We start from the raw sequence: 72089 nt of genomic DNA, 5'->3' as shown, positions 1-72089 counted from the left end.
CAAACCTTGTGCCATCCAAAGCTTGATTAACTCTTCCTTTCTGAACCGGTAACCTTTGGGAAACAAGGAACAATAAGCAAAACAACGCTTCAGATTGGATGGAAGGACGTGGTAACTCAATCTCAGTACCGGATTAATGTTGTTTTCATCCGATAAAATCCACATATCAGTCTTCAGTATCTTATTCCAAAAAAGTTGAGAGAAATTTCCTCCCAAGAGATTTCCCAATACTTTTATAGCCAAAGGCAACCCTCCACACTTCTCTACAATTTTCCTGCCAATTGATTCAAGATTTCGATATCCACTTACATCCTTGTCCCCAAAAGCAAGTCTCACAAATGAACTCCATCAATCATTTTCCTTCAATTCCTTTAAAGGAAGTAGTTGGAATTCATGACTGATGCTACCTGCTTATCACGTGCAGTGACAAGAATTCAACGCACAGTGCCCAACTATAGAATTCATTCATTCATAAATTAACTTTCATTCATTCATTCATTCAAAAACCCTAACTTTTCATGAATTAAGAATTCATTCATAATTATATATGGAAAAACATAAATTCTTAAACACTTGCTCTGATACCACATGTAAGCAATTAATCAATAATTCATGCTCAATTACAATCATATCAAGAACATGAAAAAGAATCTTTAGAATTTATGAGTTTCACATAAACATACCTTTGTCCATAATTGCGGAAGATCTTTAACGGTAGAATGCTTTCTCATAGTCTTGACCCTTCCATTTCTTGTATCTTCTTCTGATAGGAATGAGATACAGCGCTCGTGGGCAGACAATGATGGTAGTCAGTTTTCTAGACCCCTATTTATTAGAAAACTACCCACTACTCTTATGATAACTGCACCTATCAACAGTTATACTTTTAAACAACTTCCTTAGCAGTCAATTACCATCATGCCCTTTTATTAATTAAATCAAATAACACTTAATATTATACATGAGACAAATAAGGTTTTACAAGCTTATCCAAGAAATAACAATCTCTGAATGATAACACCCGCAAATATTTTAGTGTTGAAAACATAATATTGTTGAATATCTTGAAGCCTGGGTCACCTTTCCTTATGTTTATTTCTAACATCAGACTGCGTAACCCCTTACACTTGTAAATTTGCTCTAATATTTTATCAACATCTCTTACTTCATCACAGCACCACCAAATGTGACGTGTCTTTTCAGGGATATCTGGTACCCTATCACCCTCTATTCGTAAAAAAAATTCTCCTGACACCGATTTTGCTAAATCATTGACAAGATCATGCATGATGAAGAGAGTACCTCCTAATTGTTGGAAAAATGAAATTGACTCTAGACGATTGAAGAATTCATTAACCAACTCTTCTTCGCTTTCATCTGTTCGGTTGCATTTCAGCAAACCTTGTGCCATCCAAAGCTTGATTAACTCTTCCTTTCTGAACCGGTAACCCTTGGGAAACAAGGAACAATAAGCAAAACAACGCTTCAGATTGGATGGAAGGACATGGTAACTCAATCTCAGTACCAGATTAATGTTGTTTTCATCCGATAAAATCCACATATCAGTCTTCAGTATCTTATTCCAAAAAATTTGAGAGAGATTTCCCAATAATTTTATAGCCAAAGGCAACCCTCCACTAACCCCCAAGGGTAGCTTAGTTGGCAGCTGAGCTCCTAAGGGATTGCTTGGTGCAGGGATCAAACCATGCCTCAAGCAGTTTCTTGGAAAATCTTTGGGGGCCAGAGGATGAGCCAAAAATCTTCGGTTGGGGGATTATTCTCGTCCTTTCTCCAGTTGCGAAGCTTAGTGCACCCACTGTTACAATGAGGGGCTAGCCCAAACGGGCCGTACCCCGAGGGCATGGTGCCCGGAGAAGGTTGAATGGGGATACCTCCTGGCAATGTACCAAAAAAAAAAAAAAAAGGCAACCCTCCACAGTTCTCTACAATTTTCCTTCCAATTGATTCAAGATTTCGATATTCACTTACATCCTTGTCCCCAAAATCAAGTCTCACAAATGAACTCCAGCAATCATTTCCTTCAATTCCTTTAAAGGAAGTAGTTGGGAATTCATGATTGATGCTACCTGCTTATCACGTGCAGTGACAAGAATTCAATGCACAACGCCCAACTTTAGAATTCATTCATTCATAAATTAACTTTCATTCATTCATTCATAAATTAACTTTCATTCATTTATTCAAAAACCCTAACTTTTCATGAATTAAGAATTCATTCATAATTATATATGGAAAAACATAAATTCTTAAACACTTGCTCTGATACCACATGTAAGCAATTAATCAATAATTCATGCTCAATAACAATCATATCAAGAACATGAAAAAGATCTTTAGAATTTATGAGTTTCACATACACATACCTTTGTCCATAATTGCGGAAGATCTTTAACGGTAGAATGTTTTCTCAGAGTCTTGACCCTTTCATTTCTTGTATCTTCTTCTGATAGGGATGAGATACAACGCTCGTGGGAAGACAATGATGGTGGTCAGTTTTCTAGACCCCTATTTATTAGAAAACTACTCACTACTCTTAAGATAACTGCACCTATCAACAGTTATTCTTTTAAACAACTTCCTTAGCAGTCAATTACCATTATGCCTTTTTATTAACTAAATCAAATAACACTTAATATTATACATGAGACAAATAAGGTTTTACAAGCTTCTCCAAGAAATAACAATCTCTGAATGATAACACCCGCAAATATTTTAGTGTTGAAAACATAACATTGTTGAATATCTTGAAGCCTGGGTCACCTTTCCTTTTGTTTATTTCTACCATGACTGCGTAACCTCTTACACTTGTAAATTTGCTCTAATATTTTATCAACATCTTTTACTTCATCACAGCACCACCAAATGTGACGTGTCTTTTCAGGGATATCTGGCACCCTATCACCCTCTATTCGTAAACAAAATTCTCCTGACACCGATTTTGCTAAACCATTGACAAGATCATGCATGATGAAGAGACTACCTACTAATTGTTGGAAAAATGAAATTGACTCTAGACTATTAAAGAATTCATTATCCAACTCTTTTTCGCTTTCATCTGTTTGGTTGCATTTCAGCAAACCTTGTGCCATCCAAAGCTTGATTAACTCTTCCTTTCTGAACCGGTAACCTTTGGGAAACAAGGAACAATAAGCAAAACAACGCTTCAGATTGGATGGAAGGACGTGGTAACTCAATCTCAGTACCAAATTAATGTTGTTTTCATCCGATAAAATCCACATATCAGTCTTCAGTATCTTGTTCCAAAAAAGTTGAGAGAGATTTCCTCCCAAGAGATTTCCCAATACTTTTATAGCCAAAGGAAACCCTCCACACTTCTCTATAATTTTCCTGCCAATTGATTCAAGAATTCGATATTCACTTAGATCCTTGTCCCCAAAAGCAAGTCTCACAAATGAACTCCAGCAATCATTTTCCTTCAATTCCTTTAAAGGAAGTAGTTGGGAATTCATGACTGATGCTACCTGCTTATCACGTGCAGTGACAAGAATTCAACGCACAGTGCCCAACTTTAGAATTCATTCATTCATAAATTAACTTTCATTCATTCATTCAAAAACCCTAACTTTTCATGAATTAAGAATTCAATCATAATTATATATGGAAAAACATAAATTCTTAAACAATTGGTCTGATACCACATGTAAGCAATTAATCAATAATTCATGCTCAATAACAATCGTATCGAGAACATGAAAAAGAATCTTTAGAATTTATGAGTTTCACATAAACATACCTTTATCAAGAACGGTAGAATGCTTTCTCAGAGTCTTGACCCTTTCATTTCTTGTATCTTCTTCTGATAGGGATCTCGCATCACTGGATGACCCCCATTGATAAATACCATAAATCAAATACCAGATTGAAAAATTAAAGAAGTAAAAATTCCAAATGAATCGAAGAGCCATCATTTTTCTTACACCTTCAGAATTTGGCTAATAAGGGATTTATCTCATTGAAATATATCAATTTGGTATTGGTGGAGAGATATTACCGTTTGACTGTTTGAGGTCTTAAATGTCAAGGGGGCCATTGACTCTAAATCTCTCCCTCAGCCCCTTTCGGCATTCATTTAAATTTATAATTTTTTTTTTGAACCCAATGTCGCCCACATTCTCCTGCGGCGTTGATATAAAAAAAATATATATATTTTTTGAACCTCCTGCAGCACTCATTTAAAAATATATATTTTTTTGGAACCCAGTGTCGCCCCCACCCACAAACGCCCCTCATTTAATAATTTTTATTTTTTTTTACATTCAAGTGCCACCCCCCAACCCCCCGTGAACTCAGACGGTGTGCGTAGCAAGCCCTTTGAGCCCCATCTTCTTTTCCCCTCATCCTTCTCTTTCACCCAAATTTTGTTTTCCACCGGCTGTAATTCCCCCCTCTCCTCTCTTTCACTGGAGTCTCTTATCCCAAGGTTCTTTACATGATATTAAAGATTGAGTGACTACAAGGTCACAAGTTCGATGCAGAGAGAGTTAGCAACAACAATATTGAGAAGGCAAGTATTTTTTTTTTTTTTTTTTTATCTTTTGTCATGTATTTGCTGTTTATAAACTACACTTGCTATGGAACCAGCTTATGTTTTGTTTGCCTTTTTAAGGTGTAGTACACACCTTTACCAGTAATCTTTCTACACTTTTGAACCTTAACTTTAACCAAATTGGGACAACCCGAAGCAAGAGCTCCAATCCCAGCATTAGATATAGGGTATCCTTTAATGCATAGCTTTCTTGAGTGCGACACACTTGGCAGCAATGCACTCAATCTCCGCATCACCAACGGTGCCAATCCCACACAGACAGAGCCAACCTTTCCAAATTTATGCAATTGGATGCAATTGCCACCAAGCTCAAATATGTGGGATAAATACCAATCAAAACAAGTTCTTGTAAACTCAAAACAGTGTTTGGCAATAGCAATCAACCCATCATCACCAATCCTATTAGTCCTCCATCCAATCAATGTGAAGCTTTCTCAACAGCTTGCATCTCTCAGCAACTACAGAAATCCCCAAGTTGGAGCACTCAGCGGTTTTCACAATGTGCAAAGTTTCCAAGCCCAAGCAATTAGATATCCCATTAAGACCCACATCAGTAACTTGAATCTTCTCAAGGTGAACTTCAATTAACTTGAGATGGTAGTGATTTAAAAAGTATTATACATCTGATTTTTTTTTAAAAGAATTATTAAATAATCATGTATGTAGTGCTGCCTCTTTGCTATAATTCAGGTTTCTCTTATTGTAGGAAGTGGTGTTCCTGTAATCCAAAATAAATAGAAATGAATGTCAATATGCATTTCTTATATAGCTCAGAGTTTCAACTTGTGAGATCACACATTCTGTCATTTAATCATTTTAGATAGGGATTATATTTTCTTATGCAATAGAAGATAAGATATCTCACGTTACACTCACAAATTTATGTGGGTCCCACTGTACAAGGAAAGAGAAAAAAAAAAGATTAAAGTGGACCCCACACCTTTTTGAGTGTGTAGGAGAGACTTGTTGTCTCCTATCACATGAGGCTAATATTTCCCAGATAGATATGGTCAAAACTGGAATGCAGAATAGGAACAAGGTGAAGTCTAATAGAAATTGGCTTGTTATAAATTTGTTATATGGCATCTTTTAGGACTCCAATGTTAGCTTGTGCATAACTACTACTTAAATGGCCACTGAGTACTGAAGACTATTCACTTTCTTCATTACAGAAAAATAGAAAACCATCACTACGTTTTTTATTTTAATGTATCACAGTTTTTCTCACCAACAGATCCAATTCTTCAGTTTCCTGGTAATATTCTAAAATGAGATCATAATCTTCAAGCAATTGATATCACATTAGGGAACACATATAATGTGGAATCAATCAATGCAAATGGAATATGAGCTTTGGAGGAAGATATATTTTATGTGTGTTGGTGTAGACAATTGTTTAAATTAGCATTTCATATAATCTTATAAAAAGAAATGCAAGAAGAAAATGACTTTTGTATGAAGATATTTATGAGTGTTGGTGTGAACAATTGATGAGATTTCCCTTTCATCCTATTTTTCTATTTGTACTTTAACTTATGAGTTTTTCCTTTTACCAGTTTTACTTGTGTTGCACAACAAATACAAATTACGCTATGCCAATATTTTTCCTTTTATAGCTATTCCCTCAATATGCAGCAGCTGCGATACTCGAAGGTCAGTTTTCCTACACGCTCAACTACATTTATATTGATAGCTAAGAAAAAACTTACCCATGGACCTTTGACAGCAATAGGTGTAGCTCTAAATAAATGGTTCATGGGGTTGTATTAATTGATACTCCAATACTCAGTTGTCCATATGCAGAAGGCTCATCTACACACATCTTGGAAACTAAGTTAAGGTGCTGTTGTGTTTAGTCCATGTATTTTATTTCAATCAAACAAACATCCATTCCTTATATTTTGAAATTTTACACAAATTATCTAAACATTGTGCCTTGACTTTTCTTCTACAAACTTCCCTTGGTATACCCAGTTCAGGGAGGTTTCTATTAATTTACAAAAACATACTTCAATTATATACATTTGCCTTTAACTTTTCCGCACATATTGCCTCAGCTATGCCTCTGATAGTATTGGGAGTAGTCCTGCAGCAGCCACCAAAAAGGGAAGCCCCAGCATCACGCCACTTGCCTATATAGGGGATGAATCCTTCTGTTTGAATATGAATACTCTTTGCATTAGTTGGCATGAGTTTTATTCAGTGTTGTTAAAATTCAATCTATCGCCTAAATATTCTGTTCCTGTGTCAAAATTGTGCCCATATTCAAATAATCCAAATAAATATGAATCTGTTTCACAACACTTAAATGTAAAAGAATACGTTCTGTATTGATCTGTGTCAGGAAGTTACAATATATAGAGACCCTAATGGGCTTAAGTGTAAGGCCCAAACCTAATCCAAACTTAATCCTAATATAGTCAGAATACAGTCAGACTATTTACGGATAAGACAGAATCTAATCATATCTAATCAAATCTAATCATATCATATCTAATATTCTAACACTCCCCCTCAAGCTGGTGCGTATATATTATGAGCACCAAGCTTGTTACAAATGTATTCAACCCGAGGACCTCTAAGAGCTTTAGTGAAAACATCTGCTAGTTGATTAGACGAGTTGACAAAAGCTGTCTTGATTTCTCCTGACTGAATCTTTTCCCGAATGAAGTGACAATCAATCTCTATATGTTTGGTCCTCTCATGAAAAACAGGATTAGAGGATATATGTAGCGCAGCTTGATTATCACAGATGAGTGTCATGGGTTGTTTCTGTTCACCAAGATGAAGCTCCTGAATCAACTGCTTTAACCAGATCAACTCACAGGTAGTATTTGTCATTGCACGATACTCAGCTTCTGCACTAGATCGGGAAACAACAGGTTGTTTCTTGCTTTTCCATGAGATTAAGTTTCCTCCGAAGAAGACACAATAACCAGAAGTGGAGCGTCTGTCCGAGGGTGATCCTGCCCAATCGGCATCTGAGTAACCACAAATTTCCGTATTTCCCTGATCCGAATACAACAAACCTTTTCCTGGTGCTCCTTTGATGTATCGGAGGATCCTCACAGCAGCATCCCAATGTCAATCACAAGGGGAATCAAGGAACTGACTGGCCGTACTGACAGCGAAAGAAATATCTGGCCTAGTCACAGTAAGATAATTGAGCTTCCCAATCAGCCTTCGATAACGTCCAGGATCAGATAACGGCTCCCCCTGTCTGGGCAATAACTTAACATTAGGATCCATGGGTGTGTCAACTGGTTTACACCCCAAAATACCAGTCTCCTCTAGGATATCCAAGGCATACTTCCTTTGACAGATAGAAATGCCCTGTCTAGATTGCGCCACCTCAATTCCCAAGAAGTAACGCAGCTTCCCAAGGTCCTTTGTTTGAAATGCACTGAATAAATGTTGTTTTAACTGATGGATTCCGTCTTGATCACTTCCGGTGAGGATGATGTCATCAACATAGACTAACAAATAGATGCACTTGTTAGGAGATGTAATCCTATAGAATAAAGAATGGTCAACTTTACTGCGAATTAGGCCAAACGCCTGTACAGCAGAACTGAAGCGACTGAACCATGCTCGAGGAGACTGCTTGAGACCATATAAGGATTTTCGAAGACGACATACCTTCCCAGACTCCCCCTGAGCAACAAAACCAGGTGGTTGCTCCATGTAAACTTCTTCTTGTAAATCACCATGAAGAAAGGCATTTTTGATGTCAAGTTAAAGGAGTGGCCAGTGACGAACAGCAGCAAGGGCAAGAAATAGGCGGACGGACGCCATCTTAGCGACTGGAGAGAATGTATCGTTATAATCAAGGCCAAAGATTTGAGTAAAACCCTTGGCAACTAGGCGTGCCTTGAGACGATCAACATGGCCATCAGGTCCAACTTTCACAGTAAACACCCAGCGACAACCAACTATAGACTTCTCTGGAGGAGCAGAAACAAGGTCCCAAGTGCCATTGGTATGAAGTGCGGTTATCTCATCAAGCATCGCTTGGCGCCATCCTGGATGGGAAAGTGCTTCACCTGTGGTCTTAGGAATAGAAACAGAAAAAAGACTAGAAACAAAGGTGAAATGAGGAGGAGAAAGGCGATCATAGCTCAAGAAGGTATAAAGAGGATAAGGGTTACGAGTAGTACGTGTACCTTTTCTTTGAGCAATGGGAAGAGCCTCTGGTGAAGGATCCGGAGGGGAAGAATCAACTGCAGAGGGCAATGAGTCAGCAGGGGTCGAGTCGACTGGAGGCACTGTCTTACGACGCTGATAAGTGAGAAGTGGACGGTCCTCAGGTACTGGAGCAATAGGTGATTGCTTATCTGGAGTAGAAGCACCTGCATCTGGCAAAGACAAGTCAAGAAAAGGAACAGGAAGAACATGATCAACCTGTGACAATGGAGATGGGATAGAATTAAAGGGTTGTTGATCAAAAAAGGTGACATCCGCGGAAACTAAGTAACGCTTGAGGTCAGGAGAGTAACAGCGATAACCCTTTTGAAGACGAGAATAACCAAGAAAAATGCATTTAAAGGCTTTGGATGTTAACTTATCCTTACCAGGAGTGAGATCATGAACAAAACAGGTACAACCAAAAACATGTGGGGATAGAGGAAAGAGAGGAACATCTGGAAACAATAAGTTATGAGGAATATCATTATTAAGCACAGATGAAGGCATGCGGTTGATGAGAAAGCAAGAAGCAAGGACTGCATCAGCCCAGAAGTGAAGAGGAACATGCATGTGAATAAGAAGAGTCCTGGCAATCTCAATGAGATGTCTATTCTTACGTTCAACTACTCCATTTTGTTGTGGAGTGTGAGAACAAGTGGTTTGGTGTAAAGTACCCTGTGTGGCTAAGAAATGAGAAAAGTCAACAGAAACATACTCCTTAGCCTTATCACTACGTAAAATACGAATAGAAGCACCAAATTGAGTATGAATTTCAGCAGAAAACTTTTGATAAATAGAAAACAACTCAGAACGGTTTTTCATTAGATAAATCCAAGTACAACGGGAGAAATCATCAATAAAGGTGACAAAATACCGAAAACCTAAAATAGACACACTACAACTAGGACCCCAAACATCTGAATGAATAATTGAAAAAGGAGCATCAGCTCGTTTATTGACTCGATTAGCAAAGGAGGAGCGTATGTGCTTTCCTTGCTGACATGACTGACAATCTAAAGTTTGAAGACCGGATAAAAGAGGAACCATCTTCTGCAATTTCGCAAGACTAGGATGCCCGAGACGACTGTGGATGAGCTGTGGAGATTCTGTGAGAGAACAAGCAACTGAAGGACTCGGCACATCAAGGTAGAACAGACCCCGTGACTCACGGCCCACTCCAATCATCTTCCCCGTACCCGGGTCCTGCACAGAAACAGAATGGTTTGAGAATGTGACAATACAATTAAGAGAATTGATCAATTTACTAACCGATATTAAATTATAAGGGGTGTGAGGAATGTAATAGACAGATGTCAAGGTCAATGAGGAGGTTGGACAGATTTGTCCAATCCCATGAACGGGGGCCTTAGTTCCATCAGCAAGAGTAAAAGAGGGTAAATTATTAGAATATGTAAGGGAAGAAAAGAGTTCCTTATTACCACAGAGGTGATCAGTAGAACCTGAGTCAAATATCCAAGGACCAAGTGATGCAGAATGAGAAACACAAGCAACAGGATTACCAGTTTCTGAAGCAGAGGCCTGAGATTGAGGAGAGGACTTCCTGAGAAGGGCCTGGAATGCTGCATATTCTTCAGAGGAGAGAGAGACTGAATCATTTGAAGCAGTATCCGATTGAGCTACATTAGCAGCAAAAGAAGGTCGCATGTGAGGATACTTTGTGTAGCAGCGTTCCTCATAATGACCAAGTTGCTGACAGTAATGACAACGAGGTCGCTGACCACGTCTGACTGGACCTTCTGGGCCTCCTGGGCCACGACCTCCTGGGCCTCGGCCTCCTGGGCCTCTACCACGACCACGTCCACGTCCACCTCCAATATGCCCGCGAAAATCAGTACGGGAAACTAGAGCAGTAGAATCAACAGCAGAAGACGATGCAGGAGCAGATTTCTTATTCAAATTCAGAAGACGCTGATACGTCATGGATAGATCAGGCTCCCCACTAGTCAAAGATAGTATCACGAACATTATCATATTCTTCGGGAAGGCCAGAAAGTGTGGCAACCATAAAGAGACGTTCCACCTGTTTCCGATATGCAGTAGCATCAGTAGGGTAAGGCAGCATATCCAAATATGCCTGCATCAACGAGCGACTCTTGCCAATATATGTCTCCATCTGAATGTCGGATGATTTGCTCAATTCCATAAACTGAGAGATGATGAAATAGAGCTGCTGAACATCATTAGTGTAGAGGTTTTTTGCTTCCACCCACACTTCATAGCAAGTTTGAAATGAATAAAAGATATCCAAGACAATCGGATCAATGGATTGCCAGAGGATACTCAGAAGCTGGTTGTCAATCTTTTCCCAATCAGACTTGTCCTCCTTAGGGACATCAGTAGACTTAGTTGTGAGATGGTTCCCATATCCTTGTCCAAAGAACCAAACTCGAACAGAGGTGTCACAGTTCTTGTAATTAACAGATCCCTTCAATTTTGAAGAGGTAATGGACCCAATATTGGTAGAGATGATATTGGGAGAATTTTTCACAGGAGGAGATGGAGACTTGACCTCCGAATGAATTGGAGGGTTTGCTGCCATAGTATCAAATCACAAAGATACAAACCGAATAAAGAGAAACGAACCGGATCACCAATCAAGAAGAGGTGCGCACAAAAAGTCAGACCAACAAAGAACCAACCACAGATCCAGAAAGAGGAGGAGAAGACGAGCTTCTCTGTCCAAGACCGGCCGGAAAAAGCCGCCGGAATAGTGCTCACGTGCCGGCAGAAGGTGGCGCGTGAAGCCCACGCGCAGAGAAGACTGGAGGCGCGTGAGAGCGCGTGACAACTCCGATGATGGCCGGACTTCCACAGAGCAGGTCGCCGGGAGGAGAGGGTTCTGTTCGCGTTCGTTCCAGACTGAAAACTCGCCGGAAAAGTACTCCGGCAGCCTGAACAGTGGCTGACGGTGGCTGATGGTGCTCCGGTGACTGTTTGGGGATGTGGACACGTGCAGAAGATGCCTGGAGAGGACTTATAGCCCTTGATGTCTTACCGGAAGAACGCACGGCAAAGAAAAGATGACTCCTAAGCAGTGGGCTTAGGTTTTAAAGCGAAGAACAAGATTTCTAAGCGGAAGCGAGGGTTCCCAGAACGAAATAGCTCTGGTACCAACTTAAATGTAAAAGAATACGTTTTGTATTGATCTGTGTCAGGAAGTTACAATATATAGAGACCCTAATGGGCTTAAGTGTAAGGCTCAAACCTAATCCAAACCTAATCCTAATACAGTCAGAATACAGTCAGACTATGTACGGATAAGACAGAATCTAATCATATCTAATCAAATCTAATCATATCATATCTAATATTCTAACAACAACAAAAATCAGTAGTGTTTAGATATATTAACTTCTGCTGTCCAATAGTTTGGATATTAGTTTTAAAACAAACCTTCATCAATCAAAGGCCGTGTCAATAACGTACTACTTTTATGTTGTATGGATATGTTTATGTGCTTATTTCTCTTATATAGTTATATTTCATACTCTGCTTGAATAACGTGTAGATTTTTTAGTGATCTATGTACTCAACCATCAGATTTCAAATAGATTTTTTCAATTTGTGATATTAAAATTTAGATAATAACCTTTTTTTCTTAATCCTTTGGTTACCGCTTCTTTGATCTTAAATATTCTTCTTCCTTTCTCATGCTGAACCTTTTGTTGGATGACAATGTTTGTCTTTGCAATCTCACTTGCACCTATGGCCAAAAGGCAAGGAGGCAACACTATCTTTCCAACTAGTGATCATTGTTCTTTTATGAGTTTCTAAAATTTAAAATAAGTGTCAAAGTTGTTAAATGCTATCACATAAAAGATATTTACACTTCTAAGCATTTAAGTTATCATTTTAGAAATTTTACACAGCTAGACATCATATTTATCAGCTATCTCATGAGTATATATCCAAAATGTTTTTCTAAGATATCAATGTAATGCTAGAGAGTAAAATTATTATTATTCTAATTATTATCTATGTGAAATGCTCATTTTGTTCGCCATTGGTTTCAAATGGGCTCTTGCTTTTATATGGTTCTTCTTGCTTTGTTTTCTACGTTGCACGGTTATATCTTAGGAGATTTTCATCTCCAAACTGAAAAGTTACAAACTATAAACCCTTGGATTCTCCCATGGTATAGCATTGTTCAGACTGCGAATTGATGACTTTAATTTTAGATAAGAAGACTCTGTTCAATGTACAAAGCGACTTTGTTTGAATTTTGTTCCAAACCTATGTTTGTTTAATCTAAGATATATTTTATATTCATTTACATACGGTGCTAAAAACATTTCTTAGTACTTCTTTATCTAATAGTAATCAGCATATTATGTTTTATCCACATTTGGTTTTCTCAAAAGTTACTTGTTTCATTCTTGCTCCATAAACTAAGGAGTAAGGAAAAATATTTTTGTCTCCTCCTTTGCAAACATATTTCTTATTACCAATCTCCTTTATCTAAGACTAGCTAGCCTTTTATATGAACACAAATAATAGTTTTGGACATTGTTGGATTGTAATTGAATTGGAATATTATACCCATTTTAGCAAGGAAAAATCTCATCTTAAGGAGAGAAGAAACCAAGTATGTCAATGGTGTACGAATCAATGATGACAAGATGGACTCCTTGTATTGTCGATAGCTAAATGCAGCAAGTTGTTCATGACAAAAACTTTAACTTCTATCTTCCTCTGCTCCTCTACATGATTTCTTCAAGACAAATTTCAGATTATCAATTTCATGACACTAAACAAAAATTGTATCTATGAATTCATTCAAATCTGAATTTTCCAGTAGATAGCACTGTCCACAGCACTAGGTGGCAAGTGTTTGCACAGTGTGTGCATGCTAATTTGCTTTCAATTATTATTCCATTTCAGAATATATTTTGAAACTTGCTTTGCAAATTATAGACTGTCAAGTATAAGATTCATAACTTGGGAAGTGCAAAACATAATAAAGGAGGTTCAGATACATTTAAAATGGTGAGAAGGTATCACTTAATAAAATAGAAATTAGATTGGAGTTGGTTGAACTTGAACATAAAAGATCTGCATCCATGTTAAAAGAGAAAAGCAGGAACTCACCACCCATTGGTTTTGCTCTCAGCAATATAAGTCTCTCCACTGTTGGGATATACAAGTACTGGTTTACTTGTTGCCTGCTATTTAAAAAATTATTCAACAAGGATCAGATTGCATGAGTCGGTACAACCACCATTTGAAGAGACCTATGTAGGCCAGAATCGCCCAATGCTCTGTCCATTCACTCAAGCCACACCTTTTCCCATTCCAGTGAAATGAATTGCAACTGGGTTACTGCCGGAGGCAGCAACATAGTTTGTCTAACACAACATGTATTACCATAAGTCCATAGCAATATCATTTGTCCTTTAGTAGCATTCCCTTAATTTTTTTGAAGTATCCCAATGTAAATATACCATATGCAAACACAGCTAAGTGAAACTAAAAAGAATTAGTGAACTATGAAGCACCGATACTCTGAAATTTTTTTTTCCAATGTATCCGATACACGTATCGAAAACGTATTGTATCGTATCGACGAATTAACGGTCGTACCGAGAACGTATCGGGAACGTATCGAAAACGTCGTGTCGGAGCGGTGCTTCATAGTTAGTGAATATGCAAACACATTTGTGATTAATGCTTAGGATTTATTTTAATTAGGGAATAGTTGTTATAATTTTTTAAATTAATTCATTTGTCTTATCCTAACAATGACATGTGTTGTGTAATTAATTATATGTAGATATTTAACATAATGCGTAGTGTTTAATGAGTAGTTTTTAATTAGTGATGGCGTATGACGATTCATCTGAGAGACGTCTTCACCCCGGTCCTCGCAACAATTCGGTATTATTCATGCAATCTAGACACCGATCAGAGGTTGTCTGGATGGAGGAACGGGATTATAAATCTCTGACTGTCAGAAGTGGACGACTGGCGGAGTTGGATGTTATTCCAGAGCCCATTGTACCTTATTTAAGCCGTGCCGGTTTTCTTGGTGCTGCTCGGATGGGCCGTATGGAGGTATTTTATATGCTACATATATTACCTAACAAAAAAAATATCAAACAAAATATTTTATTATTTTTTGATTAATATTTTGTGGTTTGCATATTGATAGTGCATTAGTCACTGCTCTAGTTGAGCGATGGAGACCGGAGACCCATACATTTCATATGCTTCCGGGAGAGGTTACTATGACACTCGAGGATGTTGCAATGATCACAGGTCTTCCTACGGATGGTGAACCTGTTATTGGCATGTCTGAAACACGAGAGTTGAGAGCTTTGGTACCACAACTGCTTGGGAGGACCCCTGGTGCATCTGATTTTAAGGGTGGTACTCTTAAAACTTCATGGTTGGATGCAAATTTTGCAAATGTTGAGGAATGGATGGAGGATGAAGAGAATCTTCTTCGATTCACGCGAGCATACATATTACGCCTTATTGGAGGCTTTTTACTTGCGGATCACAGTGGTGGTAAGGTGCACCTCCGATATCTACCTTTTCTTAGTGACTTGGATGCGTGTGGACGATTTAGCTGGGGATCTGCAGTGTTGGCCTTCCTTTATCGGGAGTTGTGCATAGCCGCCTCACCTGATCGGATTGAAATATCCGGTGCATTGGTAGTGTTGCAGATGTGGGCTTGGGCTAGATTTTTTACCATCGCTCCAGAGACTATTCCACCTCTCCTAGAGTTTGACGATAGCACACCTGTTGGTGTAAGGTATGTTAATATGACATGTCATGTTTGATTCTTATGTTTATTATGTGGTATTTATTGTACATATATTGTATTATGCAGATGGACCGGTCATAAGACAATTTTTCACGATCTATCTTGGTGTCGAGAAAGGTTTGATAGGATGACCGAGCATCAGGTACTTGCAAAGTTCTTACCACTACTTTCTTTTAATGATATATATTGTTTTATATTTTAATTTCTATTGTAATTTTTTCAACTGCTTTTTATGCGCAGATTATATGGACTCCATACACAGAGATTGATTTGCCAAATCATATTCAGGAGATGAGTGATCGCTGGAGAGCAATCACGCCAATGATATGTTTTCAAATTGTGGAGTACCATCAACCTGATCGTGTTATGAGACAATTTGAGATGCGTCAGCATATACCTCAGCAATATTTACAGCCGGAGGAGGTGCACCACCTGACATTGAGGGGAAAGACCGAGGTGCCCTGGCCTCGTCAAATGCAGCAGTTCATACAACGATGGACTCAGAGATGATTCAATTCAGAATGCTCCACCTCATCCACGTGACCGCATATTAGGGCCTAACTCAGATTACATGGTGTGGTATAGAGGAATCACTAGACGATGGATCACCAGGAAGGCATGTCACTCGGGTTTATTGGTGAGTTGAGAGATGTTATTTATTAGATTTATTATTGCCTTATTAGAAACATGCCTTTGATAAATCGTGTTCTTGATCCTTTTGTACATCCAGACGGATTGCCTTCAACGTGTTCATTACATGTTGCAGACACGTCAACCAATCGATCAGATTCAGATAGTTGTTGAGCATATGCTCAACATGCAGGCAGAATAGGATCGGGTATCATATCCTAGAAAACTAAGCATATACTGTCATTACTTTTGTCCAATTCGGTCAAATTTTAAAAAGACTGCTTAATGTTCACATTCTTGCATCGCAGGTTAATAGGTTGCTATGAAGAAAGTTACTACTCACTACCAACTCACATTTAAATGGCAGTTTAGTATAATGGGATTCAGAAATTTCAAGGTAAAAACTGCACAATCTGGTAAATGGAAAAGCTTTTTTTTAATATTCATTCTCATGAAGCCGGCATATATGAGTAGTCCATAACCATAATCACTGTTGCCATTCAATACATAGGTCCAATATAGGTGGGAGCACTACTCTTATTAGTTGACTTAGAATCTATGTTTAGCATACGCCTCTTATGAGGTGCTATATGCTTCGCGTGGAAGGTTGTGTGTCCTAGTAAGTCCTACCAACAAACTAAAAAATAACTGCACCACGTGGAATCAAGCTACAGTGTAATAACTCCAATGTTTTGTTGGTCCTGTTGATTTATGACATAATTATCCTCTTTGCTAAACCTAGAACTGATCGGTGACTGCATGTTTGATCTTAATGTTCATACATACAAGTCCAAAATTACAAAGGAAATTTTGGTTACTACAACATTTTTTTTTCTCAAATAACAAAAAATAAAATACTAAACTGAACTGTATTAAATTTTTAAGTAAATACTTATCATTAAATTTTGGTTGTGGCACTTTTCCTGGCCTATTGCTATTTGAAAGTTGACATTTACATTTTTCTTTTTCATGTGTGTTGCTAGGATCTTTCATTTGATATGCAACTCATGGAAGTTATTTATGGAATTTCCACTAAATGGAGCTTTTTTAAATCAATCATCTTGCAAGAGAAGAAAAGTTTTAGGGGAAGGTCCACAGTTCCTGGCAGATAGAATCCCTTCTTTAGTTGACTACAACGCATGTATCATATTGCATACCAATAATTATAAGGAAGACAGTCAATATGGATTCAAGTACTATTTTATTAAGCGGTTCATTTCAAGCTGCAGAATGTTATATTTTAGGGAAATATAAGAATCATGTTGCAGGAATGACACTGTTCATTCCTGCAACAAGGATCCGGCAACGTATCTTGAGGATACGGCGCCGTATCCTGATTTTGGTTTGACTTTTTTTTTAAGCGTGAGACCCACACTTGATTTGTGTGTGCAGGAAAATGGTCTTGTCATGTGACATGACAAAAAGCGAACCCTATATTTTATGGGTTGGGTATGTTGAAAGTTGATCCTCTTGAGTTTAAGGATCAAGAGAAGCAAGCCTTATCCTTTGTTGCAAACCGGACTTACATCTACTCCGTGATTAGGCTGTTACAAAACCAGGAAGAGAATTCTTTTGCGTGGCACTGATTGCACAATCCTACAAGTACCATAATGATACTAGTCCCGTAATCCAACCATACGGGACTGGTCTCGTACCTACTACGGCCGGCTTTGACTGCATTACTATAACAATACATTTCAAACTTGCTTTTTTTTTTTTTTTTGGTACATTGCCAGGAGGTATCCCCATTCAACCTTCTCCGGGCACCATGCCCTCGGGGTACGGCCCGTTTGGGCTAGCCCCTCATTGTAACAGTGGGTGCACTAAGCTTCGCAACCGGAGAAAGGACGAGACTAATCCCCCAACCGAAGATTTTTTGGCTTATCCTCTGGCCCCCAAAGATTTTCCAAGAAACTGCTTGAGGCAGGATTTGATCCCTGCACCAAGCAATCCCTTGGGAGTTCAGCTGCCAACTGAGCTACCCTTGGGGGTTCATTTCAAACTTGCTTTGACTAGGAAAATCTTTTACCAAACCTTTTTTGTACGGCGCTTTTCCCTATATTCAGACTGAAATACTGAATTATTAGATGTGGCCAAAAGAGAAAATACTGCAGGAACTCATTTGATCAATTTTGATTCACTTTTTCTCAATTGTAAACTAATCTACACAAATCTGCCTCAAATTGACGTGAGGGTGATTCGTGGTCTTTTGTTTCTCTTCACTGATGGAGGTCCATTATTTCTACAATGCTTCATTGTTGTCTTGTTATTCTTTTCAACATTGTCCTTGATGCTGTCCGTTACTCTTGTTTTCAGTTTAGATGCTGCTGCTCCTAGAGAATTAGCAATTCCTCTTGGACTTTTTTCTTCATGCCAAGGATTATTCTGCTCTCAGTTTCAATTTCAAAAGTAAAAATGAATTAGATATACAGTAATATAAGCTTCCTGAAGATAAAGTAATGCAATATATTTTGTCATACAAGCAAAGAAATGTAATTATTCTAATCAAGAGGATTCTCAAGTTTCAATGCCACCAAATCATCAAAATGCCTCAATCAATTTCACGTTTAAATTTTCACATACCTTGAGATCTTTGATGCTTTCATTTCTGTTATAGGAGAATATACTTGATAGAGAGGATGTGTAAATGCATCCTTTTTCCTGTTGAAAACTTTTGGCAGCATCTTCCAGTGCCAACATGTCATTCCTCTTACAAATAGTATATTTTCTCCCACATAAACAAGTCTGTGATGCAATGTCTGAATCGCACAATAAGTAGAGTCAGAAAACGTATGTTAATAAGTCACCGTGATGCTAACAAAATGAAAATTTAATATGGCTCAAATCATCAATAAGTCTGCATCTACATAGTAAAACAACCACTCCCCGTTAAACCCGACTAACGAGTATGGGGTAGAGGCAATCCTTGTACGCAGCCTTACCATTGCATAATTGCAAAGAGACTGTTTCCTGGATTCGAACCCATGACCTTTCAGTCATGAAAGAACAGCTTTACCACTGCTCCGGTTCACCCCTTTCTGCATCTACGTAGTAATGGAAAGGAAATTTACTTATCAATAACTGAGGCAATTGATTTTAAATAACTTCTCAAAAAGAATATAATAATGATGTCTCATACCATGAAAAAGACAAATTGGATGAGAATAGCAGTACTTGCACTGCAAGTAAGCTACATAACAATCCTTATGGCAAAGGCTGCATATCAGAGAACCTAATGTATTTGAAGAGCTTGACAATTTTCTTGGACTATTCAATCGCAATAGTGATGCCTTATAAAATTGCATAAGATGCAAGAAAGACAGCACAATAGCATGATAAGATGCCATGTCTTCAGGTTTGTTCTTGGAACTTCTGACTTTTGAGGACTTGTAAACCAGCATTGCCTCTTTACAAAGTAGTTCCTCATAAGGAATTATAGACAACATTTTAAGATGTGCATAACGCCTGCTAGCTGCAGCTCCAAGTGGAAACCAATCACCAATAGCAAAGTTTACTGCTTCTCCACAGTTAAAACCTAAAATCAACAAAAAGAATCAAATGAATAGTTAATGCTCATTTGTAAATTTGTTATGTCTCCTATAATGGAGGGACAAATTCACAAAGACACATGTACAGAGAAATATAGATTACCATGACTAAATCCAGCATGATATGCTCTAGGAAAGGTGATGACAAACTCTCCTGGCTTCTGCACAGCCTTGTAAACTGCCACATCATGTTGTAACAAGACATTTGGAGGGAACATGGTTGTTTTATGTGCAAGAAATTTGAATGCTCCATCCTCTCCTTGTTTTGTTATGATCTTATTGGAATACACATGATGTAAGACAGTCTTTTCAAATTGAGAGGCTGCATAGCTAGGCACCCCATACCAAGTTTTATTTGCACCTGAGTGGTGATAATTTATGCTGCAAAGAAGACAGTAATATATATTAAAATCAGAGTTGAGTAATATTAAACAATGGCTGAGACAGTGGAGAAATAGATTGTTGTGAGATACACCTGTACAAATAGTGATCTTCTACATGCCATGCAAACATACTGAACAGCATCCCAATGTAAAGCATAGGATCAGTTATTCCCTAAAATTTCACATTGGAATTAGAATAAAAAAAAAGAAGAGGAGGAAATTGTAACTTTCAAATTCAGTTTAGATTTCAAAATTTGCTTTCTTACTGGAATTTCCTTGTCAACTAAACGCAATGGGGACTGCAGCAGCCGTGAGAAATTCTGAAGTCAATGAAGAAATTAAAGATCTTGAGACCAAGTGGTTCATAATCTAAAATTTAATGTAACTTGCAGGGAACAGGATGTTAAAAGAACAGTAAGAACAAATGGAGTGAACGTAAAGTCTGAAAAACAACCTGCAAATTCCATTTGCTTGTTCCAAGCCTGTCATGAGGATCACATGAAAAGGCACTACCCTCAATATTGACTCCATACTCAACTGTTCCCTTAACTCCATGCGCCATCTCATTCCAGAACTCCTTTTCCACATATGAAGAAGGAAGACCTTCAGAACTGCAAAATCTACTGAAAAAGACCTTGTTTGCTAGAGCTTCAAATTCATGATATGTATATTTTCTGGTAGAAACAATAACAACCAACAATTAATTTATTTTACATGATTTAGTTAGTATAAAAGCTTACAAGCATGATATTCTTTTACCTTCCTCTCATAGAAAATGTTATTATATCCTTCTCATTCCATTTAGATAGCCTAAGAGGCTGTACAATTGTTTCAAACTTGAAGTCCCTCTTCTCATTCATTAAGACAGAACCAGCAGGATAAGAGGCAGAAATTGGAGAAACAATTTTGCATATACCTGAAAATATGAGGATGAAACAAGAAGCATACAAGCATAATAGAAATGAAAAGAGACATAAAAATACAGAAAGTATTTGTGCTATTGTACATAAGTTTGTCCTAGCCGTTATAGCTTGTTACATCAATTTCTTATACATGGGAAATTCTTGGTTAAAACATTTTAATTACAAATGAAGCCCCTAATGACACCTCCTCATAAAGACAGTGATGAACTAGGTGTAGGTAGTTAAAAGAAAAACATCCATAATCTATTATCACATACCATATTTAGAAGCCTCAGTAGCAATCTTCTGCAGATAAACTAAAGGATGCTCAAACTCCTGCTCTGATGGGTGGTATACTGGACACTCTGGAATCCTATTGGTCCATTCTAGATCTGCCAAATCATATTTACTCAATTTCTGGGAGATATGAGTAATTGAACTTTTACCAGCCATTGTTCTCGTTCTTCCTCCATATCTGACAACTTTTGGAACACCCATTTTATTTGATCTTCTTTATATAACAAGCATTACTAGCATCTAATACTTCTCCAATGACTTCAATTGTCACCCTTGGAGGTTTTTCCTCCAACCTAAAATATATTTAATAATAATTAGACAGTAATCAATATATAAATTTACCATGGTGTAACAATGAGGCTAACATAACAAAATTGGAGAAATTAAACAGATGATGAGTATGCACACTATGAATTTGAATATTAAAGCATCTTCAATTTGTCAGTGAATTGAAATTAATAATAACCAAAATATCATATTAGTGTTGCAAATAGTGCCAATAGAAATTTTCAATTATCATATTTTACTTCATATGTGACATGTCATTACCCAATTTTATGAAAGGTAAACATGCAGTATCATGCAGAGAGTTCTAGACTTCTGGTGAACAGAACAGAACAGACAGAACAACACAAAGCAATTGCATAAATTGTTAATTCACAGAACCTCCAAAACACTATGTATATGCAGAGCACTTTATTACAAACGGCATATAAAGCATAACAACTAATTCAATAAGTAACAGATGGGTACATTGGCACACTATTTATTATAGTTACCATCTTCCCAATGACCAAAGAAGGCTATTTAGACAATCATATCATAGTGTGTACATTACATAACCAATTAAGATGGCTACTCTTTCAAAACATATAAATGTAAACTTAGTGATCACGAAATAAAGATAACACTTTCACCTGGCAATCATGCATGACATGCAAGAGGGTTTTTTTTCTTTTCTTTTCTTTCTTTACTTTTTCATTTCTGTATTACCTTTTACCTGCATGCTACAAAACCAAAAAGGAAGAATGAAAATTGTGTGGTGTTTGAAGTATTGGTGATCAAAAGTTATTTGGTTTTGACGCTGTGGGGTAAGAGAGAGAGAGAGAGAGAGAGAGAGAGAGACTTATGGAAAAGAAGTTAACTGTTAACAAAACTGAAACATGTAACTGCCAGGTTACATGGTAGTTAACGAGTTCGTTATTTGTTTCCTTTATGATACCGTTGCTGGACATCTCATCCTGTTCAAAATTATAAACTTTCAAATTTTTCTTTGACTTTTTCCCTTTCTCGTTGCTAATAATGATAATTTAATGATAATTTTTTTTTTGATAACAATTTAATGATAATTTAAATGACATATACTTATGTCATTTTAAGAAAGAGGCAGACACAAAATAAAATTTTTTTATTTAAAATTTAAATTAAAAAAAAAATCACCCATTTTCTCCCCATAATTTTCATTTCTTGTGTCTATCTCTCTCCTAAAATGACATAACTTATGTCACATCAAACCCATTGTTTTTTGCCCTTTTTGCTGAGTTTATATATATGGCTTTAATTTAATGTTTCTAAAGTAAACGTAGATAAGTTATCTACATTCACTCCCAAAACAACATCGTTTTGAGTTAAAAAATTTAAAAATTATAATGAGAATGACTATTATAACCCTGAAATAAATTATAATTACAAAAATATATTAATTTTCGCTCCAAAACGACATCATTTTGGCCTGAATATAAATAACTTATTTACATTAATCGGAGAAAAAACGAAAAAAAGAAGAAGATTTACTAAGTGTAAATATATTAATTGGCTTTAGAGAATGTTTGGTATAGGAGATATTTTTTTTACCGGGAAAAAAAGATTTGTGGAAATATAATAGAAATATTTTTCCCGAGTAAGTTACGAAAAAGTGTTTGGTAGGTCTAAAATTTTTCTAGAAATGTTGGGTTAATTATACTGATTATGTGGAAAAATAGAAATACCATGTATCATATAATATTTTCGTTTGGAATTTTGCAGTTAAATTTGAAAAGACGGTAAAAAAAAGTTTTTCGGGAATATTTACAGTTTCCTCATACCAAATGTTAGAAAATATTTTTCCCCACCCCACTTTCCCAGGATTTCTAAAATAATCTACGTACCAAACAGTCCCTTAATGTTTCTACAATAAATATAGATAAGTTATTTATATTCATTTCCAAAACAACGTTATTTTTGATTTAAAGCTTAAAAAATTACAATAAGAAAGACTATTATAATCCTGAAATAAATTATAATTATAAAAATATATTAATTTTCATCCCAAAACGATGTCATTTTAGGCTCCATGTAAATAACTTATGTATATTGTCAACAGAAAAAATGAACCCATATTAATTACCTATTTGTTATTATGATTTACTTATTTATAATTTTAAAAATAAAATAACTACCCCCTTTTTTTGTTATCCAAATAACTACATTAATTCAGTTGAAAACAACTTATTTTCAAAATATTTAAAAATTAAATATTTTTATTAAATATTTATAGTGGCCTTGAATCCGCTAGTAGTAATAATAATAGAGTCACCAAAATTAGTCTCAAGTGACCAAAATTAGTCTCTTTCATTAGAGCTCATCTTCACTACAACAGTAGTACGTACTACTGCCATTGAAAATTAAACATCTGTCTTTAATACACAGTTTTTTCTTTTCCATGTCATCAATCAACATATGTGTTTAATTTGTATTGTAGAAATATATAGAAAAGTGGGTAAGACAGTAGTATTGTAGAAATTTTCCTTTCATTATAACTTCATCTTTTAATCAAATTCTTTCATTTACACACTTTATGTGACTGAACACATTTCCAAGGCTACGGGAGTACCTCCTCCCTTATCAGAAATAGAAAAAAAAAATTGAATGAGTGAAAATAATTACAAAAATAGAATAAAATAAATAAATTACTTTTTACCATATTTAATAGGGTTTTATAATTCTCATTTAACATGAGATTTTGGATTTTCCTACACACCCTTTGATTTCCGTGCCAACGTGGGTCCTACACATAATTTTTTCTATCATACAAGTCCCACATGCTTTTTGTCTCTACGACATGAGAATTCAATTCTCATGTTGAATGAGAAATATAAAACCCTATTTAATAAATGAAGTACTCAATACTCTGTACTCAGTAAAACGGTAAATATTTTCTTTCCCCACTCACTTTGGAATGTGAAGAAAAATAAACTTCACTAACTATCTTCCATTGTTTTCCGCAAAACTTAGATTAGAAAGCAAAATACCTGGTATCATTGTTGGTCATATAAGACTACATACGAGCCTTGATAAAACACCACATGATGTCTTACCCTCTTTGCTTACTTCAAACTCAAACAATGAAAATGGCATTGGCGAGTGCTGCATCTGCATGCTTTCCTTTGTACAGTTGTTCCATGATAAGAACAGAGTTAACAACCCCATCAACGATGGGATTTCACCCTTCAAATATGCACTTCAGAAGTGCTGCCATCATATTCGTAGACGTGAAAAAGTTTCAGACACTAGATTCCAGGAAGCAATTGGAAAAGCTTCCTAGTGTTGTTCTAAGGTTAGTTTGACATGTAATGAGGGGCTACAAAGAAAGAGTTGAAATATGGGGAAATAGTGCATATGATTTCATAACCCATGATGTACACATGGTTAAATTATATAAGGTTGAATGGGAATACATATTAATAATTACTTTCTTAATTTAAGGTTAAAAATAAAGAAATAATCAGGAGTAATCAATCCTATAATAAGGGAATAAAAGAGAATCAAATAAGAAATAATTACGATATGACCATAAGAAATTTTCTTTCATTATGGAAAAAATCTTCAATGCTTGTATTCCTTATTCTCTACTTCATGGATTAACTAGAGAACACCTCTTTCAATAAAGAGAATCAAGAATGTCAGCAATTCAGGCAATAATATATCAATTTCATTTCAAACCCAGAAATATAAATTACTTTAACTGAATATTGGTAAGCTCAGAGATGCTGCAGCAAGGAAGAAAGTTCTGATAGGAAAAGGACCAACCATCAAACCCCATTAAATTGCATTCATCTTGAGGTGTATTAGGCCCCATCAACAAAATGAAAAAGATACTGAAAAATATGAGAATCAGAATAGCATTATTAGATGGGGATTTCCAATGGTTACTGCATTGATTGTATTGGCTACAGTTCGATTACATTAAGTAGGGTCAATACATGAGTTGAAACAACATGTGGGTTGTTCTCTAGCTTTGGAAATTGTTAACAGCTCTTGATTTACAGAGTATACTCTCAGCATCTACATGGTATATGATTGGAACGGCAATTATAGAACTTGTGCCATCATTGGAAATAGAAATAGATAGAAGCACATAATAGAAGCTTAAAAGGTTAATAGCAAAGACTGATAGATACATGTAATAAGCACTAGGGTATATAATAAAACGTGAATTAAAACAGTAAGGTCCTGTCTATACTTGTTTTTTTTGGATGTTGCTCTATGTAGATTATGGATATGGGCATTGAATGGTAGCAAATGTGAGTACCTTTCACTGTTATGCAATATGCACATACATACAGGAGATGCATGCCATAAAAATTTAAATATATAATTTTTAGGTATAAGTTATACTTACCGTTCAGGGAATAACCATTTCAGGGACCGTTCTTTTTCATTCACAAACTTAAATAAGAAAACTGATCTTCAAAGCTTAAAAGTACCAGCACACACAACATGCATAATTAAAATTGTTCCAAGTTAGTTAACACAGCTAGGCCCATTCGGTTATAGCCCAACGGTGGGCCCAAGACCTTGTACTCGAATTAGCCTACCTGGTTACCTTCTTAAGCCGTAAGCCTGGGTTATGAGGCTATATAATAAGAGCTCGGATCGTGGAATCAAACCCACGATCCTTTCCCGCTTTATAATGACTTTATATAACTGCCACTATCGTCAATAGAAAAATGGTTCCTCACCCACGATCTTCATCACTAACCACCTATGAGAACCATTATAAATACAAGGATCGTGGAATCAAACCCACGACCCTTTCCCGCTTTATAATGACTTTATATAATTGTCACTATTGTCAATAAAAAAACGGTTCCTCAGCCACGATTTTCATCACTAACAACCTATGAGAACCATTATAAATACAAGGATAGTAGTAAAATAAAGGGATTCAGACTCATTCACACATACTAAGCAGATGCACTTAAACCAGAACCTACTTTGGTGTTCATACTGCACAAAAATGAAAAGGTCTTGATTGATACACAAGCAGAGACAAACACAATTGATATTAGGGGTCATTATACATGTTTAGAAAGACAAGACAATAAAGGTAGAGTTTGTTTATTTAACTTTGATAGATACAAGACTACTAATAATAATTAGTAGCGGTACTTGGTGGAGTAATCTTTGGGAGCAATGACGAGACCACGTCCTTTCCTAGCACCTCTGTAGACAGTTTCGATGATATCAATGAATTCTTGTTTGTCCTTGAGAGCCCAATTGATCTTGTTGTTGTTACCTGTGCCAAGGTCTATCATAATGTGCTTGTTCCTGAAGAAGAACATCACTGTTGATGGATCATACAGTTCGTACATTGTGTTGAAATCAGGAACCTCCGTTATGTCCACTAGGTATATCACCGCAAAGTTCTTTATTGTCTCCGCAACTGATGCCAGCACCTCATCCATCTTTTTAACAAAATAATAATTACAATTTTGCTAATTATAATAAACCGAAAAATATTTGTAACCTATAGTTGAAAGACCTAATATTTTTTATTTAAAATATAAATTCAAAAAAAAAAATTCCATGATTTTCATTGTTGGTGTCTTTTTCTCACTAAAAATCACATAAAACAGTAAATTCAATTATAAATCATCATCATCATCATAACATAACGATATCATAAAATTAATTTAATTTAACATAAAGTTTTCAATGAATATGAATATGAATTACCTGCATGCAGGTCTCATCCCAATCGTGACCGAAACGGATCACAACGAGACGCTCCTCCTCTGCAAGGATTGCCTGATCCACAGCCCATCCAGAATGCAAGTGAGGCAACAGGTACGACATCGTTTTATTCGGATTCGATTCAACACACACACAACACAAAGAAAAAACGCAACTTCAACTTTCCTTCTTTCTTTCTTCTCACTTCTCTCACTGCGTTAGGTTAGGGATTCAACAGTGATTGATTTCGATTAGGATTTCGACTTCTTCAACCGAAATAGGATTTGACCCGGTTACCCAATTACACACTAACCCGGCCCAACAATCTCCACCGGCCCGCCCAATTGATTTGAAGTGTTTTTTTTTTTTTGAAACATTTGAAGTGTTTTCTAAAGTTTTTTTCTACCCTTCATTAATTAATTAATATCTATTTTATCCCTCGTTCAAAATTATCTATCAATCTGTCACTCTTTAATTGATTAAATTGAAGATTTAATTGATTAAATGATCAAAACTAACAAAAATAGTTTACATGAAGATTTAATCGATTAAATCTTCAACTTAATCGATTAAATCTCCAAAAAGAAACGAAAATGCAATGACAAGACACGCAGCAGACGCCTTTTTTGTTTCTTTTTAAAGATTTAATCGATTAAATCTTCAAGTCAACCATTTCTGTCAGTTTTGACCATTTAATCAATTAAATCTTCAAGTTAATCGATTGAAGAGAGGTATTTTGGTAGATAGTTTTGAATGAGGGACAAAATGATTATTAATTAATTAATGAAGGGTAAAATGTTCAAAAATCCATTTTCTAGGTTTGAACATTTTGTAGCTGATTGAGGGGTGTTTTATTCCTGAATAACATTTAACTTTAGTGAAAAAATAAGGCAAAGAAAATATTAAATTAAATTTCCATGAACCTAACTTTACCAATTAGGGTGGAAATATTAATTTGAATAATTAATTAAGGATGCAAATTGTAATTAACTCTAATTTCCTTTCATGTCTTATCTTTTATATATATAATATGTTTTTTTGGAAAATTCAATGGTATTTTTAATTTATAAGATATTATATTTATCGCAAGATTTGAAAATTCTCCGATAATTTTTTTTAGAAATTCATCTAAAATATAGAAGAAAAGGTAATGATAAAGTATAAGAAATTGATCCCTTGCTTACCAAAAAAAAAAAAATTAACTATAAGAAATTCCCATTGAAGTTTTCTTAGTATAAAAAGGGGTTTTTTTTTTTTTTACCCTGTGTGAGTGGACTATAAAGGGAAGAGAAAGACATCTCTCTTAACTATGTAAGATTATTAACGTCGTCAGGATAAAATAACAAAAATTGTAAGCGTGTGCTTTAAATTCTCTTATACTTTTTCAAACAATGATATGCTATTTGTAAGTCTAAATATACTTATATTATTTCACACTTTTTTTTTATGAATTTTGAGATACATCAATCCAACAATTATATTAAGAGTAATATACCAAATTTACGTTTATATATATAAAGCTTACAAAGTTTTATATTACAAGTAATTAGGTATTTTATCGTACCACTTTATTTAGTTACACAATTAATTATATATTATAAAAGAATTAAATGTCAACAATTAGGTTATATACTTATAGGGATAGTATCCGTTTACAAACTTTTTTAGTAAATTACACTAAGTACGACCGGTCGTACACTACATGATTAAAGTGTGACCGGTCGTACTTAGTGTAATTTGTAAGAGTTTGTAAACAAAAAAAGTTTGTAAATATAACTTGCCCGGTACTTATAATATAACATTATTTTTTTCATTAACAACGGCCTAATAAAATATAAAACGAAAAAGAATTTTTTTATGGTAATATTATTATGAGAGATTGTATTTATAAGATCCAGGAATTTATATGACAGGTGGCGAAAATACAGAAAATGCATCAGACCGTCATATGGAGCACATTCTAGCGTGGACGTAAAATACAAATAAAATTGTCAAATATGAAATCTTACTGCAATTTTGTAACTAAATCTTAAGTAGTTAAAGAGCCATGAAGCAAGACCTGAAATCATGTAAGTTAGCATGAGAAGTTGAAAATGAGTTTTACGTACCAAGAAAATTGTTATAAAGCTCTACCATAGCTTAGATTTGGCTATAATTTTTGTTTCTAGGCTCCGAATTACCCTGCTAGATTTTTATTTACTTCACAGCAGTGTGGCTATTGTCATCTTGCTCAACAAATAGAATGCTCAATCCTAAAATCAAATAATATTCAACCCTTTTTAAAATTTAAAACGACATAACTCTATATCAAACATAACTATATTCCTTACTTATACTAAACAATGTGCTAAAGATTAACAAACAGGTGACAAGACTAAAACGTGATAAACATAACCATATCTTTGAAGAATAAAATTTATTTATATTTAATTTTTATCAACTATGAACGTAAAACTATAATTTTATCATTTATAGTACATTATTAAAGAGTTTAAATTATGATAGTATTTACTTAAAAAATTGAACTTTTTAGGATATAATGCAATAAACTCTCTCAAACTTTGGGTCATTTGCAATAAAACCTCCTTACGCTTTAAAACTTATCAATATGACGGACTCATTGAAATCGCTAAAATTGTAAACTACGTACTAGTATAAATTTAGTTTTTTCTTTTCTTTTTTTCTTTTGTGTTTTGAGCTCCAACATGTGCATTGTCTTCAATTATATGTATGCCCTATGAAGAACCGACACTTCAAAAACCTTGACGTGTCGTGTCCGACACTCCAACACGCGTTATTGAAATTCAAAAAACGGTTCAAAGGTTAAATTGCGTTGAATTTTTAGTTCTAACTGTTAGATTCGTTAGATTACGATTACTATTTTATTGAGTTTAATATAAATATTTGAAATATCTTATGTTTCTTTGCAAAATTTATGAATATTATAAGTTTAGATACATTTTTTTGTTAAATTGTTGAATATTAAAGATAATATATACTACATAAATTAAATATATTATTTAATATCAAAACGTGTCCTAACGTGTCGAAATTTAACATTTTTTAGAATTAACGTATCGGAGTGTCGTGTCGTATCATGTCACGTGTCCCGTGTCAGTGTCGATGCTACACAGTGTATGTCTGCCTCTTAGAAATGAATGCATCCCGCATCCACATGTTCTCATTTAGAATAAGATATGCTAGACGTACATAATATACAACTTTATTCTTCCCATCTGCGAAGGTTAATTTCTCGAAAGCATGTCAAGAATTTGCAATTTTCCTTTCAAATCATTCTTTCATAGGAACATATATTATCCTCCAAAGCACTAACAGGTCCCTTTTCGAGAAAGAAGCAAATTCGGATCCAAGAAGCAGGACAAGGGCTGACCATAGAAGCCAAACACATTCATGGCTTTTACATTCCAATGAATAGTTTTTCCATTGCATTAATGTTTATTATTTTAGATCAAAATCAAATGAACCATTGTAAAATAAAAATTGATCCAGTATTAGTAAGAAAAAAAATTATAAATATAATATCTTCCTGTCATTTTTATATAAAACAATCTCAATTGTCATATATAAATTAACGGTAAAAGAAAAATATTAAATTAAAGACTAAAAAAAATAACGGTTATTTTATTTAAATAATCTCGCATAAAGTCATCATGTGACATAAAAGGATTTGTGGTAAAAAGCACAAAATGGTGTATCACAAGGTTTATATAAGCATTACGGGACAACATTTATTGACCCTTTTGTCACTTTTTTCAGGATTAATTATCATTATGCTATAATGCAATGAAATTTTCTCAAAATGACACGTCATATTTTTCCTATCTCAACAAGCAGACTGTTACATCTGTAAAAAATTATTCACGTGGCTAATTTTATTAGGCTGTCCAGGGTGAATAAATGTGCTTTTTTCATGTGTCAACACCTTTGATTATCTCACTACATTGCTGGACGAGATTTGTGACCTACAAAATATTATCACGTATCCAATCCAATTTCGCTTGTTGGCATAATGAAAATATAACATGACATTTTGAAAAAAAATATATATAACAATAATAATTAATACTCAAAAAAGGTGGCACAAGTAGAGCTGGCAAAATGGGTCGAGCCCGCCGGGCCGGCCCGCCCCGCCCGCCAAACGGGGTGGAGCAGGCTGAATTTTCTAAACCCGCCAAGCCCGCCCTGCCAAGCCCGCCAGCCCACCCGGGCTGATTTTTTATTTTTATTTTTATTTTTAGTGTAAAATGTGACGGGCTTGGCGGGGCGGACAGCCCGCTTTGTAGAGCTGTCAAAATGGGTCAGCCCGGCCCATTTCGCCCTAGCCCAAGTGGGTTAGGGCCAAAAAGCCCACAATGATATAGATCCGCACGGGCCAAAGCCATATGGGTTAGGGCCAGCCCGCGGGCCTTCTAAAAAATAATATGTATTTTTTTAAAAAAATATTTATAATAAAATGGTGCACAGAAATTATTAGAAAAAATAAAAATAAATAATTTTTAGAAAATTGTCACTTTTTAAAAAAATTATTGCATTGAAATTTTTTCGTAAAAAATTTTGACAGAAAATATTTCTGTAAAAAAATTGACGACAAAAAAAATTCGTCAAAATTCTTTACAGAATCTAAATTCCGTAAAAGTTTTTGACGGAAAAATTTCCGTCGAAATTTTTGACGAAAAAATTTCCGTCAAAATTCTTGACGAAAATTTTTCCATCGAAATTTTTGACGAAAAAAGTTTTTGTTGAAATTTTTTACGAAAAAAATTTCCGTCGAAATTTTTGATTTCCGTCAAAATTTTTGACACAAAAATTTACGTCGAAAATTTTGATGAAAAAAGTTTTTGTCGAAATTTTTGACGAAAAAATATTCCGTCAAAATTTTTGACGAAACACATTTCCGTCAAAAAATTTCGACGAAAAATATTTTTGACAAAATTTTCGATAAAAAATATTTCTATCAAAATTTTAAACGGAACACATTTTTGTTAAAAATTTTCCACGAAAATTATTTCTATAAAAAACTTTGACGAAAATATTTCTGGAAAAAATTTCAACGAAAAAAATATTTTGTCAAAAATCTTTACAAAATCTAAATTCCGTCGAAAGTTTCACAGATACAATTCCCTCAAAAATTTTGAAAAAAAATATTTTCGTTGTAATTTTCATTGGGTCACATTTTCATCGAAGATTTTGGACGAAAAATATTCCGTCAAAATTTTTGAAAGAATTCTTTTTTCTGTCAAAACTTTTGATGAAATTTTTTCGTTGTAAATTGGGTTGAATATTGTAGCCCGCGAGCCAGCCCTTACCTAACCTTATAATGAGAGGGCTTTAAAAGAATGGGCTTAAAATGACCCATTACATAGAGGGCTAAAATTTTATAGGACTGGTCCTAGGACTTGCTGGACTGACCCTACGGCTTAAGCCCTTTTTGACAGCTCTACCGCTTTGCCACTAGGCACAAGTATCAGTGTCCCCCACGCTTATATACGAAACAAAAAGATAAATGGAAGTCCCGAGAATCATCGAGTCATCAATGTTATTTTATTTTATCCCATTGCACAAAGTCAAAAGCTTGAGGAGTTGAAACTTGAAAGGAGTAACCTTAATTCTGATTCTCCAACAATGTCGTCTTCTCTCAAACTCAAATCCTACACTGAATACGAGACAAGAAAGAGAAACCCCGATCCAAAGTCATGTGCACTTTTGGTCATCGACGTTCAAAACTACTTCTCTTCAATCGCCACACCAATACTCTCAAACCTCAACACCACCATCAACCTCTGCAGGCAATCTTCCATCCCCGTCATCTTCACGCGCCACTCCCACAAGTCTCCCTCCGACCACGGCATGCTCGAGGAGTGGTGGTTCGGTGACCTCATCATCGACGGCACCTTAGATGCTGAGCTTGTGGAGACGCTGGACCGCAAGGTTGAGGAGGACATGGTGGTGGAGAAAACCACTTACAGCGCGTTTAGGAACACGCGCTTAGAAGAGAAGTTGTTGGAGATGGGTGTGAGGGAGGTGATAGTTACAGGGGTTATGACCAACCTGTGCTGTGAAACAACCGCGCGTGATGCTTTTGTTAGAGGGTTTAGGGTTTTCTTCTCTACAGATGCCACTGCTACTTCTGATAAGGATCTTCATGAGGCCACTTTGATGAATATGGCTTATGGTTTTGCCTACTTGCTTGATTGTCAAAGGCTTAAACATGCCCTTTCTTCTTAGACAAACTAAACCTTGTTGTTATGTTTGACGAGGAGGGATATTCTCAGTACTAAAATTTTTCAGTACTAACTTACTACCTATCTAATTACTATTGGATTAATATTTTTTTTTTCTTCAAATTTTTTTTAACATTCTCTCTCTTTAATTCAATGGTAATTAGATAGACAGTAAGTTGGTAGTGAAAACTTTTGATAGTGAGAATATCCTCCTCATGTTTGATATACCAAAAGTTTTTATGTCATGTTTGATTTGTTGTGTTGGAAAGTGTATGTGTTTGACATGAATTTAATTGTGTAGGAAACTATTGTGCAATGTCTAATGATGAATGAGTATGAAATATTGCACCTAATTTTGTGTGCTGAGTATGAACTTTTGCACAAATATTGTGTTCTGCCCTTCTAATTTCCATGGCCAATTCTCAGCCACTATTTTATCTGTTGATTTGAATTCCCCTTAAGTTAATTTACAGACATTAGTAATTCCCTTTTTAGGCATATGTTGATTCCCAATCTTACCTTGTTGGAAGCACAAGGCTAAAGGCGTATGATTGAGAAACATATCTATGTTATGCCATGCTGATTTGGCATTCAACAAGAGAGGGGGAAAAATGAAAAGAAAACTTTTATGATTTATTGTGAATAAATGATTGAATTATAACAATTATTATGCTATGTCATTCTATTTTGTACATGTTGGCTCTGATATTTATAGTAACTTGAGCACACCCTTGTCTTGAGAAGAGTGTAGCAACACCTAAAACCAGAAATACCACAAGTTGTTGGACATCATCATGGTTGTCATATTCAAATGGCATTTGGGTATTGTTATTTGTTGTTTGCCAAATCCAATACTACAAGATAAGAAAGTTGGCGTTTTTGTTGGGGAATCCCTGCACTTTACTTATTGGATCTTAATTGGAGAACTTTTGCATTCTAAAGTTTTGGTAATAAAGATAATGTTGTCTGCCAAATCCAGTTCTACAAGAGAAGATGCTATGCAGATGCGATATCAGAAAGCTGAATTTGTCAATGCAATGCAGAAGCTGTAACTGGCATGTGATGCATCTTCATAAAAAAGGCAGATAAGAAGTATTTGTTTTGATTTCTGATATGTATAATGCAGCTGCAGATTTTATATTTGTGTTCCTAATGTATTAATGCATCTTCATAAACAATTCGAAAAGAAGGGCTGCAGTCCATATCTCTGTCTGTTTCTGATCCCAAAAATGTGCTGCAGGTTGAAATTAGTATAAGAGAAATAATATAAAATTAGAACATCCTAATCACAAGTGTGTCTAGAATTGAGAACCTAAAGTGGGACGAGGTATAGACAAGTAGGATAAGTAAGTGTTGCAACACAACAACAACAGACAATCATGAACTGCATTTGCTAGCTAGAGCATCACTTGCCCTGTAATTTAAATTTTAAACATTATCATTTCAATCCATGAAGAAGTTTGTGGCTTTAACCTCCTTAAATTACCACCTATCAAACTCAAACTCCTCTAGGACATCATAAGACAAAACACATGCCCTTAATATAATTAATTTTGCTTAAATTCTAGTCACCCAATACAACCTAAAATCGGTTGGTTGCTACTAATCTTCCGCCTTAATCTCAATACTTCAACAAACTCTTAAGAATCTAAGCTGATTTTCTATAGGACCAAAAAAAGATTTAAATTTTGTCCTAAATTTGCAGACTTGTAACCACCCCTTAATCTGAAATTCACTAACCAGATCTGAATACCAAAACCAGATCCTTATTCCAAAAATACTTATCCAGACCAGACTCCTAAACAGGAATTTTTCATTCATAGGCACTTTTCATTGAAGAATGTCATTGAGAGGTGTTTTGGAGTATTGAAAGAGAGGTTTTCAATTTTAAAGTTGATCTCAAATTATCCTGTTAGAAGACAAAGGTTAATTCCTATTGCCAATGTATCAATACTGATGCTACTCAAGCAATTAAAATGGCATAAATTTGAAAAACTATTGCAAATCAAATGTGGGAAAGTTGCCATTGGCCATGAGAGTCTTCATATAATTGACGGTTTTCTTTTTCTTTTTCTTTTTCTTTTTCTTTGGGGAGTGGTAAGTAGAATTATATGAGACCAGTGTTTAAAAACTCGGCCCGGCCATCGACCCGGCCGAGGTCAGGGGTCACGGGTTCAACCAGGGGGTCACGGGGTCACTACGCTGACCCGATTTTATATATTAAAAAATATAAATATATATATCCTATATGAAAATATTAAAAAGCAAATCACCAATCATCAAAGATTCAAAATATCCTTAACATAATTCACCAATTATAACCACAAGTCAATATTACACAACATAATTAAAGTATCAAGATACCAAAGTACAAAACTCATATTCTAATGATACCAAATTGTCAAGATACCACAGGTCTAGGTCGTTTGGAGAGTAGAGAGCGATTAGATTTAGGTTTGCAAGCATTTTTATTTTTATTTTTTAATAAAACGACGTTGTTTCATGGAATTTTCTTTAAACAAAAAAACATGCAGTGACCCCTTTGACCCGGGAGTCACTGAAATCCGGCCAGGTTTTGGGGGTCGGAGGGGTCGATGTGCATATAGGGTCCAACTTGTGACCCCAACCCTCAGAGGGGAGGGGTCAGGGTTGACCCGGGTCAACCCGGGGGTGGGGAGGGGCTTTAAAATATTGTATGAGACGCAACGATGGTTATATTTAACAAATAAAACTTACATGTTGATATAGTTTTTTTGTGAATAACAATGCAATGAATATAATATTATTAAATACGGACACGTATATATTCATGGAAATATTTTTCTTGTGTTATATAAGATAATTTTATTTCATGCATATACAAAAAGTAAGTGAGACTCAATTTTTCTTTCTTTCTCTTTTTCTTAGCGAGTTCCACTCACTTTTTCACTTATTTTTTGAATATTGTATAAAATAAATTTATCTCATATAATATAAAAAACATATTTCCTCGTGAAAAATATTATTTTTTTCCTGAACATTGGTCCCACGATGACATCACATACGTAAGGTAAGATACCATGTTACATTACAAATTACGAAAGGCCGTGTTGAATTGAGATTTTAAAAGATTTTAATAAATTATTTTTGGATAAAGAAAATCTATTGATAGTCAATTAGTATTTTAAAGAATTGTAAAAAAAGACATGTGATATTCTATTAAAATTTTAAAAGATTGTTTTCGAGCGTTTCCAAATCATGGTTCAAAAATTTTCGAGGATTTTAAAGATTGTTCAATATTCGTCATGCATCATTGAGAAACGTAATTGAGGGAATATTTGGCTTTTTTAAATCATGGTTCACGAATTTCAAGTCAGCACCTCTGTTTCCATTTAAAATACAAGCAGAGCTTGTGTTAGCATATGTAACACTACACAACTTTCTTCGCAAAGAATGTCATTCAGATGCATATTTCCAATTGAACCAATAGACGCATCTTTATTTTCAATATCATTAGTTATTGAAGAAGATAATTTTAAACCTGTTGATCAGACCCAAGAGCAGGAGTGAGAAGATGTTAATGTGTGGAGGGCTATTATTATTTTAGATATGTGGAGAACTGTTGCTTAGTAAGACATTAAGCTATATCAAATTACTAATTAAGAAAATTATATTATGTTTTGTTTTTGGGAGGGTTATATTGTTATATTTTTTATTTATAAACTACACTATGTCTTACCGGTAAGACTTAACTTAACTCAAAAGTGTCTTACCCGCAAGAAATAATTTAATTTGTAAACAAAAAGTTTATAATATAATCTTCTCTTTATTTTTTTATTAATATCATTAAATTTTTTTGTTATTTTTTTACAAACTCTTATAATTTTAAATGTTTGTTAAAAATTCATATGATTTTTTAAATTTTTATGAAATTGTATTTTTGTTTCAAATCTTATAAATTTTATTAAAATCTTTTAAAATACAATCTTACAATCTTATAAAATCTTAAGTATAAAAAAATCATTCCGAAAAATATTTAAAGTCATTATAATTCTAGATAATCTTATAAAAAAAATTTAATCTCAAAACAATTTTTTAAAATCCTAATCTAATACACCTTGTAAAATACGCTGTTTATTAAGATTTTATCGGACATGATTCACCAGAGTACGAGGATTAATCAAATTCACAGCCGTTAGGACCTAGAAAATCAATTTCTTAACCGATTTCCGGTTTAGGTATCAATTATCATTGAAAGATGAAGAAGATATATCATTTATCATTCACTTTGATGCAAGTTCCCAAGCTCAACACACACCCACTAAGCATCGTAAATGGCTTCCCATTGTTAAGGAATCTTACAATTAGGTTAACATCCACCATCAGTCTTCATTTGGAAATGAAACGATGCAATTTCTTCATCTCAAGGCTTTGCAAGGAAGGGAAGATCGATGATGCACGCAAGCTGTTTGATGAAATGGCTGAAAGGGACATTGGTTTGTGGACTACAATGATAAGTGGGTATATTAAATGTGGCATGATTAAGGAAGCTAGGAAGTTGTTTGATAGATTGGATGCCAAGAAAAATGTGGTTATTTGGACAGCTATGGTTAGTGGGTACATTAAGTTCAACCAAATTAAGGAAGCTGAGAGGTTGTTCTATGAGATGCCACTGAGGAATGTTGTCTCTTGGAACACAATGATTGATGGGTATGCTCGAAATGGCCAAACCCAGCTGGCTTTGGATTTGTTTAGGAGAATGCCAGATAGGAATGTAGTTTCTTGGAATACAATCATAACGGCATTGGCACAGTGTGGGAGAATGGAGGAAGCACAATGGCTTTTTAATCAGATGCAGGAAAGGGATGTGGTTTCATGGACTACCATGGTTGCGGGTTTGTCAAAAAATGGGAGAATTGATGATGCTCGAGCACTTTTTGATAGGATGCCTGTTCGAAATGTGGTTTCTTGGAATGCAATGATCACAGGTTATGCGCAAAATAGGAGGTTGGATGAGGCTCTAGAGTTGTTTGAGAGAATGCCTGAAAGGGACATGCCTTCATGGAATACAATGATCACGGGGTTCATTCAGAATGGGGACTTAAATAGGGCAGAGAGGTTATTTGATGGAATGCCAGAAAAGAATGTCATTACATGGACTGCAATGATGACAGGGTATGTGCAACATGGCCTAAGTGAAGAAGCATTGAAAATATTTAACAAAATGCTATATAATGATGGATTAAAACCCAACACCGGAACTTTTGTGACCGTGTTAGGTGCTTGTAGTGACTTAGCTGGTCTTACTGAGGGACAACAAATTCATCAATTAATAAGTAAAACAGTTTTTCAGGATAGCCCATATGTGGTATCAGCGCTGATAAATATGTACTCAAAATGTGGAGAGTTGCATGTTGCTAGGAAGATGTTTGATGATGGGATATTAAGCCAAAGGGATTTGATATCTTGGAACGGTATGATTGCCGCTTATGCACACCATGGATTTGGCAAGGAGGCAATTAATCTATTTAAGGAAATGCAAGAATTAGGTTTCCAAGCTAATGATGTCACCTATGTTGGACTTCTCACGGCTTGCAGTCATGCTGGTTTAGTTGAGGAGGGGCTTAAATTCTTTGATGAGCTTCTGAAAAACAGATCTATACAAGTCAGAGAAGATCACTATGCATGTTTGATTGATCTTTGTGGTCGGGCAGGAAGGCTGAAAGAAGCTTTCAATATCATTGGGGGACTTGGGGAAGAGGCATCATTATCTGTTTGGGGAGCGCTCCTTGCTGGATGCAATGTGCATGGAGATGCTGATATCGGGAAGCTTGTAGCAAAGAAAATTTTGAAAATTGAACCAGAGAATGCAGGCACTTATTTATTACTTTCAAATATGTATGCTTCAGTTGGGAAGTGGAAAGAAGCTGCTAACGTTAGGATGAAAATGAAGGATAAGGGGTTAAAGAAGCAGCCAGGTTGTAGTTGGATTGAAGTGGGCAATACAGTGCAAGTATTTGTAGTTGGTGATAAGTCACATTCTCAATATGAGCTGCTTGAGTACTTACTTCTTGATCTACATACAAACATGAAGAAGGCTAGGGACATGCCTGATGATGATTTATTAGTTGGTGTGCAATTTTAGGAATATAAAGTCTGTGTTGGTCAAGGCTTGGATTATGCAGTGGAATTGAAATGTTGGAAAGTTTACTGGTATGGGTACATCACACTTTTAACTTTGTGACTGAAATCATTAATTATTAGGTGTTATTTAGCCTCGTCCCCCACTCCCAAATACACTAACATGTAAACTGTTATTTAAATTACTTAAGAGGGATTATTAGCTCATGTCCACTATGTCTTTGTTCAGGTGATCAGGCACTTTTAGAAAGCTGAAGGAGCAACTGGCTTCTTAAATTCCATTGATTGATAAAATAAGTAAGTCTATGATCACTATGTTCCTTTGTTTTACCAGTTAGGAGCTAATCAAATTCTTAACAAGTTATTAGTCAGTTTATTAACTTTGCATGTAGATGGATCTGGAGAACTTCCAGGTGGTGTATCAAATTGGAATCAAGAGAAGCACAGTGTAAAAACTCTAATTTTGCTGATGTATATTTGACTAAAGAAATTGATGCTTTCATTCCTTCCGACTGTTTATGCTCTAATGATGCCAAGACAGATGGTTCACAGATGATATTATTTTCAGGTTGCAGTATTCTTTTTAATTTCACCCCTACTCTCGCTAGTCGGGGTTTAATGGAGAGTGGTTTTTATTTTGGTTTTTAATATTCTTTTTAACTTGAATGACTTTTGATTTAGGGAGTATTACAAATTAAGAATTCTTGGCAAATATATTTTCACTTTTCACTTTTGGATTTTGGTATTAGTTTACCTGTGCTGGCTGGGAACTTTTTTGTGTTTTCTGGTGTTTAGAAATGTTAGGAATTGTAGTCTATGAATGGAAAACCTCAGTTGTGTTTTGACTAATAATGCTTCGTTCTTAATGTATAGTACTGTGTGTGCAGTTAGAGGCACATGATGAACTAGTTCAGAAGGGTGATTGTATACTTTGTTCCTCTTTTAAGGGAGGGAGGGGTGGGTTGTGAGGGAGAAGGGTGATTTCATTAACCATTGGCAAACAATGTTTTAGTAAAGTCATACCAATTTTCATACCATTATTCTAATCTTTTGTTTTCGGTTGATAATTCTTGTCAGATAAAATGTTTTTACCTGACTAACATGGCTCTATGATAAAAAAGTGGAGAAAGCTGTGTTTGGTTAAATAGAGGAAACTTGAACCGCTGTCTTTCCCTCCCTCCCTCTTTATTTATAAAAATCATAAAGATTTGGGCTGAAGACTTATCTGCTAGATGACTTTACTTACCTTTTTTCCCTTCAACTCACCGCAGACACACTCAGCAATGGCAAGTGGTTGGACTTGCAGCAGTCACCAGTCAAATTCTCTATTCTCCCTTGGTGTAGCCGTAACTTAACCAGAAGTCCAGAAGAGCCTCCAGCCCTCTGTGCAATTTCCCTTACTGATTTTCATACCAATTAGCTAGCACCACATTTCCACCTTCAACAACAGATATTGTGGGTGGTCCAAAGGCTATAAATTAAGCAAGCAAATGACTCCGAGAAACAGTTACACATTGCTTGATCCCACAAAATAATGATAACTGATGAGGATGTCCAAATGATTTCAGCAGAGGATCTGGCCATATTTGCTGATTTGCAAAACCGTGGGAAGTTGACTCTATTGTTATTGGATCTGCACCAAAGACAACCTTTTGAGCATTCTAATTTGTTCAACAACAAAAAAAGGTTCAAGGTTACGATTTTCATTTTACTTGATACCAGTTTTCGAGAGAGTTCGTTTTTTATATTTGCTAAGACTCAAATGTATTGACAATTTTTATAGTTTAGTTTTACAAGAATGCCTAAAAGAATACATTAGTCAAAGACAGAATAAAAGGCCAAAATGTAAGGAACTTTACTCATACTATGTACAGTGCAATTTCAGAAAACTATTAAACTTACCAAATCATGCAATGTAGTTTAAAGTTAACTTCCTGTGTATGAGTAGAAAAATTCCTATAGGGTGTTAATATCCATAGTTTGATAAGTTGAAGGAATTGAATTATCCATAGTGTGCTTGTGCGCACGCATTTGCATATACTATGTTCAATGACTGCATGCTTGCACGGCCCCTTTAAAAGCTTGATTAGCTAATATCCCAAGTAGTAATACTATACAACCATAGAATTAGCCAAATTTCAAAGTTTGTTGTTACATAAGTAAAATAGGTGGAGATCACTTATTTAAAAATTAAGAATAATGCAATATTTTTCATATCTTAAGTTCAATCTTCCTAAACGAGTTGTGCAGCGAATGTAGTAAATCCTTGAAGCCCAGTACCTTTTATATCACATGGTACGTTTGTCCCTAAACTTAGTTTAGTGGTATAAGACTACAATCGTCGTCGATTAATTATTGAGTTGTATAATGCAGCATGAAAGCTTTCGTAGGAAAATATTACCAATTAACGTGGCAATAATATTGTTTGCGTTTCAACCAAAAAATGCAAATAAAAAAGAAAGAAAATTAAGATATGTGACAGAAATCACACCACCTGAGTAGCTTCTGCGAGAACTGTTTCGTATCAATAGAGTTGTTTGCTCTTTTCCTATAAGAATGATCTAGTATAATCTTTCTTGAGCTTTCTGTGGCATATCAACTCTGTGATACTGAGAGTGTTATTAACCATCTTACCTGAAAGTTTAAAAAATTGTTAAGTGTAGGTCATTTTAATTATTTTATATATTATTTTTTTAATACACCTCCTTATATAAGAGTCTTTTGGGCTTGAAGTGTGTATATTGCGCAATTTTTCTTTATTCTACCCTATGCTAATTTAATTTCACTAGAAAGTGAAGGATGATGAAGATGAAATTTGTAATTACTCGTGATTTTTTTAGTAGCATTTGATACCCTTCTTTTATATATATATATATATATATATATATATATATATATATATGTTTGATATTTCTCATGTTGTAGGAGATAAAATTATTTTCAATACACACAAAAGTGTATGGAGTCCATACGGGGTCATTTAAAGAGAGGATAGAAAAAAAGAAAATATAAGTCTCACACATTATTAGTGTATATAGGAGATAATTTCCTACAACATGAGAGATATTAAACCTCAATTTATTATTTTATCCATTTTCTCAAATTATGTACCAATATGTCACTTTTTTTAAACTATGAAAATCCAGTTGCTAAAAAAAATATATAAAAAAAACTATGAAATTGATAAAAGTATCTTTTATTTTGATTAATTTTAAATAGTTACACAATATACTGATGCCATTTAAAATCGGTGAAAATAAAACTCCACTTAAGATAGTGTTTGAAAATATCTTATTAAAACCTATATTTAGGGAGCGTACCAAAAAAAACACAAACAAACCTATATTTAGGGAAAATAAGTAGCAATAAATGTTAAACAAATCCAACCCTGCTTTTGATAACAGTGGAGATAATTAAATTCTTGAATAACGGAAAATGGTAATAAGTCATGTATATACAAATTCTTAATGCAAAACAAACACTAATTGATTCATGGATGTAATATATATACATATAAGTTGTAAATATTACATTCCCATAATAAAAAATTATTGAGAAACAAACGTGCTCTTATATTTTATGGAATTCTAGTATTTCTCTAAAAAATATTATAATGTATTACCCAATGTTTTTTTCTAATATATGTTTGAAATAATATGTTATGTGTAACATCCCGTATATATCCGGTAATGTTATCATACTATCGTATTAAGCTGCGCTTAATAAAAAATGCGGAATATCTTTTTCTTTTCGATTATGAAGTTATTATCATTACCAACTTGCTTATTAACCAATTAATAAAACATCGTCTGTATGCAATTGCAATAAAACAGCTAACTGAAATACCTCATTAATTAAAACAACATAAAATATGTCTCTAGTTATGGAACTACAACATGTAGACCGGACCAACTATCAGTTTATACAACTCAACTCAACAGTACTAATAACATAGTGGCATGGACAACTCTCATGCTCACCCAAATGAGGCAACAACGCCCAACATAAGTCTCAACATCAACAATATAATAATAATGATACGGAAAACATAAACAGCATCCAGCCCAGTCATGCTAGCAAATAAGCAGTAAAAATCATCAACTAAGCTCTGGCCTCTACCGTCAGAGGCATCAATCACCATACTACCTGAACCTGAAATAAGCATTCCCCAAACGTGGGGTGAGATCTCTAAACAAGAAATCTCAGTAAGACAAGGGGTCCTCAAGGATCTTCCACCCCAAGCTCACTTACATGTGCAATATAAGTTCAAAAGAAGTTTATCATCATCAGTTCTAAATCAGTGCAATGCAGCAGATAATCATGTCATGTGTGTCAATACTAATCTACTGGCCAGAGAAATGCAGGATGTACGTCTACAACCCCACAATAAGTACAAGACGCCGCTTGTATCCACCCCGGATCACCGTATTGTATGACGCCACATACTCAAGCTTACCGTCAAGATGGAACAACACATGCATATTAAAAGCCATTAACACATAAAGCTCAACAACAATTCATATATCTCAAAGCATGTAACACAGCATGCATATAACCATACCCCCATGGGACATGGTGGAGCCAAAACATGGCTAAACCGAGGACACAAAAGCTTACCTTACAAACTAACACCCAAAGCCAAGAGTCCATGGCTCAAAGTTCAAACACAGCAGATTCACAATCTGTTATGGACCAACAATATATCAATAACATGCACCGCAAGCATACAATATTAAGACAAAGCCTTTCCATTACGTTTTACGTCTTAAGGCTTCTCACCAAGCTATAAGCCCTTAATCATATGATTCTGACTTACATTAATTAATTACAGAAGTTCAACTTCCTCAAATTAGGGTCCACAAACCCATAGTTCAGTTTTGGATGAACAGTACGCTACTGTTCCTCGCAAACCCAGAATATCCGGATATTCCTTGGGGACATATCCGGATATCCAATATCCGGATATCTCATAGGCAATATCCGGATATCACTCTGGCAATTTCCGGATATCAATATCTGGATATCCATATCTGGATATCAATATCCGGATATTCCACGGCAAATATCCGGATATTTCGCGAAAGAATGAAGTTTCTGCATTTCGCGAAGATATCCTTCCAATGTTCCATTTTTAACACTTTCAAACGTTAAATCATGCATCTTTATACTGTTTTAGGGTCATATCACTGTTGGTTACTTGTTTAACTCATTAAACATGCAAAGACACCTCTTTTACTCAACAAAACACATGATCAAGGTTTGTACAACTCACCAAAGTCTAAAACAGAGGCAAAGGGTTGCTATTGGAGCTCATAACCAGCTCCCAAACTCTACTTGGAAGAGTGCACGAAAATGCACAACAAGGTGGTTCCTTTCTTCACAAAGATGACCACTTGGAGCTTCAACAACCAAGAACAAAGACCCAACACTCCAACCCACTAACTCAGCCCCCTCACAAGCTCAACACAGCCACCAACACTCAAAGAATGGTCCCTTTATCCTCACCAACTACACACCCAAGTGTTTCCCCAAGAGAGAGTGTGAAGAAATTCAAAGGAAAAGCTTCAAGGTTTGAAAACTCAAGAGAAGAAGGCCAAGGAACCAAGTTCTGGTCAACCACCTCAAAACCTCATGCTCAAAAATCTGTTTCCTAGAGTTGTGTGCCCTTAAAGGGAGTATTTATAGTCACTTACTCATTAAACATATAGTATTAGCTTTAATTGCTACGCTTAGCATTTTAATCCCAAACTTAGGATTCTTAACCTACTCAATTTTACAAGAATTATCATATTTTTCTTATAATTTTCGGAGCACTTTTCCGGTACGCGCTTTTCATAGCCAGTACCGGTTTCTGGCACCAGTTTTCATTATTTTGACTTGAAACTCGTTTTACAAGTCTTACATATTATTCTAGTAATTATCATGCACTTATTATAAATTTCCGGGATACTTTTTCGGTACGCATTTATACCGACTTGCAGAACCGGTATCTGCACTTTTCTTCCGAAAAGCGACTTTCAGCATTATTACTTACTTACTATAATTATTAAAGCCTCATAATAATTATTAGGGTCAATTATGAAATCATTTCCTATTTTCTCATAATTTATTAATTAACGGTGCGGGTTCTTACTTCACCCCACCTTTTTAGGATTTTGTCCTCAAAATCAGAATATACCTGTCTCGGAAGTCGGGATACTGCCGGAGAATCTCGTCCTCTCGCTCCCAGGTACACTCCTCAGGAGTTCTTCCTGACCATTGCACTTTGACTATCGGAATGATTTTGCTCTTCAGCTGCTTTTCGCCACGATCGAGAATCTTGAGTGGTCCGACGAGAGTTTTCAAGTTCTCCCGAACCTCCACATCATCCGGTTGCACCATGTGCGAAGGATCCGCTATATACTTGCGAAGTTGAGACACGTGAAATACGTCGTGGATGTTGGCTAGGTTCGCAGGCAAGGCAAGCCGGTAGACAACAGGTCCTACTTTACCAAGAATCTGGTATGACCCAATAAACCGCGGGCTCAGCTGCCTTACTCCTAGTGCCCGTCCAACACCGGTGACAGGTGAAAGTCTCACAAACGCGTGCTCACCCTCACTGAACTCCAGTGGACGATGCTTGACATTGTAGTAACTCTTCTGGCGATTCTGCGCCTGCTTCAGCTTTTCCCTGATCATCTGGATCTGCAGGGTGGTATCTTGGACAAAGTCCAAGCCAAACAACTCACGATCCCCAACCTCAGACCAGCAGGTAGGTGTACGACACCTCCTACCGTAGAGCACCTCGTAGGGTGCCATGCCCAGGCTAGTATGGAAACTGTTGTTATACAAAAACTCCACCAACGGAAGGTACCTATCCCATGCCGAGCCCTGCTCCAACGTGAAAGCGCGCAACAAGTCCTCCAAGGTCTGGATAGTCCGCTCAGTCTGTCCATCAGTCTGAGGGTGATAGGCTGTACTCAGTCTCAACTGAGTCCCAAAAGCTCCCTGCAGCGCCTCCCAGAACCGAGATGTGAACTTCGGGTCCCTATCACTGATGATACTCTCGGGCACCCCGTGAAGCCTCACGATCTCGCGAACATACAGTTTGGCCAACTGCTCAATAGAGAAGCTCACCTTCACTGGAAGAAAATGGGCAGACTTCGTCAGTCTGTCCACAATGACCCATATCGAGTCACAGCCAACCTGAGTCTTCAGCAATCCCACAACAAAGTCCATGGAAATGCTCTCCCATTTCCATTCCAGAATCTCGAGAGGTTGAAGTTTACCAGACGGCTTCTGGTGTTCAATCTTCACCTTCTTCCAGATCAAACACTTGGACACATACACAGCTATGTCCTTCTTCATTCCTGGCCACTAGAAATTCCTTTTCAGGTCTTGGTACATCTTTGTAGCACCAGGGTGAACAGTAAACTGTCCCTTACGGGCCTCCGCCATAACCTCTTCGGTCAAAGGACCTCGAGGAATCACAACACGCTTCGGAAACAACAGAAGTCCATCCTCATTCCAAGACACACCGTCTTGGTTCTTCACGTAGTCGAGACACTCTCTCTGCACTTGCGCCTCTTGGATCTTGTCCATAAGCTCATTCCTGACTCTCACAGTCTCCATCTCGAGAAGTGCACCCCCAAACAAGGTTGTCACCTTCAGATCTCGAAACTTCTCAATGAGGTCGAAGTCACCCATCGTCAAACTGGATAGACTCACGGATTTCCGACTCAAAGCATCAGCTACCACATTGGCCTTGCCAGGATAGTACTTCAACTCAAAGTTGTAGTCCTTCAGAAACTCCATCCATCTCCTCTGCCTCATCTTCAGCTCTTTCTGATCGAACAAATACTTCAAGATCTTGTGATCGCTGAACACCGCAAACTGCATGCCAAACAGGTAATGCCTCCAAATCTTGAAAGCAAACACAATCGCAGCCAACTCCAAATCATGAGTCGGGTAGTTCTCCTCATGAGGCTTCAACTGCCTCGAAGCAAAAGCAACAGCTCTACCAGACTGCATCAACACACAGCCTAGCCCCTTTCCAGAAGCATCACAGTAAAGCTCAAACTGCTCCTCAGGATCAGGAAGGATCAACACAGGTGAAGTAGTCAATCTCTCCTTCAACTCCTGAAAGCACGCCTCACAGTCGTGAGTCCACACAAATGGAGTCTCCTTTCAGGTAAGGCGAGTCAAAGGGAGAACCATCGTGGAGAAACCCTTGATGAACCTTCGATAGTAACCTGCCAAACCTAAGAAGCTCCTCACCTCTGTAACTGTCTTGGGCCTCTCCCAATCCAGCACGGCCTCAATCTTGTTGGGATCCACTGCAACTCCATCCGCTGAAATCACATGCCCAAGGAACTTATCTGATTTGAGCCAAAACTCACACTTAGAAGGCTTAGCATAAAGCTTTTTCTTCTTTCAGCACTTGCAGAACAATCCTCACATGCTCTGCATGCTCCTCCTCAGTCTTGGAGTAAATCAGAATGTCATCAATAAAGACGATCACAAACTGATCCAGATACGACTGGAAAATCTGGTTCATGTAACATGAATACTGCCGACGCATTGGTGAGTCCAAACAGGATCACCAAATACTCAAAGTGATCGTATCTCGAATGAAATGCGGTCTTAGGGACATCCTTCGGCTTCACCCGAATCTGATGGTATCCGGACCGGAGATCAATCTTGGAATACACGCAAGCACCCCTGAGCTAATCCAACAGATCATCAATCCAAGGAAGGGGATACTTGTTCTTGATCGTAACCTTGTTCAACTGCCTGTAGTCGGTGCACAATCGCATTGTCCCGTCCTTCTTCTTCATGAAGATGACCGTTGTTCCCCAAGGAGACACACTCGGCCGAATGAAATCTTTCGCTGAAAGATCCTCAATATGTTTCTTAAGCTCAGCCAGCTCCGGTGGCGACATCCGATATGGAGCTAATGAAATCGGCCCCACACCAGGCAACAAATCAATGGAGAACTCTATCTCCCGCTGTGGCGGAAACTCAGGAATCTCCTCAGGAAACACCTCGAGGAACTCCCCCACCACAGGAATGCCACTGATATCCTCCTGTGTCCCACTCACCAAACCTCCCAACATGACATAACCAAATTTCGCTGCTATCAAAGCCTTCTTAGCCTGCAGCAATGAAATATATGGCGAGGAACTAGCTGTGGAATCACACTGAGACATCACCACGCGCTTTGCACAGCAATCAATCAGTGCACAATTTCTAGACAACCAATCCATGCCCAAAATAATCTCCAAGTTGGCCATCGGCAACCCTATCAGATCTACCGAGAACTCACGGCCATCCCACTGGAACGCTACATCGCGATGTACAGTGTAGAATCACAAATTTCTCCGGTGGCGGTAGTCACCCGCAACGGTGGAGAAAGCACAGACATGGGCAACTCCAGCCCTAAAGTAATCGGGGTAGCAACAAACGAATGCGTAGCCCCAGAATCAAACAATGCATCAACAACAATACCACCAATAGACACAGTACCTCTATCAAGGTTCAGAGCGCGGTCCGACTGCTGCCTATCCAAGGTGTACACACGCCCAACAGAAGGTGGCACCGCAGGTGCCGAAGTAGAAGCCATCGAAACCATCTGCAAAGGAACTGCTTGAACAGCTGCAGCTTTCGCCGTCGACGACGGACAGTCTCTAGAGAAGTGGCCTTCCTTGCCACACTGGAAACAGATCAACTGACCCGAAGCACAACGACCAGCATGCTTCTTTCCGCACCCCGTACATCTCGGAGTGGAAGGAGGCCTGCAAAACTCCCCTGCTGTGAAGCAGTCCTCTTGAACTGACCAGGCGCCTGCCTAGTCGCCAACTATTTACCGTTGCCCTTCCAAGCAAACTTCCTGTCCTTCCATGAAGTAGGAGCAGGAGTGGAACTAACAGTCCCCTTGGTCTCGTCGACCTTGGCCCTCTTGGCCTTGCTCGCTATGCAGACATCCTCAATGTCCTTACGCTGCTGAACCAGTGTACCAAAATCCCTCGAAGCAGGTCCAGCAATATACTCAACAATCACCTCACTAAGTCCTCTGCGGAACTTAGCAGCCAAAAACATCGGAGTAGGAGGAACCATCCGGAAGTGCGCAAACTTCACAAGCTCATTGAACTTGGCCAGGTACTCGTCAGCAGTTATCGAGCCCTGAACCAATCTATCAAACTCCCCCTGCTTCCTTTCCTGCGCATCGTAGGGAAAGTATCTGCTCAAGAAGCATTCCTCAAAGAATGGCCACGTCAAAACACGACCCTGCATCTCATAAGCACGAAAGGTGTTCGTCCACCACTCATGGGCATCGCCCTCCAGCATGTAAGTCGAGAACATCAGCTTCTGTGGGTCTGTACACTGCATGACCCGAAATATCTTGTCCAGCGACTCCAGCCATCTCGCCGCAGCAATAGGATCCAAAGACCCTTCAAACACAGGTGGCTTATGCTTCCTGAAAGCATTCAGCCGGCGATCTATCACATCACGATCCTCAGCAGGCTCTACAAGAGTCTCCCTCGTCTCAGCGACATGAGCAGCACTGCCAATGTGACTCAGGCTCTCATCCTGAACACTAGGTGGAGGCGGAGGCGATGGTGGCGGTGGAAACTGACCTACAACAGGACCAACCCTCATCTCCTCCAACATGACTCTCATCATCGTCATGTTTTCCATCCTGTTCGCCTCGAGGACATCCTCAGTGGTCCTCCGGTTCGCTTCACGAACCTCCTCTGCGGCTATCCGATTCGCCTCGCAAACAGTATCCATCATTGCCGCGTTGGCCAATCTAGTGGCCTCCTGATCGGCTAACCTAGCCGCCTGCATCTCAGCCAATGCAGTCAGGATAGGATCGGATTGATCCTCAGAAGTCTATCGTGTTCTCCCGGACCTTACCATGACTTTGCACAAGTTACACAGATTATGAGTTGATCAGGCACACGCAATGTGATTACATATGCATTATCATAATAAAATTCGACGGAGTAAACACACAAGACAGACACAACCAAACATTCTAGCTATTGCAATACATACATGAGTTTCCCTCGAACCATTGCTCTGATACCATTAATGTAACACCCCGTATATATCTGGTAACTAGTTGATTACCCGTGCGATGCACGGAGAAAAAAAAATCGATTTGTTTGTCCCGTAAACGAATTAATAAGAAAATCGGTTTGTTCATAGACATAAACGTGTAACTTTTAAGGTAGGAACAAAAAAAGAATATAATAATTTAAACACAGTAAATTCCATGGTTGACAGCAAAATCTCCATTAAAAATATATAAATGTCATGTTGACAGCAATATAATAAGAAATATGCCCAACCGATACTCACAACAGTTGTAAAATATCGTCCTCCATGCACTATTGGTATTTGCTGCTGTTCGAAATGAATCATAAACAATATATAAACAATATTTGGAAAAAAAAAATTATTGAAGGGAATTATATAGTTCAGGCAGATGAATAATTCAGAATTACAATGAAAATCCTTTGACTCTGAAAAATGACAAGGGAATAATATACTGAATGTGCCTCGAATACTGAATCTGCATAACAATAAAAAATTAGCAGAAAAATAGGCATAACAACTAAAGGAAATCAACAAAGAAGATTAAAAAATATTTTCTAATAAAAAATTGAGATCTTACCTGATACCAAACAACAATGTTAGCTCTTTGTAGAAATAACCAAGTATACTACACTAATCTTTGAAATACTTCTTTGTAAACGATGTTAAAGGTAGTATTTGTAACGCAACCATTTTCATCAAGTATCAGCATCTTCAATCCATGTCTGCTCTTTACTCTAGATAGTGCCATATATAATTGCCCATGAGTGAAGACAGACCTAGGAAGATAAATGCCAACATGAGACAGCGACTGTCCTTGACTTTTGTTGATAGTCATCGCAAACGAAACTACCAAGGGGAATTGTCTTCTTTGGAAGTTTACTGGAAATGTATGACCCGATGGGCTGATCGTCATTCTAGGGATTAACACAGTATCTCCTATATTGTTTCTTGTAAGAACAATTGGCTAAACAACATGATTCCCCAACTTTGTAATAAGTAATCTCGTACCGTTGCATAAACCTCTTGATTGATCAATATTTCTCAATAGCATCACCGGTACTTTAACCTTCAAAGTTAATTTATGATAAGGAATCCCCGAACATGAGAATGTATTTAAGATATCAGGGGAGATTTCGTCATCCTCAAGAGATGAATTATCGTCTTGTTTCAAAACCTTATTTGAACTCAATAATGTCCTTTCTTCACCCGGAATCATAGCCATTAGGTGCTCGTTTAACATGGCAACATCGGACAATTTAGGAGTCAGAAGAGCACGTTCTTTAAAGAAAGTAGGATCTAATATATTATCCATCAGATTCGGGTAAACAAAATCAACAATATCTGAAAGTGGGTCTTCTGAACCTTTGATCAACAATTCATCTGGAATTGTTATAATAGATTCTCCATCAACATCATCCCCAAGATCACCATCTCCTATTTTAAGCAGCCACTCAGAAAATTCTTTTATTTCCAACAAATTATTAGTGCTACTTCCAGAATTGAGACGCATGTTCTTGGTCAAAGATAACAGATGACAATGGGACCATAGATAGGAAGAATTGATGGTTGCATGAACTATATCTTGTCTACTGCCATTTGGAATGACAGGTAATATTTGCCGAAAGTCACCTCCTAGAACGACAACTTTTCCACCAAAGGGCATATCAACACAGCTAAGAACATCTCTAAGTGTTCTATCCATATTTAAATTCAAAATTTTAAACCATTTCAAATTTTGAATTTCAGATCAGACGACCAATTCCAACATAAAATGCAATTAAAACACTTGATTATCCAATTAAAATTTCGAATTTCAAAATCATATTTATTAATTAATTATTCTTTTATATCTGCCACCACAAACGGTCATTTAATTATTCAATTTAAAAATTAAAATTCGATTTTTAAAAGAAATTCTTTTCCCACCATCCATATTTAAATTCAAAATTTTAAACCATTTAAAATTTCGAATTTCAGATCTGACGACCAATTCCAACATAAAAAGCAATTAAAACACCTGTTTATCTAATTTATTTTATCTGATAGAGTTTTCTTTTTATTGAATTTAAAATTTCGAATTTCAGATTGTTCAAAATAAATACATAATTTCGAAATTTAATTGATAAACCATTTAAAATTTCGAATTTCAGATGAGATGACCAATTCCAACATAAAAAGCAATTAAAACAGCTAATTTTTTTTGGATACCAATGTGATGGGCAGTGGGACATTCAACGCCTTGTCTGCAACTATTATTCGATTTAAAAATTAAAATTCAATTTTTCAAAGAGTTTTTTTTTCCCAATTTACCCAATAAAGAAAGTTTGTATATAACCAAATTATAGAATTAACCAGGGAGTGACACTTGGCAAAACTTTCCAGCAGTGAACTCTCCTTTATATATATAGATATAGATGTTATCATACTATCGTATTAAGCTGCGCTTAATAAAAAATGCGGAATATCTTTTTCTTTTCAATTATGAAGTCATTATCATTACCAACTTGCTTATTAACCAATTAATAAAACATCGCCTGTATGCAATTGCAATAAAACAGCTAACTGAAATACCTCATTAATTAAAACAACATAAAGTATGTCTCTAGTCATGGAACTACAACACGTAGACCGGACCAACTATCAGTTTATACAACTCAACTCAACAGTACTAATAACATAGTGGCATGGACAACTCCCATGCTCACCCAAATGAGGCAACAACGCCCAACATAAGTCTCAACATCAACAATATAATAATAATGATACGGAAAACATAAACAGCATCCAGCCCAGTCATGCTAGCAAATAAGCAGTAAAAATCATCAACTAAGCTCTGGCCTCCTGCCGTCAGAGGCATCAATCACCATACTACCTGAACCTGAAATAAGCATTCCCCAAACGTGGGGTGAGATCTCTAAACAAGAAATCTCAGTAAGACAAGGGGTCCTCAAGGATCTTCCACCCCAAGCTCACTTACATGTGCAATATAAGTTCAAAAGAAGTTTATCATCATCAGTTCTAAATCAGTGCAATGCAGCAGATAATCATGTCATGTGTGTCAATACTAATCTACTGGCCAGAGAAATGCAGGATGTACGTCTACAACCCCACAATAAGTACAAGACGCCGCTTGTATCCACCCCGGATCACCGTATTGTATGACGCCACATACTCAAGCTTACCGTCAAGATGGAACAACACATGCATATTAAAAGCCATTAACACATAAAGCTCAACAACAATTCATATATCTCAAAGCATGTAACACAGCATGCATATAACCATACCCCCATAGGACATGGTGGAACCAAAATATGGCTAAACTGAGGATACGAAAGCTTACCTTACAAGCTAACACCCAAAGCCAAGAGTCCACAGCTCAAAGTTCAAACACAGTAGATTCACAATCTATTATGGACCAACAATATATCAATAACATGCACCGCAAGCATACAATATTAAGACAACGCCTTTCCTTTACGTTTTACGTATTAAGGCTTCTCACCAAGCCATAAGCCCTTAATCATATGATTCTGACTTACATTAATTAATTGCAGAAGTTCAACTTCCTCAAACTAGGGTCCACAAACCCATAGATCAGTTCTAGATGAACAGTACGCTACTGTTCCTTGCAAACCCAGAATATCCGGATATTCCTCGGGGACATATCCGGATATCTAATATCCGGAGATCTCACAGGCAATATCCGGATATCCAATATCCGGATATCACTCTGGCAATATCCGGATATCCAGATCCCCATATCCGGATATCAATATCCGGATATCAATATCCGGATATTGCACGACAAATATCCAAATATTTCGCGACAGAATGCAGTTTTTGCATTTCGCGAAGATATCCTTCCAAGGTTCCATTTTTAACACTTTCAAACGTTAAATCATGCATCTTTATACTGTTTGAGGGTCATATCACTGTTGGTTACTTGTTTAACTCATTAAACATGCAAAGTCACCTCTTTTACTCAACAAAACACATGATCAAGGTTGGTATAACTCACCAAAGTCTAAAACAGAGGCAAAGGGTTGCTCTTGGAGCTCACAACCAGCTCCCAAACTCTGACTTAGAAGAGTGCACGAAAATGCACAACAAGGTGATTCCTTTCTTCACAAAGATGACCACTTGGAGCTTCAACAACCAAGAAAAAAGCCACAACACTCCAACCCACTAACTCAGCCCCCTCACAAGCTCAACACAGCCACCAACACTCAGAGAATGGTCCCTTTATCATCACCAACCACACACCCAAGTGTTTCCCCAAGATAGTGTGTGAAGAAATTCAAAGGAAAAGCTTCAAGGTTTGAAAACTCAAGAGAAGAAGGCCAAGGATGGTCAGCCACCTCAAAACCTCACGCTCAAAAATCTGTTTCCTAGGGTTGTGTGCCCTTAAATGGAGTATTTATAGTCACTTACTCATTAAACACACAGTATTAGCTTTAATTTCTACGCTTAGAATTTTAATCCCAAACTTAGGATTATTAACCTACTCAATTTTACAAGAATTATCATATTTTTCTTATAATTTTCGGAGCACTTTTTCGGTACGCGTTTTTCATAGCCAGTACCGGTTTCTGGCACCAGTTCTCATTATTTTGACTTGAAACTCGTTTTACAAGTCTTACATTTTATTCTAGTAATTATCATGCACTTATTATAAATTTCCAGTATACTTTTCGGTACGTATTTATACCGACTAGCAGAACCGGTATCTGCACTTTTCTTCCGAAGAGCGACTTTCAGCATTATTACTCACTTACTATAATTATTAAAGCCTCATAATAATTATTAGGGTCAATTATGGAATCATTTCCTATTTTCTCATTATTTATTAATTAAATTCCTTAATTAACGGTGCGGGTTCTTACATTATGGACCTGGGAAAGGCCCATGCCTACAAGAAGCCCAATCAGTATAAGCCCACAGGTAAGCCCTATAAATAGGAGCTAAAGATCACAGGTATGATTGATCTCTCTAACCCTATTTTACGCAACCACGACAGTGCACACACACACCCCCTCTGGCTAAGGCCATCGTATAAGTGTGTAGTGATTCGCTGTCCCCCAGATACCTAACTGATAGGTATCTAGAGAGAAAGCACTAGATCCAACATAAATCACCCGACCAACGGTCGGACATCTCTGCCTCAGGCAGAACATTGGCGCCGTCTGTGGGGAAATTTTTCCTACTATTACGTGATCAAAGGCCGCGATGGTGAGGACAACAAGAAGTGGGTTTCGGCAACCAGCAAGATCGAATTCCAGACACCAGCCTGTTTCTCAAATCAGGGAAGATCCTTTGGATCATCGGCGGATAGATACTGATGCAGTGTATGTTAGTGATGTGCACTCCGATTCGGCATCAACCTCAGCCATCAATCCGGACGCCCCATACGTGTAAGGCTTACAACCAATGGAGGAACAAGTGGCGGATGCTGTACAAGTACCAAATGGTGCAGTTGGTGTTCTCGGGTGACAGATCTGGCTGTTGCCGCGGTATTTCGGAGAATGGAAGAGATGGAGCGAAGGCACGGGCTTGAAAGGGAGGAAGGTTCCAGACAGATGCGAGAGTTGGAGGCTCGAGTAGGTCGAGCCACTAACCCGAATCCGGAACGAGCTATAACCCGGGGGCTTTTTGACCCTTATGACCCTTAATAAATAATTATTTACCAATTTGTCCTTCATTTGAAACTAATTCGAAAATTTAACCCCCCTCAAAAACATAACACCAATCTGCCCCTGTTTGACCGTTAACTACGAAGCCTACCCGGGTACACTCCTTCCTACCCGGGTATTTTTTGAAAAATTTTATCTACCCGGGTAAGTAGGGGTGTACCCGGGTATAGTTCTCGAATCTGGGAATTTATTTGAATTATTTACCCGGGTAGGGAGGAGTGTACCCGGGTACGATATTTCACTTGAAAGAAATTACATACCGATTTAATTCAGCATCAAGCTTCTGAAAACTTTGAACAGCGCATGCATCTCGAAAATCACAATTGCCCTTCTATGCAGATTTAACGTTAATATTGGAATTCGTTTCTTTTTAATTCGGGAACATGCTTGAGGATGGATGGCTGGCATTAAAACTGCACTAATTTAAAAGTAACATTTAATACTAATTAAGCGTAACATTGAATCTGATAAAAGTGACGTCAACTTAATACAAACCGCCACCGCCAACATCAATTGTAACGTTAATTTTATTGACGTTTCGTCTTGTAAAAGGGCGCTAGAAATAGTGTCTTTCTTATTTGCAAAACTAAAAAAGAAATAATGTCTTTCTCATTTATTCGCAACAAAATATTCGACGTCACCACCTAAAGTAATGTTTTTGTAACCCGATTATTGTGTTTTTTTTTCCATATAATTTGCTATCTTACATAGGGCTCTGTCATTGGTGAGATTTTTTATTATACTAAAGATAAATCCCACTCAAAGTGATTAGTGACGTTTGATTTTCAATTCACAAATATTATTATTTTCTGGTTCAACATCCTAAGAGTTTTTTTACCCATGGGGGCGCGCAATAAAAGATGCATATGTGGGAAACCAATGAATCGAGAGATATTTCATCGTAGTTCACCAGCAAATGAAGGGTTTGTTCAAGAAACGGCAACTTTTATTATTTCAGATGACCTTAAGGTGAAGCCTGATGATTTTCAAAACTCTGTTTGTCTACCTATAAATCTTGGATCCAAAGACTTCGATACAATCAAACTAGTAACTGTGAATGTCACTCAAAAAGAGGTATTTTTCCATGTTATATTTATATATATTTATGTTTTTACCCGGGTACACTCCTCCCTACCCGGGTAAATAATTCAAACAAATTCTCAGATTTAAGAACTATACCCGGGGTACATCCCTACCTACTCGGGTAGATAAAATTTTTCAAAAAATACCCGGGTAGGAAGGAGTGTACCCGGGTAGGCTTCGTGGTCAACGGTCAAACAGGGGCAGATTGGTGTTATGTTTTTGAGGGGGGTTAAATTTTCGAATTAGTTTCAAATGAAGGGCAAATTGGTAATTAATTACTTATTAAGGGTCATAAGGGTCAAAAAGCCATAACTCGGGTTATGAATGACCTGAGGATCACAAGCACCCAAGCGAACGCTGATAGAACCCGGACTCAAGCGAGAAACGCTGGGAACGACGAAGGCCGGCCTCAAGGAAGCATCCCCAATGTGGTTCGCAACCAAGTACCCGAGGTTCACGAAGGGCAACCAGAAAGGCTGAGAGAGAATCCCCAGTCTTCAGATGGGAGACGCCCATCCCGGAACTAGAACCCGAACGACGTGTCAGGGGTTTATAGGAGGAAGTATCACAGGGGACAATACAATCATAGCCCCTTCGTGGACGAGATCGTGGATGCACCATTTCTAGAAAACCTCAACTTATCTGAAATTTCAAAATATGATGGGACGCAAGACCCCCAAGTGCATTTGGATGCTTTTGATACGGCAATGTACATTAAGGGAATTGAAGAACCGCAAATAACCCGGCTATTTGCAACTACGCTGACGAGAGCAACTCAGACATGGTTTTTATCTCTACCGGCGGGATCCATTAGATCTTTTGAAGAATTCAGAGGTAGATTCTTGCTGAATTTTGCTACTAGCAAAAAACAGCTGAAGTCCGAGTTTGCACTGGGGAAAATAAAACAACAGCCTGGTGAAACTTTGCAAAAGTATTTAGACCGCTTCAAAATGGCCGCCTTACAAGTTTCCAGGTTATCTGAAAACATTCATCTACATTTAGTGATTGCCGGACTACACGGCTCCTCCAGGTTAGCTAAATCCGTGTACAAAGACCCAGTACGAACTCTAGTTGAGTTTACTACACGATCCAAGAAATATTTGGAGCTGGAACAAATGGAGATTGAAAATGCAGACCCAAGGCAACACCACGGTCACTGAACACCAGTGGCGGTTCTAAACCGTCGCTATAAAAAATGATTTATTTTTTTTCTAATAATTGATGGTGGTTTATATACATTCAGCGTCGCTTTTTTTCGTGTCAGTTGTTCTGACGATTTATGTGAATCGTCGCTAAATTATTTAACGTCACATTTCCTATATTGGTTTTCAATTGGCTACTGATTTTTTAATGGTGGTTTGAACCATTGCTAAATCCAAAATAAAATCAGTGCTAAATACCATTTTTGTTGTAGTGAACGCATGGATTTGGACACAACTTCTTGTTATAAATTCGTAAATAGATTTCAAATTGCTAGATTTTTGTATTTTCTTATTTAAATTATAATATATAATTATTTTACCTATTATGAAATCCCAAAAGAACAAAAAAAAAAAAAAAAAAAACCTTTTTCGAAACGTAGTCCTTCGGTACCTCGAAAAATAATAGTGGCCCAGAATTTTAGTCCAAAAAGACCTCTAGTGTGAATGGAATTTTTTTACATGACCAGTTTTTCTGGTTGATAACCCTTTTTGAATCGATTCATTTTCCCAAAATTTGAAATAATTTTTTGGGATTTTAGAGTTATACTTTCTCAAGCATAATTTGACAGGACGAAATCTCCTTTGATTGTACTATTTATGACAAAAAATTAATATTTATCTACCCACACTTTCACACCTATTACAGTACATCTTTTTTATTAACTAACAATCAATTTTTTTTAACTAATGATTTACTTATTATTAATCACTTAACAATTTATACTTTTTTTTTAGATACTGGTAAAAATTGAACGCATAACTTAATACAATCTACTCAAATCTCTTACTACTAGACTAATCCTAGTGACTTAATTTATACTTATTAAAATCTCCATCATAAATTCCTTGATTAAATAGATGCGATATTCATCAGCCAATGACAAGTACTATTAAGTATATGTGTATTTAGCATTACTTTTCGAAGCCATTAAAATTGATACAGTAATAAAAATTTTGGGTAATTTACATAAAATTATAAATTTGAACTTCAACAGTACCATTATGTAAAACAAGTGTAACTCTAAGTAATAGTGTTGTAGCACAATGAAGGAATATATTGTCCTCCTTTTGCCTTGTTAATTACAACCTACATCTTCATATGAGTAGACAATGTGCATGGTGCTTAATGTAAGAACAAATTGATTTGATTGAACCTCATAATTAGTTGTCCGAAGAAGATATCCACAAAAATAATTGAAAATGCAAAGGGTCGAGGTTGTGAGAAAATCATGGATCTTCCATAGCTTATCATGAATGTTAATATGAGACAGAGCATAACATCTGTTCAGAAAATAATTGGAGGATGATTTGTGTCCATACAATATGTATGTGGAGAGTTGATTTCTAGTTAAACAAAACTATTTTTTTTCCCCATGGAATGACAAGAAATAAATTAACATGTTTAGGATTTTGTCAGGGAAATCCACATGCAACGAATCCTTTACAACATGATAAGTTAGCCACGCATGCTACCTTTGGGTGCTGAAACACTGTCCACGTGTAGTTATGGCATCTTCAACCTACTCATGCCACGTATAGTACCCTTAGCTACTTTGTGGGATCAACGGTATCTTGGTCTCGCCTAATCAAGTTTTTGCATAGGTTATTACCATAAAAGCCAATAACACTATACCTTATCCACAACCATATTGAGTCAAAACATTTTTTTGGTTATTACAAAAAAAAAAACATTTTTTTGGCACTAGAATCAAATTAAGTGGAAAATAAATTTTCTCAGTGACTTTATGTAAGACTATTTAATTATTATTATTATTATTTTAATATAACCTTGAGGTATCTTCATTTAACCCCCTTCGATCATTCTCAGAGTACGGTTTTAAAAGCTACTCCATTGAAACAACGGTGCATTAGGCTACTCCACCGAAGGAAGGATGAGACTAATCCCTTATCGAGGAGAGATGCACATCCTTTGATCCCAAAGATTTTTCAAATATTTACTTGAGACAAAATTTGAACCTAAACCCCAAATAAACTTTGGGAGCTCCGTTATCAAACGAATATCCTTGGGGTTAGATTATTTAATTATTTATAGTTAAATCAATAATGATTCAAGATGAGAGAGAAGTGTTAGGATAGAAAGTGAAAAAAAAAAAAAAACATATCAACAAGACAACAACTAACAAGATCTAATCATATTAAATGAGATATGAGAAACCCATTTTATTTTTTTCGGAATTTACATATCAATTTAATTATGCAGCATTTACATATTTTAATTTTGAAAATATTTAATTTATTACAATTTTTTGTCTGCACGTACATACTATTTACATAGATATTGGTCATGCTAGATTCATTCCATATAAGGTCTATATACATGGGAAAAGAATCTCTAGGACAAAAGAAAAGGAAAAAGAAAATTGATTATCTTGGCGGGGGACAAATCACTTTGGCCCCACTTTCTTAACATGATTTGAACTCTCCATGGGTCTGAAATTTGCAACTTTAGATAAATATCTTGTTCCTCGGGGTTATCTTAACTGGTAATCCATGTTTGGGCACAGGAAAAGGACTATACTGTATTCCATCTTCGTTTCCCACAACATGCCACCTAAAACAACCATCAAAACAAGGATAAGTACAAATTTGACATAACCTGTTTGAAAAATTGACCCTTTTGGCAAAACATTGATTTTATAGTCCATAGTTTTCCACATCATCAGAATTGATGTCATAAAATATATATTTTTATCAATTCCTAAATAATGGGTTTTATAATTCTCATTCAACATGAGAATTATAATTTTCTTACACATCCTTCGATTTTCGTACTGACATGGATCTTATATATAATATTTTCTAACACATAAGTCCCACATGCTTTTTGTCTCTACAACATGAGAATTGAATTCTCATTCATTCAACATGAGAAAATCAAATCCCAATAACTAAATTTGACAAGAAAACTTATATTCTATATTATTTTTTCTTTGGTTTTATATGATTACACAATACCCCATTGACACAATGCATCTTGTCAATGAGATGGGACTAATGTAGGCATGGAATACTCTAACATTCTTCGACTAATCAGTAGTCACAGTGTGTCAAATGTAAGAGCAAAATGAATAGGTGGGTAAGGGTCACGTTCAAAATAATATCTGTGAAGAGGACAAGGTGAAATGTATGATGTGGTGTGCAATTGTGCAGAGCTACATGTGGTGTTGGGTAAAACTTGATTTCTTGAAATTTGACTGCTTAGAACATATATAGAATTTGTCTTGGTTTTTAGAGCAGGCAGTGGCAGCTATCCACATGTGTTCCTGTCATTTGATCAAGCTGGCAAATTGCGTGGACTAATTTTATTGTGATTCATGTTTCCAAAAAAAAAAATTATTGTGATTCACTTGGATATATAATGGGTTTTATAATTCTCATTTAACATGAGAATTATAATTTTCCTATACACCCTTCGATTTTCGTGCTGACATGAGTCCTACATATAATTTTTTCTAACACATGAGTCCCACATATTTTTTATCTCTATAACATGAGATTTTAATTCTCCTTCAACATGAGAATCATAAAACCCATATATAAATAGAAATGTATTCTTTCATGCATGAAGTCTAAGAATGATTTTAAATATTTGATGCATATTCTCATACAAGATCTTTTTTGGTTGGAAGACAATAAGGACATGCAATATGTATATGTTCATTTTATTTTTGTGATAATTATTCCTATTGTTTGCTATGAAAGTTTGCATAATATCATATTAAAAACTAACTTTCGAGGGGCATAAGTACCGTAATCCTTGGACCCGCATCCGAACTCTGGATTAGTCCTATAGGCGGCTCAAAGAGTCAAACCCGTGGGGATACTGGGGGTTCTGATTCGCCTCAAAGAGGTAATTAGGATCAGTTTCAAAAAAAAAACTAACTTTCTTAAAAAAGTTATGATAACGAGTGTCTTAATTAATTTGTTAAAGAATTGAAAAATAAAATATATCTAATAAAAATACAGTATTCAATATATTAAAACCTAAGAAGTTTTTTTTGTTTACCAAAAAAAAAAAAAAACCTAAGAAGTTTTACTTTTTTATTTAATTCTTTTTAATTTTAAATACTTAAAAAGTTGTCTAAAAGTTAATAAAATGGATAGTTGGTTATATACACAAACTCATATTAAAGACTAACTTCTCTAAAATTCAAACTATTAGGTTCAAGCATGTTCAAAACTAAATTTTCTGAAAGTTTAAAGGTTTGAGATGGACTCGAGAAATTATTTTTTATCTCTTAACAATTTCCTATTACCAAATCTAATATTCGATGAATATGAAGCCTAATATTGTAACTTAGAAAACTTCTTGCTCAGTTTGTTTATTGTTGGGATCATTCTTAACGTCTACAGTACCGTGAAGTTTTGAGTAATTCTGGACCAAGTTTGCTTGTGTAACTAAAGGACAATTAAACTTGATTGGCCAAGATAGTAATAGGGATCAGTCTACAGTCACACTCAATGATTAAGTGGCTACAGGAAGAGGAGGCTTTTCTTTTTTGAGTAAACCCTTTTTATTTCTTTGAAATAATATAAGTGTTATTATTTTAATTTTTAAAAAAATTATACATTAATTTAGCTTTTTAAAAAAAAAAAAAAATTAAAATGGTTCCTTCAGTTGCTCACTACAAGACTAATTAACTATATTAATACAATTTTGTGTGGTTAAGGACTAAATTAATATAAATATTGTAGGATTAAGAGATTAAATTGATGATTAATGTCAATTTTTTTTATAGATTACATTGACATCACATTTTATAGTAAGAAACTATATATATTAATAATAAAACTATGAAGAAAACTAAAGTAATGGTTATTATTATATCTTTAATTACATTACTAAATATAAAATATAGCTTTTTTTTTTAAATATAGTTTATGAATTTGTTTGATATAGTCATTAATATCTTAGTCATAGCTTTTTTATATGAGACAAAATGATTTCAAAAACTCAAAATTATAATAGAATTACTGTTGTATTTATACACACACACTTTTTGCATTTTAAATTGTGTTTATAATTGAAGATTAATTTCTAACTCTTGAATCCATATTTATATTTAGCAAGACCCTCCATTTATAGAATGTAGTATGACAACTTAGCAAATTACAAGTGAAATAGTATTATGAATACGTTAGGCGACAATACCATGCATGTTTTCCACGTATACGTATGAAATACATGATTATTGATAAGATCCTACTCACTTGTTCACTAGCTATAATGTATTGAAATATACATATTCTAAAAAAGAACCCTATGTTCATTATACTTCATGAAGGACCACTTCCACATCTTAAGGAACACCCCCACTAAATAGGACCACCATTATCAATCAATCTTCTAATGGTCAATTGAGAGATCTTGAGTAGCAAACAAACTAGTTTTGCAAAAAGTTCATGCAAGATGCATACTATTCTTATTGTAATAATAGAATCATGCCTACTATAGTTCTTGTTTGTGAGTTGCGACAACTATTTATCTTAGCATTAGTTTGCTATAATGAACTTAGTGACTATAATATCACGGGAGGGGTTATATTGAGAAATTTTTTTCTTACAAACTTACAAACTATACTAAGTCTGACTAGTCGGACTTAGTGTCGTTTCTAAGTTTGTAAGAAAAAAAATTTGTCAATATAACCCCCCTCTAATATCACATAGATAAATATTATGTACCTGTAAGAAACTGTGAGGTGGTGGAGAAGGACAAGAACCTCAAGCTTAGCTAGCTCACTACCAGGACAAGAGTGGATTCCATTTCCAAATGGCATGTATGTGTTTGGTCTTGGTGGCACCTTGCATCATCACATAAAACTAAGTCAACACCATATCTCTTTTAACACCTCTTGTTTAATATCTTATATATAGTACTATATATATAACTGGTATTGTTGAACACAAAGGATAGAGAAATTAATATTATTCTACTAGCCTACAAATTTAGATCACATGCTCTGATACTAGCAAGATTGAAAAAACACAGAATCATCTAAATGTGGTAAGATTCAAATTGGAATGAAAGGGACTTTACCACAGGATAATCTAACCATTTATAACCTTATGTTTCTGACATAAAAGATAAAATATAACCGTTGGTCCTGAAATCTTCTAGTTACATGGATTGTTATTATTATTTTTTATTCATTTACATTTTGTGTACACGTACGTATCTATGGAGTTAGATTAAGGGATATTTAACCTCAAATCTTGAAGGGTCGAACTTCTCTGGTTGAGGGAAGAAATCAGCAGAATGATGAATGCTTCTAAAGAGTGGAAGGACCTTCCAACCTTTAGGAATAGTGTAACCTTCAAGCTCAACATCTCTTACTGCTTCTCTGAATGTGAATGACAGTATGCTTGCGCTTCTTAATGTTTCTTGGATAACCTGAACTCATTTTAATTGCATCATATCTCAACCATGAGTAGTTCAAGTTTTCATAACGATACTTCACCACAAAGAAAAAAGGAAAAAAAACATGTACATGTCCAATATTTCATTCACCAAAGATATACCTTTATATCGTATTAATTAAAAGTAAATACATTTTTCGTTCTTCATCAAATTTTATGATACCCGTTTTAGTCCCTAACAAATAAAAAGGCTATTCGTGGTTTTTAAGAAATTCAAAGTAGACTCATTTTAGTCCTTTTCAGAGATTAATGTGGATCTTTTTTGAATTTGTGAGGGACTACAATTTCAACTAAATGAGTCCATTTTAAATTTTTTAGGAACCACGTATAACCTTTTTATTTGCTAGAGACTAAAGCGGGCATCGTGAAATTTGTTAAGGAACAAAAAGAATATTTACTCGTTATTTCATTTCTCTATTTATAATAACATCAAATTGGTCAATTTCAATTAATGCTTTCAAAGCAATTTTTTAGTGGAAAAAATTGATGACATTATTTTTTCATTTGAAAACTAAATTGATGTTGACTAAAACCAACTTATATATTATATATTTTTAAAAACAAAAACTTATACATATAACAAAATGAAAGAAATTAAGTAATAGTTAATTAATATACCCGTGTAGTGAGTGGCATATGCCTAGTATCATCCCATGAAAGTCCACGATTTTCCATAGCTAATTTGCTTTTGATTCCTTCATGTTCTCTCTGCAACAATTGCAATTTACAGGGAACATTAAGAAACAAAATCAGGAGTAGGAGAAAAATTCAAGAAAGAGAGAGAGAGAGAGAGATTGTATAACTGTCACAGCTTCCAAGGCATTGAAATTGTCGTGCAAGTACTTTAGAACCCATGTTAGAGCACTTGCTGTGGTATCATGTGCAGCAAAGATTACACCAATGAGATTATCAGCAACTTGAGAATCATTGAGTTGGTATATCTTGTGACCTCTGGCTTGTAACAGAACTCCCAACAACCCTCCACCATAGTTCCTGCTTTCTTTTCTTCTTTGTATTAACCTCCTTATTGTCTCATTCAGAACCTTCCTTGCCTTCATTTATATTTTTAACCAATAAATGAATAACTAAGAAAGCAATGTCTTATCAAAATAAATCTTTTAAAGCACATAAGTATATATAGTTGAACATAATTAATTATATGTCCTAATTAATTAAACATATATAATTGCACAAACTATATAAATTGAAATATATATATATATATATATATATATATATAATGTATAAAAAAAAAAAAAGAAATATATATATATTACCTTCATTGCTTTCCAATAGGAAGTTCCAGGAAGATGTAAAGGGTAAGAGTTGTAGCCCTTCTCCAAGCAACAATACATGTCTCTGATTTCTTCCATTTCAAAATCCTTTATTTCACCAAAGGCTGAGATTGCAGCTACTTCAAAAGCATACTAAGGGAAGAAAATTTCTTGAGATTCTTGATGTTTAATGAGTCAAATAAATATAATAATAGTTTGTATGAGTATAGCTGCTACATATGTAATGTGATATAAACATACCTTCTTCATCTCTTGCAAGGTATTGATGGTTCTGTTGGCCCAAGTTGGAACCATTTTCTGAACAATTTGGTCTATCTCAGAGACTGAATTCTTAATTCTAGAGGGTAAAAATGTGGCTTGAACTAACTTCTTGAGCATGGAGTGATAAGCACCTTGTTGAAAGAACACAGCCTCTGGTCCTATAATCCTCTCTTTGCTTGGAGGGTATGTTGGCTTGAAAAGATGTGCTTGTGTCACAAGCACAATTCTAGCTGCTTCGGGGCTTGATATCATTACACAAGGACAACCAAGTATGTGTGTCTTGAATATATCTCCATACCTTGGTATATAAATCATATATGACACATCAAAACAATAACAATAAAAAATTCAAGTATATATATACATAACATAACATAACATAATTTGATGTGCTTTTGTGCATGAGAATATGTATATATTTTTATACCGTTTTTGTCTATTGGAGAAGAAGGAATTTGGGTTTTCAGAGTAGAGGTTGAGGGTTTCTCCAAGGTAAGGCCAACCCATGGAACCAGGAGGTAAACGTTTGTCCTTGTGGTGGTGACACCATTGGAGGAAAGGAATAAGGAGAAGAAACAAAGAAGAGAAAAGCAATGATATGATTATGATGATGATGAGAAGGGGATTAAGCAATTGATTAGAAAAGTAAGAACAAAGAGATGGTGATGTGAAAAGTTGCATGGTTTTGTACACAAAAATAAGAGAATAAAAGAGGAAGTGGTGGTGGAAGCGAATAATGAAGATAGTGATATATAGTTGAAAAAGGGGGTGTCGGTGTGTGAGGAAGATGGAGGTGGTGTTTATAAAGTGGCAGGTTGGGGTTGGGACAGGCGTCACCACCGTTATGGAAACACCTTCAACTTCAACTTCAACTAGTCTTTTCTAGCTAGTGCCACATTTTTTTTCAATGTTAACAATATTTTTCTAATATTTTTTATTTTTTTATCCAATTGGTTTAATATTTATTTTTTTTAAACAATTAAACCGACTTCCAAGTTAATTAAATTCAAATTGAGCTCAATCGGACAGATATTCCAAGACTCTCAAACTCAAGATTTTAATTAAAATGAGTAAAAATAGAGTGAGATTGCATATCACCATTATTAAATAACTTGCCTATTTTTATTCATACAATTCTCATTGATCTATATTTATCCCACATGGGATATAAGCCTCAATATATGAAAGGTCCAAAAAGCCCAACAACTAAGATTTCACGGTTAAGGAACGCAGTCCGCGTATATGATATCACACAAGTACATTGACAAACGACATTAGGAGTCCAGTCTTTTACGAGGTATAGTTTTCTAAGTTAAAATTGATAAGCCTATGGTAGTGTTATAGCTAGCTGTGATTGATTGAGTGCTTATAATACCCTTAAGCATTGAGTGTTGAGTGGACATTATTTATCTATGTGAGGGGTAATTAATGTAGACTTGTATCTTTAAAAAGCTGATGACATTGTTGGGAGTTTATGATATTGGGTCAGGCATGCATGACATATTGTGTCTGAGAGTGTCTATGGATTGTTATGTTGGATTAATTGAATATGTCATGGATTGAGTCTTATACATTGCTGGGGAGAGCAACGTTTAAATCTGGGAATGGTTTGATGTGCCTCTGGGAGGTGTAGTTTTCTAAGTTAAAATTGATAAGAATTGAGTCATAAAAGAAAAATTTATATACATATTTGCTTATTATATTGATTCTTTCTATGTCAATAATATTTCTCACCTATTGGTTGTGTTTCAATAGGTAGAAGAAGTGAAAACTACAAAAATGTAAAAAGCTACTCGATGCAACTCCACACAGGTGATCCTCAGTATAAATTCCAGCAACATGGCGTGAAATGGCTCGACACTGGCGCCAACCCGCGCCAGTTTACGAACTGTGCAGCAGACTCTTGGAAGTGGCGCCAACTGGCGCCGGTTTTTAGAGAATCACATTTTTTGGCAGAGAAGCGGCGCCCAGTGGCGCCACAATGGCGCCAATATTCGAACTTTACACAGTGTTTTTTGAATGGCGCCAACTGGCGCCAGTTTTGTGGGAATTGGCGAATTTTGGTAGTGGCGCCACCCCGGCGCCAACTGGCGCCGGTTTGCGGGAAAGATGCACCGTGCTGTACGAGGGTATTTTTGGAAGAAGGAAAAGAGGAGTATAAATATGATGCCTTTTACAGAATTAAGGGGAATCATATTCCGAAGACCAGAGACGACGGTTGTGCTCAGAGAGAGTTTATTATTCTTCGTCTTCTCATTTATCAAGTATGTTGAATATTAAATTTTTAGCCATGATAATGGTTGGCTAGTTCTTTTTATTGTAGTTAGGGTCACAAACCTTATGTGAACCCTTGTTACGACGGATTAGTTTACATTTACTCGTTTATATAAATTATCTTTATTTCTTCCCTGTGCGTATTTTATATTTTCTTTATTAGAACTGATCAATCTAATAGTTGATAATTTGAGGGTTAGAACTCTAGATAGGAATATTGGGGTTTTGACCTTGAAAGGGGGTAGGATAACAATTTATATGCATGCTAGGAATATATGTATACTTAATTGCAGATGCTTAAATTATTGAGTTCATTGTTTAATGCCATGAGGAACATTGCAAGGAATTGGGGTTAAAGGGTTAACCTTGCAAGGAATCGGAGGTTAACTATTAAATATTTTTAGATAATAATTTATCTGAGTAATTATATAAATAAGTATTGTAAATCAATCCAAAGTAAGAAGTGGGAATCATTCAGTGAATGTACTCTAGCTATAATGCTTTCTCATATTTACAAAAATCAATCTCTGTTCTTTTTCCCATAAACAAAAAGCCAAAAATAAGTCTTTTCTTTTAAAGTTCTTATTTTTACTCAAACCGACAATATTTGTCACAACCTTTTTGAATCCTTCCATTCTAAAAGCACACGATTATTTGATATTCGAGCCCAATCCCTGTGGAGACGATACTTTTCTTATTACTGAATTACTTGTGTGATCGGTATACTTGTCGGTGAGCAACAAGTTTTTGGCGTCGTTGCCGGGGATTGGCGTTTCTTATATCATATAATCTTGATCTTTAAGATTGGATTTTGTTATTATTTTTATTTTTATTTTTTTGTGATATTTGAACAGTGCTACTAATCTCTTTTCTGAGTTGTATGCGAGGTAAAATTCCAGAATTTCCACTTGATTTGGAGATTACAAGGACTGAAAAAAGATACAGAAAACTTGCTTAGAAGAAGCTTGCATTCAACGAGTTAGGAATTCTGTCTGAAGAAGCACAAATCATGGCAACAAATAATGATGCAGATAATTCATTCATGGATTCCATTCTCACTCCATCTTTCAACAGGCCCAACTCGAGCATTATTCAGCCTAATGTTGCAAACAACAACTGGGAGCTCAAATCTTTCCATATTCAATTGGTGGAGAGGGCTTAGTTTGGAGGAGAGGAGAGTGAAGATCCTCACCGATTTATTGACAGATTCTTGAGGATCTGTGACTCAACCAAACACCCTCAGGTGTCGAATGATGCAATCCGGTTGAGGTTGTTCCTTTTTTCTCTTAAGGGAAAGGCTCTTAGTTGGTTGGAAAGGCAGCCTACAGCAAGCATTTCTACATGGGATGATTTGTCTCAGAAGTTCTTTATTGAGTTCTTCTCGATGGAGAGGTACAACCAGATGGTGAATGATATCACCAATTTCACTCAATCTGAGGGTGAATCAATATGTGCAGCATGGAACCGGTTCAAGGATTTAATGAGGAGGTGTCCTCATTATAACTTGACTGCTGGTAATCAGGTTAGAATCTTCTTCAATGGTTGCAAACCTGAGGTGAGGATGGTGTTGAATGGTGCAGTAGGTGGCACGATCAAATCCCTAAGAGAAAATGAGACTCTTGAGTTGATCGAAAGGATGGCTGCGAATGAGAATGAAGGCTTGTCATCCAAGCCTAAGAGAGGTATCCTTCAGCTGGAAGGTAATGATGTGGTGCTGGCTGAAAACAAATTGTTATGTTAGCATATAGCAAACTTGACCTCAAGGCTTGACAAGATGCAGCTTGCTGGTGTTCAGGCTCAAACTGTTGCTGCTGTATGTGAATATTGCCAGGGCAACCATGAATCTAATGAATGTTCTTCTTTGTTGGCTTCGGATTCACCTCAAAAAATGCAAGTGAATGACATTTGGTATGATCAGAGACCTCAGTAGCAAAATGTTCAAAAAGGTCAAAATTTTGCTGCTGGAGGTAGTAATTATCAACGAAAGATTCAAGGCACAGGTCTTGATTTCAATTCAAACAACTACTTGCAGCCTCCACCAATCCAAACCAAGGAACCTTCTGATTTGGAGAGGTTAGTTGGACAAATGACTCAACATTCTAGTGCTTTCATGGAAGAGACTAGGGCCAATATCAAAAATACAAATGCATCTATCAGAAATTTGGAGAATCAGATTGGCCAACTGGCTAAGAAAATTGCTGATAGACCTCCAGGTACCATCCCTAGCAACATAGTTACTAATCTGAGAGAAGATTGTATGGTCATCACAACCAGAAGTGGTAAAGTACTGCCATCTCTGGAGGTTGAAGAGAAGCTGGATCCTGCAGGAAAACCTGAAAAAGAAATTAAGAAACCTGTTGAAGTGGTAAAGCCAGCTGAAAAAGAAAAAGCAAAAAAGAAGCATGAGTTGAAACCTGAGTACATGAGAGCCATGACACCTTATCCAGAAAGATTCAAGAAAGTTTCCCAGAAGCAACATTATGAAAGGTTCATGGATATATTCAGAAAGCTTCACATTAATATTCCATTTGTTGAAGCCTTGGCTAATATGCCCAATTATGCCAAGTTTATTAAGGACCTTTTGTCAAGAAATCACAAGTTGCAGGAATGCCAAACGATGACACTCACTGAGGAGTGTAGTGCTATTATTCCAAAGAAGTTTCCGCCTAAGCGTAATGATCCAGGGAGCTTCAACATCCCAATTGCTATTAGTAATACTGATGTCGGCAAAGCCTTGTGTGATCTTGGGGCAAGTATAAATCTGATGCCCTTGTCCATGTATAAATCGTTGGGGATATCTGAGCTTAAACCTACTGTGGTTTCCTTGCAACTCGCTGAAAAATCTTTAAGGAAACCTAGTGGTATAATTGAAGATGTTCTTGTGAAAGTGGACAAGTTCATCTTTCCGGCAGATTTTGTAGTGTTGGACATGGAAGGGGGAACTGAGATGCCTCTTTTGCTGGGTAGACCTTTCTTGGCCACTCCTCGGGCTATATTGATGTTGAAAATGGAAAGCTTGAGTTAAGGATGAATGATGAGACAATTACCATCAACGTCTTTGATTCTATGAAACAATCTTCTGACA

General features: G+C 36.1%; 6 protein-coding genes and 1 non-coding gene across 8 annotated transcripts; 2 read left to right on the top strand and 5 right to left on the bottom strand.

The window, feature by feature from the left end:
- Positions 1-18368: 18368 nt before the first annotated feature.
- LOC133301581 (lysine-specific demethylase JMJ13-like) lies at positions 18369-21476 on the bottom strand. Its single transcript, XM_061501232.1, has 9 exons — positions 21302-21476; positions 20881-21037; positions 20576-20795; positions 20388-20441; positions 20214-20293; positions 19842-20119; positions 19330-19725; positions 18858-18949; positions 18369-18581 (listed from the first exon to the last, which is right to left on the bottom strand). Exons 1-9 carry the CDS (start codon positions 21474-21476, stop codon positions 18369-18371), a joined length of 1665 nt encoding a protein of 554 aa, XP_061357216.1.
- Positions 21477-26652: 5176 nt separating this feature from the next.
- Positions 26653-27545, bottom strand: LOC133301594 (thioredoxin-like protein YLS8). Its single transcript, XM_061501247.1, has 2 exons — positions 27318-27545; positions 26653-27046 (listed from the first exon to the last, which is right to left on the bottom strand). Exons 1-2 carry the CDS (start codon positions 27435-27437, stop codon positions 26738-26740), a joined length of 429 nt encoding a protein of 142 aa, XP_061357231.1. The 5' UTR covers positions 27438-27545; the 3' UTR covers positions 26653-26737.
- Positions 27546-32853: 5308 nt separating this feature from the next.
- LOC133301590 (nicotinamidase 2-like) lies at positions 32854-34776 on the top strand. The gene has a single exon (XM_061501243.1). The coding sequence runs from the start codon at positions 32958-32960 to the stop codon at positions 33558-33560; it is 603 nt and encodes a 200-aa protein (XP_061357227.1). The 5' UTR covers positions 32854-32957; the 3' UTR covers positions 33561-34776.
- A 2855-nt stretch (positions 34777-37631) lies between these two features.
- Positions 37632-41536, top strand: LOC133301595 (pentatricopeptide repeat-containing protein At2g35030, mitochondrial). Of its 2 annotated transcripts, none has more exons than XM_061501248.1 (4): positions 37632-39748; positions 39906-39973; positions 40069-40124; positions 40948-41536. In XM_061501248.1, exon 1 carries the CDS (start codon positions 37794-37796, stop codon positions 39678-39680), a length of 1887 nt encoding a protein of 628 aa, XP_061357232.1. In that variant the 5' UTR covers positions 37632-37793; the 3' UTR covers positions 39681-39748; positions 39906-39973; positions 40069-40124; positions 40948-41536. The 2 variants fall into 2 exon arrangements, with proteins under 2 accessions (XP_061357232.1, XP_061357233.1); XM_061501249.1 differs by having other exon boundaries at positions 40045-40124.
- A 9602-nt stretch (positions 41537-51138) lies between these two features.
- LOC133301580 (uncharacterized) lies at positions 51139-52460 on the bottom strand. Its single transcript, XM_061501231.1, has 2 exons — positions 51779-52460; positions 51139-51233 (listed from the first exon to the last, which is right to left on the bottom strand). Exons 1-2 carry the CDS (start codon positions 52458-52460, stop codon positions 51139-51141), a joined length of 777 nt encoding a protein of 258 aa, XP_061357215.1.
- An 8619-nt stretch (positions 52461-61079) lies between these two features.
- Positions 61080-67410, bottom strand: LOC133301589 (abscisic acid 8'-hydroxylase 2-like). The gene is made up of 8 exons (XM_061501242.1): positions 67158-67410; positions 66710-67028; positions 66452-66601; positions 65978-66226; positions 65793-65882; positions 64963-65148; positions 64440-64558; positions 61080-61308 (listed from the first exon to the last, which is right to left on the bottom strand). The coding sequence occupies exons 1-8, from the start codon at positions 67235-67237 to the stop codon at positions 61203-61205; spliced, it is 1299 nt and encodes a 432-aa protein (XP_061357226.1). The 5' UTR covers positions 67238-67410; the 3' UTR covers positions 61080-61202.
- A 2994-nt stretch (positions 67411-70404) lies between these two features.
- On the bottom strand, positions 70405-70510 carry LOC133301597 (small nucleolar RNA R71). The gene has a single exon (XR_009750222.1). It is a non-coding gene; the product is annotated as a small nucleolar RNA R71 (small nucleolar RNA).
- Between the last annotated feature and the right edge of the window lie 1579 nt (positions 70511-72089).

Source organism: Gastrolobium bilobum, unplaced genomic scaffold (genome assembly GCF_033153095.1).
Source record: "Gastrolobium bilobum isolate Gb01-03AN ecotype WA unplaced genomic scaffold, APGP_CSIRO_Gbil_v1 utg8841, whole genome shotgun sequence".
In the NCBI taxonomy this organism is placed as follows: domain Eukaryota; kingdom Viridiplantae; phylum Streptophyta; class Magnoliopsida; order Fabales; family Fabaceae; genus Gastrolobium; species Gastrolobium bilobum.
The sequence above is the reverse complement of the archived record's forward strand: the minus strand, read 5'-3'. Positions and strand labels throughout refer to the sequence as shown.

What these genes read in the sequence shown, in the direction of transcription:
- LOC133301581 (XM_061501232.1), bottom strand. Translation starts at nt 21,476, where the DNA reads ATGGCTGGTAAAAGTTCAATTACTCATATCTCCCAGAAATTGAGTAAA. An exon ending in CAAGCAAATGGAATTTGCAG is followed by an intron (nt 20,442 to 20,575) that starts GTTGTTTTTCAG and finishes CATTGACTTCAG; the next exon opens with AATTTCTCACGGCTGCTGCA. An exon ending in AAGATGCTGCCAAAAGTTTT is followed by an intron (nt 18,582 to 18,857) that starts CAACAGGAAAAA and finishes AATTGAAACTGA; the next exon opens with GAGCAGAATAATCCTTGGCA.
- LOC133301594 (XM_061501247.1), bottom strand. Translation starts at nt 27,437, where the DNA reads ATGTCGTACCTGTTGCCTCACTTGCATTCTGGATGGGCTGTGGATCAG. An exon ending in GGGATGAGACCTGCATGCAG is followed by an intron (nt 27,047 to 27,317) that starts GTAATTCATATT and finishes TTTGTTAAAAAG; the next exon opens with ATGGATGAGGTGCTGGCATC.
- LOC133301590 (XM_061501243.1), top strand. Translation starts at nt 32,958, where the DNA reads ATGTCGTCTTCTCTCAAACTCAAATCCTACACTGAATACGAGACAAGA.
- LOC133301595 (XM_061501248.1), top strand. Translation starts at nt 37,794, where the DNA reads ATGAAGAAGATATATCATTTATCATTCACTTTGATGCAAGTTCCCAAG.
- LOC133301580 (XM_061501231.1), bottom strand. Translation starts at nt 52,460, where the DNA reads ATGGATAGAACACTTAGAGATGTTCTTAGCTGTGTTGATATGCCCTTT. An exon ending in AAATATTGATCAATCAAGAG is followed by an intron (nt 51,234 to 51,778) that starts GTTTATGCAACG and finishes ATTGTTATGCAG; the next exon opens with ATTCAGTATTCGAGGCACAT.
- LOC133301589 (XM_061501242.1), bottom strand. Translation starts at nt 67,237, where the DNA reads ATGGGTTGGCCTTACCTTGGAGAAACCCTCAACCTCTACTCTGAAAAC. An exon ending in TTCTCCAATAGACAAAAACG is followed by an intron (nt 67,029 to 67,157) that starts GTATAAAAATAT and finishes TTATATACCAAG; the next exon opens with GTATGGAGATATATTCAAGA. An exon ending in CCTATTGGAAAGCAATGAAG is followed by an intron (nt 66,227 to 66,451) that starts GTAATATATATA and finishes ATATAAATGAAG; the next exon opens with GCAAGGAAGGTTCTGAATGA.